The 72,089-nt window shown below is 37.1% G+C and overlaps 3 protein-coding genes and 1 pseudogene across 8 annotated transcripts; 2 read left to right on the forward strand and 2 right to left on the reverse strand.

Annotated features, from left to right (window-relative positions):
* The first annotated feature begins 8,226 nt into the window (after positions 1-8,226).
* Positions 8,227-13,937, forward strand: LOC147510379 (uncharacterized). Of its 4 annotated transcripts, none has more exons than XM_086602372.1 (10): positions 8,227-8,697; positions 9,176-9,267; positions 9,476-9,587; positions 10,684-10,720; positions 10,903-10,972; positions 11,137-11,241; positions 12,127-12,277; positions 12,675-12,757; positions 13,386-13,479; positions 13,558-13,937. In XM_086602372.1, exons 2-10 carry the CDS (start codon positions 9,237-9,239, stop codon positions 13,643-13,645), a joined length of 771 nt encoding a protein of 256 aa, XP_086458498.1. In that variant the 5' UTR covers positions 8,227-8,697; positions 9,176-9,236; the 3' UTR covers positions 13,646-13,937. The 4 variants fall into 4 exon arrangements, with proteins under 4 accessions (XP_086458498.1, XP_086458496.1, XP_086458499.1 ...); XM_086602370.1 differs by having other exon boundaries at positions 8,493-8,724; XM_086602373.1 differs by lacking the exon at positions 8,227-8,697 and adding an exon at positions 8,863-8,918.
* Positions 13,938-14,232: 295 nt separating this feature from the next.
* LOC147510380 (uncharacterized) lies at positions 14,233-14,568 on the reverse strand. The gene has a single exon (XM_086598116.1). The coding sequence runs from the start codon at positions 14,566-14,568 to the stop codon at positions 14,233-14,235; it is 336 nt and encodes a 111-aa protein (XP_086454242.1).
* Positions 14,569-16,540: 1,972 nt separating this feature from the next.
* LOC147510381 (protein HEAT INTOLERANT 4-like) lies at positions 16,541-30,046 on the reverse strand (annotated as a pseudogene). Its single transcript, XR_015218810.1, has 14 exons — positions 28,547-30,046; positions 28,414-28,452; positions 28,254-28,305; positions 28,090-28,153; positions 27,885-27,943; positions 26,662-26,786; positions 26,435-26,494; positions 25,281-25,373; positions 24,746-24,804; positions 24,000-24,076; positions 20,859-20,920; positions 20,731-20,778; positions 20,295-20,423; positions 16,541-16,929 (listed from the first exon to the last, which is right to left on the reverse strand). The product of XR_015218810.1 is annotated as a protein HEAT INTOLERANT 4-like (transcript).
* Positions 30,047-51,966: 21,920 nt separating this feature from the next.
* On the forward strand, positions 51,967-57,968 carry LOC147510382 (putative disease resistance protein RGA1). 2 transcript variants are annotated; one of them, XR_015218811.1, is made up of 3 exons: positions 51,967-55,522; positions 56,438-56,617; positions 56,695-57,968. XR_015218811.1 is itself a non-coding variant. In XM_086602375.1 (2 exons), exon 1 carries the CDS (start codon positions 52,985-52,987, stop codon positions 55,517-55,519), a length of 2,535 nt encoding a protein of 844 aa, XP_086458501.1. In that variant the 5' UTR covers positions 51,967-52,984; the 3' UTR covers positions 55,520-55,522; positions 56,438-57,968. The 2 variants fall into 2 exon arrangements, 1 of the variants encoding a protein (XP_086458501.1); XM_086602375.1 differs by having other exon boundaries at positions 56,438-57,968.
* Positions 57,969-72,089: the final 14,121 nt, after the last annotated feature.

Below are 72,089 nucleotides of genomic sequence, written 5' to 3' on the forward strand. Positions count from 1 at the left end.
CAGTACACGTGTTACACAGATCTTCTTGCTCCACAACTATAAATACCTTATGCTTGAACTACACCAGACCTTATTCAACTCTCCTCGAAGTGAGAGCTTGATACGTAGGCAGTTCGCTCCTAACGAACTCGGTCTTTCCAATCTACCAACCCCTTCTCCTCTACCTTAATCACATTTGTAAAGCCCAGACTAATTCACATCTTTACATTGGCGCCGTCTGTGGTCTCGATTTCTTGAGAAACCACTGTACATAAAAAAAAAAACTCTCAAGCCCACGAAGCATGGCAAACCTCAAAGCTCAAATCCAGAGCTTAGCGAATCAACTAGGCACAATGAACGAGCACATCACCCTGCTCAGGTAGGAAAATGTTGCATTGCGAGCACAAGTGAAAACACAAAACCCAAATGGTGCCAAAGCTGAGGACGGCATCAATGAAGTTAATCAGCAGATTAGCAAGCTATCGCAACGAATCGATTAGAGTGCAGTCAAGAAAGTCGCCACCCAGATCGTGCAAAAGATGCTGAAGACGTATCGTGCTTCCCCCTTCACTTCTGAGGTACTTAGTAAACCCTCCCCTCCAGATTTCATCCAACCACACTTTGTAATGTATGATGGCAGCACATGTCCCGGACTCCCGGTCAACACATGGCTCGCTACATTCAGAGCCTCGCACTTTATAGTGCCCAGGAGTTTGACCATCTCCACTGCCGTTTGTTTCCTGTAAGCCTTAAAGAGGGCGCTCTCGATTGGTTCTTTTCACTCGAGCCAAACTCGATAAAGAACTTCGAGAATCTCACTGATCTATTCGTTAGCTAGTACGTCCACAACAGGCGTAAAAAAGCTGACCTAGATTCACTTTTCCAGCTAACCCTGGGCAAAGATGAAGACACCCGCTCCTTCTTAGGATGGTTCAAAACCGAGCGGCTATGTATGGAGAGCGGCCTCAAATAGTCGTTCACCACATTGGCATTCACCAACGTCTGCCGTGTACGTAACACAGCGTTGTCCAGATCGCTACTGAAAGAACGTCCAGAAACTTTAGCAGAGTTGTACGCCCGAGTAGATAAATATATCAAGCTACAAGAAGGTCTGAAACGTGAAGGTCTCACCGAAGAACAACAAGTGGCAACGATCTCTGATGACGCCCCACCTTCTAAGAAGCGACCCTGAGAGAACGGACAGAAATCAGGAGATAGAACACACCGCAGCCATGAGTTCGCTGTACTTACCCGATCTCCCAGTTACATACTGGAGAAGATCAAGAAAGCTACCTATTACCGACCTAAGGTACGGCAACCAAAAGATCGACCAGGGAAGCCATACTGCGCCTTTCATAGAGCTAAGTGTCACGACACCAACGAGTGATGGGGGCTCAAGCACTACCTCCAAGACCTAGTTGAATCAGGACATATCAAGCATTATACCAATATAGCCGATGGCAACCTGCGCCATAAGCTCATGGCTCGCGGAGAGCGTAGCAGATCTCTAGCTCGCTACAATGGCCAAGCTCTCTCTTAACCAAGAGGACGTCCTAGCGACCAATCCCGTCATGACCGCTATCAACACTCATCTGACAGAGACAACGACAGGACAATCAACATGATTACGTTCCAAGACGATTCTATTATGTCCACCAGGGAAAAAATAGATGCATAGGTGCTCTCCAGGAAGTCTACCAGTTCTCCTCACAGGTAGCACCTGCCCCACGCACTTCAGGTCGCAGTTCAAGCGACATAACTTTCACTGATGCCGACCTCAACAAAATTTGCCTCCCCCATAATGATGCCCTAGTCGTCCACGTCAAAATCAGCAACTGGATAGTCAAGCGCGTCCTGGTCGACCCAGGCAGCTCATGTGACATCTTGTTCTATCAGACCATCAAAAAGATGAACCTGCCCAGGTCAATCTTCATAGATCCAATCGCCCCTCTCTATGGATTCAATGGGTCTCGAGCTGATCCAATTGGTGACATCATACTCTCCGTCTCTGTCGGATCCAGGGAAGACAAAGTCAGCATCAACACGTGTTTCAGCGTTCTGGATGTCAGCTCGTCCTATAATGTCATCCTAGGACATCGCTGGATCCACAAGTTGCAAGCAACACCATCAACACTCCATCAAGTACTCCGCTTTCTCAGCCCTAGAGGTATGATGGAGTTTCGTAGCAACCAGCTCGAGGCTTACAACTGCAATCATATCCTCTCAGTGAACAAGCCCGCTGAGGCTTCAACCAAACCCTAAGGAGAGTTCGCCAGCACCAAGAGGGCAGAAGACTTCATTGCTGAGGTCAAAACTAAAATGCCAAATGAGAACGCTGGGGGGGCTTTGTCAAAAAAGTCACTCCACAAGTCAAGACCACAAAGGTCGCCCCAGCTCCTATTGTCAAGACCCCAGAGGTCGCTCCAGCCCCTGTTTCCAAGACCTCAGAGGTCGCACCAATTCATGTTGCCAAGATCTTCATTCCTCAGGTCGAGAAAACATCACCCGAGACCAGCTCCACGGAGGTAGCTTCATCTTCTAAAGCAGCAGTTCAGACTGTGGAAAAGGAGCGAATGAACCTATGAACTGAGGATGATCCCAAGTTTGTTTATGTAGGAGCTAACCTTCATCCTACTCTAAAAACACAACTTATAAGCTTTTTATTATTGAATAAATATATTTTTGCTTGGTCGTACATTGATGTCCATGGTATAGATCCTAGTATTACATGTCATACCTTAAATGTCAACCTTAATGCCAAACCAGTTCGTCAGCATCCTAGGAAACTATCCATGAGATTTCAAAAAGTAATTAATGATAAGGTCGACAAACTCAAAAAAGTAAGCTTCATCAGAAAAGTAGACTACCTAGAGTGGATCGCTAACATAGTAGTAGTCCCAAAAAAGAACGGCACAGTTCGCCTCTGCGTAGACTTCACCAATTTCAACCAAGAAACACCTAAAGATAGTTTCCCCCTACTAAGAATCGACCGACTTGTGGACCAAACCTGCGGCCATGAGCTCCTGTCATTTATGGATGCATACAGTGGATACAACCAGATCCCACTCGCAGAAGAAGACCAAGAGAAAACTTCATTCATCACAGAGCAAGGGATCTACTGCTACAACGTCCTCCCATTTGGCCTCAAGAACGCAGGAGCGACCTACCAGCGGCTCGTTACTAACATGTTCCAGGACATGTTAGGCGACACCATGGAAGTCTACATAGACGATATGGTGGTCTAAAGCAAGAAAGCGGTTGACCACTTAGGTCACCTCGAACAGGCGTTCTCTAGATTACGCCGAACTCAAATGAAACTCAACTCGGGAGAAATGCCTCTTTGGAGCGTCCTCTGAGAAATTCCTGGGTTATCAAGTCTCACAGCGAGGAATCGAAGCTAATCCAAACCAGATCCAAGCGTTCTTGGATATCCTCGATCCAACGACAAAGAAGCAAATACAAAAGCTATCAAGAATAGTGGCAGCTCTAAACCGCTTCATATCGAGAGCATCAGATAAATGCCGACCATTCCTACAGATTTTTAAAAAGGACGAACAATTTTCATGGAGCGAGCAATGCCAGCAAGCATTCTCTACTCTAAAAAAATACCTAACAACACCACCCGTCCTGGCCAAACCAACAGATGGTGAAATGTTGTGGCTCTACCTCGCAGTATCTGACTTCGCCATCAGTTCGGTTCTCTTCAAAGAGGGCAATGGCTCAAAAAAGCCAATCTACTTCACAAGCAAGACGCTAACACAAATTGAAAAGAACTACTCCTACATTGAAAAAGCGGTACTCGCATTGCTGTACTCTGCAAGGAAGTTCAGGCCTTACTTTCAAGCACATCCACTCAAAGTACTCACCGACCTCCCACTGAAGAAGATCCTTCTCAAAGATAACAAGACAACTCACATGGTTGTATGGGTAGAAGAACTCGGTGAACATCACATCAAGTTCATCCCGCGCACTTCTCAGAAAGGACAAGTCGTTGCCGACTTTCTAGCAGACTTTCTTGTCGACGACCTGAACTGGAAACCAGAAACAGATATCCCACCCACTAAACAGCAAGACAAGTCAACCTGGTCACTCTTTGTGGATGGTTCTAGCAATCCCAGAGGAAGTGAGATCGGAGTCGTCCTAGTGTCCCCAGATGGCACTATGGTTGAGAAATTAGTTTACATCGACTTCGCGACCTCTAACAATGAGGCGGAGTACGAGGCTCTAATCATGGGACTCATAATGGCGTTACAACTCGGTGTCCAGAAAGACTCGTAACTGGTTGTTTGCCAGATTACTAAAGAGTATACTACCCATGAAAGTAACCTTTCTATATACTTTTATGTTGTTTATCAGTTACTTCCTTCTTTCAAGAAAGCCACCATACACTATTTCTTGCGTGATGAGAATTGCCACGCAGACAGTTTAGCTTATCTTGCTACTCAAACCCCGAACTGCGCCCCTAGATTATTACTCATCGAAGTAACTGACCGACCTGCTTACCAAGATGAGCACGTCATGGAAATCAACGACTTGTGCCCAATCTCTGACATTCAGATAAGTCAAACATGGATGCAACCCATCATAGAATACCTCCAACATGGAACAACACCAACAGATTGTACCACAGCCAAACAAGTTCAATACCAGACATGTCACTACTGCCTGATAAACAACAAACTTTTCAGAAAGTCTGCGGGCGGACCTCACTTGAGGTGCATAAGCCCAGAACAAGGTCAGCTAATTTTCACATAAATCCATGAGGGCAAATGCAGGAACCTTGCTGGAGGTCACTCCTTGGCTCACAAAGCGATCTTCCAAGGGTACTTCTGGCCACAAATGCAGATCGACGCCAAGAAGTACGTACTTAAATGCGTCAAATGCAAACATTTGGCCACAATATCATCCAGCCCGCTCGCGAATTAATCAACATCGCTAGTCCTTGGGCATTTCACATGTGGGGCTTGGATATCATGGGACCATTCATCCCACAGAAAAGCACCGGACTTCGATTCGTCCTTGCTGCCACTGATTACTTCACTAAGTGGGTGGAAGCGGTCCCCTTAGCTAATATCAAAGAGTTACCCGTCAGAAACTTCATCTGGACACACATCATCACCAGATTTGGTCTACCCCACACACTAGTGATGGACAATGGCTCCCAGTTCAAGGGAAAAACAATCGAGTTTCTGACAAAGTGGAAGATCGTTCATGCATTCTCCACTCCCCAGTACACCCAAAGCAATGGCCAAGCAGAGGCCAGCAACAAAGCAATTTTGGAAAATTTGAAGAAGAAGATTGAAAAGAACAAGAGCCAATGGCCAAATCAGTTGGAGAACATCCTATGGGCTCACCGCACTACAGCTCGCTCTAGCACAGGCGAGTCACCATTCTCACTCTACTACGGCACGGGTGCCGTTATTCCTACCGAACTGACAGTCACCACGACTCGGTCCGAGATCGTTAAATTAGGACATAATGACTCCATTCTCGCTCGAGAGGTCGATTTACTTGAAGAACGACGCGACCTAGCAACCATCAGAGTGGCCTCTTATCATCAGACTCTCAAAAAGTCAAACAATAAGCGAGTCAATCCTCGATATTTTCAGCCTAGTGACTTAGTCCTGAAAAAGACTAAGGATGACTCCAAACTGGCACCAACATGGGAAGGCCCCTACATAGTAGAGCGAGTTGTTGGCAATGGAGCCTATTAGATCAAAACACAGGACAGTCAAGCATTACCATGTCCCTGTAACACTTACTCTTTAAAGAAGTTTTATCAATAAAGTTCTTTTTCATTTCCGTTGCGTTTTTTCTATTATTGTTGTTACCATGTATACACGACTCTTCAGTATCAAAGTTGGTAATTACAATCTCCAAACACACGCACAGCTTGCTCTCTACAGACCCAAACACTCTCAAGCATTCAAATGCTCTCAAGCACCAAGTATCAATAATAATTAACCGTCGGGTTTCCCGAGTAGCGACTCTTAGCGTATCGGGCCCGCTCAACTATTTCAAAAGTGAAGCGCCGGGCAAGCCCGAGGAGAAACCAGTTCTATTGTTATACAACCAATTAAAAGCTGAAATCAAGAAAAATAATTCAAAAACAACCGCACAACTTATACCAAGGAAGAAGACATCCAAAAGCAATGGTCAACCACCAGGAATAATGTGCTTATCGTCAGCAGGCACGTCAGCTCGCTCAGCAGGAGCAGCACTGGTCGATGGAGTGGTATTATCATCTCCTGGTACGACAAACACACTTGTACCCAGAGCCCCACGATCGCACTCTTCTTTCAACTAAAAGTACGTCTCCTCCAACATTGCATAGTCTCCACACACTCGGTCATACATCCCCTGAGCCTTTTGTGCAACTGACTGACAATGCTTAGCGTACTCAGTCACTACAACAAGCTTCTCCCACAAATCAATCATCGAGCTTACTAGCAACAACTTCTCATATACAGCGTCCTAATGTTCAAAAACCCTATGCGATATTCACCACTCGCATTCAGCAGGTCAAACACCCTAAACAGCCGCCAGGTATTACCTACAAACTGACAGGGCGCTTTCTCACAAAAGTTCAAAACTCTCAAGCCAACTTCGAGAACGGTATCCTCATACCAGCCCTCAGCTGCCCCTCGGAAACTACTATCCCTTAGTTTGATGGTGTGAACCTCTCACTAAAAACGTTTGCGTCCTCTCCCAGTTCATGTATCTCCAGGTCGCTTACGTTTATACCATAAGCTTCCCTTAGATCGGCGAACGCTTTCACCGCACGCTTATCTACAACCCTAGGGGGCAACCCACTAGAAGACGACCACTCGTCCCGACCAGAAGTGCTAGCTACAGCAACAACAGAATCATATCATACATCCCCCTCCTCATCATCACTCTCCAACCCCACTGATCTTTCTCTCTCTTCCTCTAACTCCTCACAACTCAACGATACTTCTCGAATCTCATCAGATCGAGTATCATCCGAATCAGACATCTTCCTTTTTCTTAGTGATTACCAACCCTAAACAAGAAAAGCTTCACCCGACCTAACAGCTGAACAAAAAAGCAAGGGCAGAAGAAAAATGCAGCGCAACAATGGCAGAAGAACTAACCTGAGAAACCCTACCCTTGCGTTTTTCTGGAGGTGAAACAAAAAATGACTTTTCATATCTCCAAATTTGGTTTCATACAACCGACCATTCAGTTCCCAATGCATGTCATGATTACACCTTCAACCCTATACGCCACACCCCTACAGCGCTGTCTTTTCAAATCCCGAAAAACGAGGCGGTGATTTATCTCCTCACAATTGCTTAGTGTCTCCCACATGCCAGCCACGTGCTTGATAACGTCTCACATCAATTTTTCATACAACAAACACCGTCCTCAGTAACACGGTTGGTATTTCTGATCACGTCTATTCACCTCCTCGCATATGCTAAACACGCGCCACCGTTCTCTTTCATCAGATCGCTTCTATGTACAAAACGACCTAATGAGAAGGGGCTGTGTGAAGGAATAATATTATCATCCAGAGATATCAGACACGTGTCCAGCATAAACAGAAATACCACACCGACCTCATGACTTTAGTTTGCTTCAGAATGACTCACATCATCAGCTCGCCCACCCGATCTAAGATATTCGTCCTACGAGATCGCTCCAGAGTAACTCAACTTGCATACCCTCATATGGAAGATTCCATCTAGTGACATCACCCATTATCCAAATGCAATCATTACCAGAACCATACTTGTACAACCCCTCACCGCATTATACGAACTACTGCAACCATTCCCCATCATTACAAGGCTCCTACCAACACCAACCGTACACGCATCCCAGATCTCAATCACACATCTGTACTGGCCAATACACGTGTTACGCAGATCTTCTTGCCACATGCTTGAACTACGCCAGACCTGATTCAACTCTCTCCCATAAGTGAGAGCTTGATACGTAGGGAGTTTGCTCCGAAAAAACTCGGTCTTTCCAATCTGCCAACCCCTTCTCCTCCACCTTAATCACATTTGTAAAGTCCAGACTAATTCACACCTTTACATACACTATTATTAAAAACAAACCTTGCAAGGTTAGGCTAGGCTCTCATTTTTATTTTTATTTTATCGAAAACCTTAAGTTCAAATGCACACATGCCACCTCACGTCCTCACTAAAAGACACTTGTTGCGAGTATTATCTTTACTATTTAGTGAGATGGTATGTATGCAAGTAATGCAACTCACAAATACAATTCCTTCTAGCACTACTCTTACTAATAACACTTTACTGATTATTCACTTTATAAGTTTATTGGTCTTATCATTTATTATTAACTTATTACGCAAGCCATTAAAATGGTGATGATGATTTTTGAAAATTCGAGCATTAGCTGCTTTCATTGAACTTGAGGTACTGGCATACTTTGGTAGGGTCAGATGAGGAATCAAAGTTATTGATATGATAGAAAGAGGCATTTTAGTCAATTCATAGTATCTGGTAAGAAAGGACTGGTTTTGGAGTTATATGCTCTCATTTGCTGTCTGTGTTTTCTGTAATGTCTCTTAACAAGAACAATAAACAAAACAATGCATCAAACAAACAAACAAACACAAAAGGTGAATAAAAGGAGTGAAAAAAGAATCAAGAAAGATAGAAGTGAGGGAGGGAGTAAAGCTCAGTTGCTTTCTTAAACTCAAAAGCAAGTCCACTTCAGGTTAGTATAAAAAGCTTTAAGCATTTTGTGAGCAGCCCCTTTTTTCCACTTCAACTTATTATTTCTAGTACTGAAAGTTTTGCACCTTGTTTATGTAGAAATTTTATTTTAGTTTGAAAATATTCTTGGTGTTATTGTTGTAGTTGAATTGTTGAAGATTGCTTTTTTAATTTGCCAACACTTTTCACAAGCATAGATTCTCTGTGGTAATGCAAATCTAGGTGACCCTCTTAGCTGCCAGTGTGGGTCACATTCATGCTATATTTATTGTGGATTCTCTGCAGATAAAGATTGTTAACTTTTTTTGTGGGTGCCCTTTCACTTTCTGGGTTCCTAGGCTGTTTTCAGGGCCAGTTTTGAGCTGGTTTAAGCAGAGAATAGATGATGCAGATACACGATTTTATTCCATTTGAACCCTAGACCACCCTCAGTTTTTCTATAAATAGAGATTGTTAATTTGATTGATTCTTCATTGCAGGAGCTCTTTGTAGAACATTGCAATAGGAGGGTGTGTTAGTTCAGTTCTTAAGCCCTTCAAGATGAGCTTTAATAGCCCCACAATGGGCTCTGGTTAGTTTCATTTTTCTTATTTAGCTTGTTTTGTATTGAGACATAAAGTTTCTGTTAGTATTGGGAGTCTCATTGTGGCTTCTAGTTACTTCTTTCTTCTTTCATGTACAGTTGTCAGTATGGTTTTATTTATACTTTATATCTCTATTGGTCATTGCGTGGCAAATGTATTCCTCTGTTAGTGAGTTCTGTTCGTGAAAACTGTCAGGTAGTAGAAATTCTGGACGAGCAGAGTTTGGAAGAACCCATGTGGTCAGGCCCAAAGGGAAGCATCAGGCTACTATAGTTTGGCTACACGGGCTCGGTGATAATGGCTCAAGGTAATCTTACTGTTTCTTTGCCGTCAAATCCTTTCTTTCTTATAATCATTATGTTATTTATTATTTCTTCGTAAAGAGTTCAGTCATAAAAGTCGAAGTTCATGATTATATTTGAGTTTCTTCCAAATTGAGCACACCTATTTAATTAAGCTTGCTCAAGCAGTCGGTGTAGTAAGTGAAACTAGGTCTTGCATATTACTACATACATACATAGTTACTGTTGCTCCAATTGTGCATGTATCATCAGCATTGTGTTTATATAAGGGACCGGAGAATGCTAACGTTGGTGGTTTTGTGTGAGTCTTGTTATACTGGCAATGATTGGTGCGATTGTGGTATTTTCTCTTTGTCCTGAGCGTATAAACCATGTAAGGACTGTTGGTTTCGAGAAACAAAAAAAAAGATCGATAGGTAATGTCAATGTCTTGTCATGTTCTGTTGGGCCTGTCCTTGGGTGCAAAGTTTTAATATATCTTTTTGTCAATAAGATTCTCTTTCGGATTGATTTGATGAGAGAGCAAAGCTGTGCTGTAATATAGATGAGTTTGATCTGTTATCTCTTTCTTTCTATCTCTCTTTCGATACAAGCTACTTTGGTCAGTCATGTTTAAACTAATGACTTAGTGCAAAGTAGGGGACCACTAGTTCACTATCTAAATTATTGGAAGATTTTGGTTTTTCCCAAGAGTTTTTCCACCAAGGATGTATCTACATAATTAACATATCCCTGACAGAGCTACTTACATCCCCCAAAAGTATGACATGGTATAGGTCAGTATTTTATTCAAGTTGAGGTGTGATCTGTTTTAATTATATGCTTATGCTCTATTAAACTTCTAGTTTAGTTCTATTGCGGTTTTCAACCGTAAGTACCTAAGAACAATGCTCAATTTGTGTACTTCTGTCCCAAGGTTTTATGGCGAGCATAAATCATATCTTGAATTTGTCGTAAAGGTTTTCTCTAACTTCAGAAGAAGCAGTTTCCATACTCAATAGATAAAACTTAGAGTGTTGCCTCAACGAAAAGTTGCAGATTATCCTTCAGGTGATTACAATATTTTTTTATTTTGACATCTGCTTTGTCTTTGTTGTGCAGCTGGTCACAACTCCTGGAAAGTCTACCTCTTCCAAATGTAAGGATAAGGAATAATTGTCTTGAATTTCATAGGATTTTTCAGTATTAGATATACGCATGTGCTGACATACATAAAATCAATATGCACATGCAGTAATCATTGCCAATAGATGGACCGTCACATGTATCGTCTGTAAATTAAAATATGTTCTGTTTCCCTTGTTTTCTGTTTTGATGCAGATAAAATGGATATGTCCGACTGCTCCTACCCGACCAGTAGCAGTTTTTGGTGGATTTCCCTGCACTGCATGTAAGCCTGAATGCTCTTAAGGCCTTGAGTGCTAGCGTCTCCAATTTTTACTAATTATTTTCTAAACAATGTCTTTTGCAAATTCTTCAAAGTTAAAACCGTATATCTAATGATAGTCAACACTAAAAGCATCTTAAACTACTGCTTACCGAATTTCTACTCAGGGTTTGATGTGGGAGACCTTTCTGAAGAAGGACCTGATGATGTGGATGGTTTAGATGTTTCAGCAGCACATGTTGCAAATCTGTTGTCAACAGAACCTGCTGATAGTAGGTTCCTTCCTATAAGCTTTCCTTGTTGTATATCCTCCTGAAAAATTGGTTTTCCACTTTTGTCTCCTTGGATTTACTTTGGTTAGCTTTTCATTTTCATTCTGCGCCTTTCCCTTGTCAGCTAGGTAAATAGTACACGATGGAGCTCTAGTTATGGTAATATGGCATGATCGTACTCTGTCAGTGTTAGAAAATTTTACGTGTTTAGAATGTCAACACACTTTCAATTTAATTTGTCAGCAATCGACCTCAAAAGGGTTTACAACATTTCTCTGTTTCTTAAAAGTGATGCTTTGCTCTATTCTAACATAACTCAAGCATAGTGTTTCAAGAGAACTCCAAATTGTACTTACGTACAAACAAACACAAGTTCTTCCTTCCAGTTTTCACATTTTTGCATCTTGTTTTGTCATCTAGGCACACACATAAATGAATTTGTGTCTTCTCGAGTATGCTGTTGTTTTAAGATATTCTGTGGTAGCATATCCTCAAGGTCTGGGGGAAGATTAAAATTTGTTTGAGTCATTAATATATATATATATGCATTTATGTACAATTGAATTACCAACATAATTAAGACAATGAATTTCCGATGTATTTACTCCAGTCTACAGTAGATAATTAAAGTAGTTTGTCTTTCATAATATCAACAAGGCTTTCGAATTACAAAAACATTGTCCAATGTTTAATACGCCCTACACCTTGTATCCATAACATGTATAACACATGATCTATCTCTGTTTATCCAACATGCTATGCCCTAATTAATTGAAGCGGACTATGGTCATCATAATTGAATAGTGCATAACTTGTAGGTATGGGTTACATTACCGAGATTGTGGCTTCATCAGTTAATCAATTTTCCATATCTTTTTGTCACAGTCAAACTTGGTATCGGGGGTTTCAGTATGGGTGCTGCAACCGCCCTCTATTCTGCCACTTGTTTCACTCAGGGGAAATATGGAAATGGAAATCGATACCCAGTCAACTTAAGTGTAGTTGTAGGCCTAAGTGGTTGGCTTCCTTGTTCAAGGTCAGGATTCCTTCATGTTATGCATGCATTGTCAATATCTCATGTAAACAGAAACTCAGTTCTCATCTTTTCTATGAATCAAAACACACACACAGACACAGCAGGCCTTCTCTTAAACGGATTATCCGTTAACGGACATGGTGTCTTGGACAGCTTATTTAGCATCTTGAACAGCTTATATAGTGTCTTGAACAACTTTTCATTTACCCTTATTACATGGTCGTGGGCAAGACACTAAATAAGCTGTTCAAGACACTAAATAAGCTGTGTCAAGACACTATATAACATGTCCATAAACGGATAATCCGTTTAAGAGAATTCCTGACAGACATTTGTCGTTGTACTTTATTCCTGTTTGTATATCATTATATATCAATCAAAAACCATGTTTTTTCAGGAGCTTGAGGAACAAAATTGAAGGATCACATGAAGCTACACGACGCGCTACATCCTTTCCGCTTCTACTCTGCCATGGCAGAGGTATATATAACCATATGTTTTGTGACATGTTCCAGGATAGACTTAGGTATTTTGCAGTTAATTGATATAGGGTCCAAACTTTTCCTCCTCTTTTCTTCTTCCCTTCCCTGTATCACTGCTGAATTTAAGTGACAGTAACCGGTTTTCCATAGTGCTAGTATTGCTTTTCAGGTTACATTTCATCTTTTAAGATTCAATATTTTTTTTCACAAAGTGCAATCCACCTATATCAACAAATTATACAAGTCACATACGTTTAGCATTCATGGCTACAATTTGAACATAATGGAGTCAAACCCGTCAGTGCTTAAACATGTTCTGAAGATTTAGAAGCATAGATCAATTTGAAAAGTAGAGTCCTAAGTTGAATCTATCAATAGTTGAGGCTTGTTTATAAAGAATTCACCTTGCGTGAGAGTAACCTGCATGATCAAGTACTGAAAACACATCCTTGTAGTCAAGTAAGCTGTGTCTTGAGAAGAAAACAACTACTTGATTCAGTACACTTTATATGAACTGTCACTCTTTTAATTTGAAGTTCTTTTTCTATTTGTATTATGCTCTGTATCTGTAGACCAAAATACTTTTCTTTCAGCATATGTCTTGATGTGTTATATTCGTGTTACAGGCGATGATGTAGTCCAGTACACCCATGGCGAAAAATCTGCACAAGTCTTAAGTGCAACTGGATTCAGAAATCTTACATTTAGAACCTACAATGGGTAATCAATTTTCCTCTATAGAAGATCTATCAGTTTCTCCTTGGATTGGAAGCAATGAGTTTTTGGTTCATTATGCAGGCTTGGTCACTACACCATCCCTCAAGAGATGGATGAGGTTTGTACTTGGCTGAATTCAAGGATGGGTCTCGAAGGGTCGCACTCCTAACTGCTAAACTATTCGTCATTTTATAAGAATTACTTGGAGGAAGAATGGGGAAGAAGGAACACATACTAAGGAGTAGAAGTAAGTAGTTATAGATAGATGTTTGGTATGGGGGTATATGGTATACTAGCGTTGACCTTCATATTGTTTTTTATCCTCTCGCCTCCTCTAAAATAAACTTTTTTGAGTATGTTGTTCTGTTATTTGCTTTCATCCATTCTAGATGAGGTTTGTAATATGGAATCTAAATTTTCATGGGTTGGGTTATTTATTTATATGGAATTTTTGGCATTCATTTATTCGCGATAAAAGACATGGACGCTGATTATTTATTTGCCGTTGATCTGAGTGGAAATGGGCACATAGCCGGCGTTTTAGTAAAATCCAAGGTCGATTATTACTTGATTTCTGAAACTCTTTTCCTTACTTCATGTGAAACAGAGTGTTCTTTTTGGTTTTTCGCTTAAGGCCGGGTGATTGATTAATAGATAAAATGAAACGGGTTACAAATAGGAAAGGAAAATTACAGAAACAAAAGGTAAAGACCGGTGAGGTAGCATTACATCTGCTGCCACACTACATACAGTCTATTAAGACACAAATATATAGTAAGTGGAATTATGATTTTCAACTCTATTTAGGAATCCAGGCTTCTCATTCCACCACATTGTTGTTCGTTCAGCGAAGGTTGCCCCATATCTGGATAGGCAGTCTGCACTGAATTTAACCTCTCTCCAGGTAGCTGTGACATTGACCCAAACTGCTTGCTCCTTAAGACTTTGCGAGGCACACTTGAACTTCCAATGAACCGTGTCACTTTGAAATGCTTGTGTCACTGAAGAAGAGTCAGTCTCCACACAAATACTTGTCCAACCCATTTCTAGTGCCTTTTTAACTCCTTCCATAACTGCGTAGGATTCTGCCATGTAGTTGGTTGTTAGCTTGTTATGCCTCAACCACCAACCGCAGCTCCCAGTCCCACCACTACAAGTCTTGTAGTATATAACTATATATTGTTTGCATTATCTTCACATGTAGATTAACTGCTACAACTCTTCATTGTACCGTTCTCGTACAGATAATGCAACACACCGAAGCCCAGATATTGTCAAAACCCATCGACATGGTCATGCACATACGACACAAAATGGCAAAATTGCGTTCTGCCTCATGTGAAGTTGAAAAATGGCACCAAAGGTTTCTAATCTCTCACTCGTCGTCAATTTATTTCAAAAGGTCTCTTCTTTGAGGGTCTAATTAAATTCTTGGGAACGACTGGTAGTTGCTTCCCCTCTGTACTTGAGGGACTAGTATGTCCTTTTCAGTTAAACCTAAATTCATTAAGAAGTACGTTTCAAATTTCCTGACCCTTTTAGAAGTTTCTCCCACCCAAAACAAGTAGCTACAACCATTCAAGGCATCTGCTCAAGGGAGACCATAGTCACTACTTCACTGTAGTTCTTTTTTCAAATATGCACCATAGGCTTGGAGCGTGCGGAATAATCAAAAAGTACAAAATAATTAGCTAGTGAAACAAACACATATTATGGGTAGGCTCCGTAGGATATGATTGTATACATTTCAGATTTCAACACTTCATATAGTGTGATTTATAGAAGTGCAGTAGATTGCTGCATTTTAAACTTTTGGTTAGCGAAGGATAGAGTGATAGACTAGTTGAGCTTGGAAATTTCATTGGATACTGAACTGAATTTTTACATCAATTTCACCAGACAGCAGTGATCACCCCATGGGGCTTAAAGCCTTAAACATGATCTGGGGAGCTGGAACTCACGCAATAGTGGGTCTAAACCACTATGTGCCATAGTAGCAACTAGGAACTAGCAACTCACCCAATAGTAGGAAGCCTCGACTGGAACTCACGCAGTAGTAGCAACTTGCGCAATACTTCTTCTCAAGTACGTGACATAGGCTTGGAGTTATACGCTTCAACAGAATAATCAGGAAGTCCACAAGAACTACTGAAGCAAATAAGATGATATATATGGGTAGGGCATATAATTGTATACATTTCGGATTTTAAGTAGGAAATACAAAATAAGATTAGAGACTCCTATAAATTGTGCTGCAATTTTATCAGCAACGATTCGACATGATGGTTTTCAAAAAGTGAAAATATAAGCAAACAACCAAGAAAAATTAGTTCATGCTGCAAAATCATCTTCATTTAACATATAGAAGTATGTAAAAGAGAAATATTGTTCTCCCACTTCGCTTTGCTTTGGAGTAAACACACTACACAAGTACAGGACACCAGATGTCCAGAGGATCTTTTGTTTTTGGATCATTTTTATTACAAGATCATTGGTTGCATTAGAGTATTTCATATTTCAAGATTTCTTTTCTACTTTCAAGAATTTGAGTGTGTTTTAGTAACTAGTACGTAGTCTAAGTAATGTATAGATGATATTGGATATAATCATATCAGAAAGCATGCGGTATTCCTTTGATTCAGTTCATAGGTTAGAAATCATTATGAAATATCATATCAAATTAACAAGTTAACTTAACTAGAATAGAAATTTTATCAGAAAAACAGTTCTTCAATTCATCCATGGACTATATCTCAGTTTATTATGTCGTTGGACTAGAATTTGAATTTTATGAAATAGTTCAAGCACAGCTGGACGGGAACCAATGGGTGAGATTGTTTATGATGAACTTGCATCCCTTTATGCCAATTGCGGAACTAAACAGCAAAACTAATCAAATGTAAATTGTCTTCGAATGACATACTTCCACTACTAAGCAGTGGGGAGGTAACCGGGTAGTTTTATAAACAGATGGTCTTCATGATCCCTGCAGGTTGTAGATGAGTAGGTTACATGTGCAAATGTTACCTTTCCCTCGCAAACTAATGTAGTCCAGTGCCAAGTATTACTTTCGATAAACTAAAACTTCATTTCAAACTATTTGCTCAAACAAAGAAGATAAAATCTGCAAAGGCCATCTCAATTATTCTTAAAATTCATAAACATGTAGCTGAAGATAAAGCAAATTACTAAAAGGAAAAGAAAGGTGAAACCGTTGTAACCAGAGTGTTTGTATACCTCAACAAAACTTTATCTCAAACAGAGTGGAGGGCTGTCTTTTTCCCACTCAGAATATCAAAATTGTTCGGCATGGTCAAAATTTTTAAAGCAATTAACTTGCCAAGCCATCAAGAAGGTCTGAAGGGAACCTCTAACACTAAAACCCAGCTGTCCTCGATGAGACTATCAGAGGACCTCATGGGCCTTCCCATAATAGCTATTTATGAAAGGTGACTGCAAAACAACAAACAAAAAAGATGCAGCATATGGTTAGTCTAATGAATGATATTAACCGATTTAACATAAAATAAATATTAATAACCTACAGATGCATCCTTTTAGGAATTCAATCTTCCAAGTCACTACACCAGCATACTTTTCTCATTTTCTACTTTTTTTTTTTTTGGAGGAGATACAATGGAATAATCCAACAGTACATCTTTACAGTGAGGGAGATCCTCTCATTCTCACATTGATAACAGAGAAAAAACCAAGTACAGAACAATATAAAAAACCCAGTACAAAGCACGCAGCCGCAGCTTCAGTAACAGGAGATTCACCTTACCATTGGTCGTCGACAAGTCTTGCCCAGCTGAAAACCATGTCGAAAAAACAATGGCTTCTATGCCCAGTGTAGGCATTTTTGTTGATGCATAACCAGGCCCAAACACTTCCTTTGATCCGGTCGATCATCTTGTCGAAGGAAAAAATCTCATCACGAAATATGATATTATTCCGTGTACACCATATCGACCAAACAATGGCGTAAGGAGAATGTTTTAGATATATTCTCCTACTCCTCTAGCGCGGAGAGGTGGCCAACTGGAGAAGATCTCACTAACTGTTTCAACTGAGCGAATCGAGTCAGCTAGCATGGTGTGGTTGGAGAGGAAACTACTCCAACGCGTTGTGATAATTGTGCATGAAGTAAAGAGGTGCAAAATAGATTCTTCTTGAGCAAGGCATAGCACACACCTGTTAGGAATACATACCCCTATTCCTTAGATTATCGACAATAAGAGTCTAGTTCCACATTAAGCACCACATGAAGAACTTGACATTTGAAGGTATTGCCACCTCCCAAACAATCTTGTGAGGAAAAGGATTTGGGTGCACTGTCACAACCCGGTTGACACCAAATAGATGCATGTAGTACGACTTCACTGAGAAAACTTTGTTTTGTGACCGTTTTCATTCCCAAGAATCGTTCTCGTCACTTGTTTGAGCACTTTGGAGAAGGGCATTCAATGATCTAATACAATGACCTTCACTTCCACGGGGATTTCGTCTTCTAAGATGAGGATCCCAAGAGGTATTTCCACCAAGAGATAAGTGATTCTCAACAGTGCCTTCCTTGAGCTCGGCATATCTATAGAGGACAGGAAAAATGATACGCAAAGGTATGTCACTACACCATGCATCATGCCATAAGCGAGTTTTTTCACCTCTTCCGACCTTGTGATGAATTCCTTCAAAGAACTCGTCCATAGATGCTTGGATGCTGCGCCATAAACTACATCCGTAAGTTTGTTTCACTGTCGAGGGTCTGCCTCCATTGTCGCAAGACCCGTATTTTGCCTCAATGATGTTCTTCCATATAGAACATTGTCTTCCATGCTGTATCTCCATAGCCACTTCCCTAATAAAGCTTGATTCATAATTCTCAGTTTACGACAGCCCAATCCTCCTTCGTTCACTGGTGAGCAGACAATGTCCCATGACACAAGGTGAAACTTTTTCCTTCATTCACTAGAACCCCATAGGAAATCTCTTATTATCTTTTCAATCTTCTTAGCAATACTTGCCGGAATAGTCAGTAAGGAGAGATGATAAATGCAAAGGCTAGCAAGGGTGCTGGTCATGAGAATGAGGTGACCACCTTTAGAGAGTAACTTCCTTCTCCAACCTGCCAATTTGAAGTGGAAAGATTCAAGGACGATGTCCCAAACCTCCTTATTATTGTACTTGGCGCCCAAAGGAAGTCCAAGACATTTAGTTGGTAAGGAGCCAATTTGACAACCAATAACTTCGGCTAGAGTGTCTAAGTTGTGCACCTCACGCACCCCGGTAATTGAAGATTTTGCAAGATTGACTTTAAGACCGGAAGCCACTTCAAACAATAAAAGGATGGTTTTAATCATAGCCAAGCAACTATGTGAAGAATCCACAAGGAAAAGAGTGTTGTCAGCATATTGGAGGATAGCAACTTCAACTCTGTTAACACAAATGGAGAAACCATATAATAACTGATTATCGATCGCTTTTTTTTGTCAGATGAGTTAAAGCCTCCATAACCAATACAAAAAGAAGCGGAGATATGGGATCTCCTTGCCTTAAGCCCCTTTGGGATTTGAAGTTTCCTTCGGGTGCGCCATCAATCATGATAGAGAATCTGGCCGTAGATACACATGTTCGAATCCACTTCCTCCATTTACTACCGAAGCCCATCCTTTGAAGAATATAATCCAAGAAATTCCAGTTTACATGGTCGAAAGCTTTGGTGATATCACCTTACACAGTATACCGGGTTTTCCTTGTCGAAGTCTCGAGTCAATACACTCGTTTGCCACCAACACACTGTCTAGAATCTGTCGGTCACCAATACTAGCACCTTGGGAACTTGATACTAGACAACCAGTGACAGATTTGAGTCTTGTAGCTAGCATCTTGCACAAGATTTTGTAGACTCCACCTATCAAACTGATTGGATGGTAATGACCTACTGAGAGTACTCCAGTTTTCTTCATTATCAATGAGACGAAAGTGGTATTAGTTCTCCAGTCCAAGAATCCGGAAATCTGAAATTCTCGGAAAACAGCAATTGCATCGTCTTTAAATACATGCCAAAAACGGTTATATACGAGCATTGGGAAACCATCAGACCCTGGTGATTTATCACCATCAAGGGCATTAAGATCTTGAATCACTTCATCTTCATCGAAATCCCTCTCCTGCACCTCTCTTTGTGACAAGTCTAGGGAGTCAAAATGCAAGCCATCTAGTTTTGGTCTTGATACCGTGTCTTCCTTGAATAAATCAGAGTAAAAACTGATTATATGTTGTCTTATAATGGTTTCATCTCTAGTTATATTGCCATCAATTGCTATGCAGGCCAAACTATTGCTTCGATTTCTCATGTTGGCAACTCTATGGAAATACTTTGTGTTAGAGTGCCACTCACCCCGGAAAAGAAAATATAGCATCAATAGCCAAAACATCATATCTCAAGATAATTAAATAGTCTCACATCTTGACGATAGCAATGATACTTCCTTCCTGGATATAATTATTATCCAGTGTTTTATTCTTCTTTTTCATTCATGAATCCAGATTCATGTTTTACAATTATTTCAACCTAACCTTGTGAATTGGAACCTAGCTACCCCACTAAAGCAAATAAGGAATGCACTCCAGTTTTGTCATTCAAATTATGTCCAGAAATTTTTAATAGAGAATTGTTACAAACTTCGGTATTCTACTGTTATCCAACCAACAAAAAAGGGACTACTGAGTAATATTATTCAAAAAAAATGGCATTTCAATTACGCTACTGATCAGCTTTTAACCTTTTCTATGGAAAGCAAGAGAGAGAAATATACCTTTACACTGGATACATCAGGAGTATCTGGTGACTGCACTGGGTAGAACTTATAGAACCGCATGCTGTCATATGCCGTCTTGGTATCCTCGCTCATTTCCTCTACAGCCTTTTTGCGGGCTTCCTTTGCCTACAAGGAAGGAAACATAAATGGTTTTCACATGAGAACATGCCACTAGTCTTCGAGACACAAACTACCTATTGCCATTACCCACTGATAAAGGACTGTCAATTTTCTGACATATAGATAAAAACCGGTTCAATATTTCAGGTGAAGGCAATACTGGAAAAGGGCTAAAACACTGTGGATAATTATCAGAAATATCAATACCTCCGGTATCCACCAACATTTTCAGAATTATAAGGATATTTTATGCCTATGTGCTAGTCAATACTTTAATTAAATATAAGTGCTAACATGTTTTTAGTGATAATACCTCTCTATTAGCGTTCTTTGCTTCCTTGACCTTCTCTCTGACAAAATTCTGTGGGAAAATATGGCATGCTCACGAGTCAGTTTAAAAACCTAAACAACTGATTAAATGCTCAAATGATAAAGGAATACCTTAAAATCGTCTTTCTGATCTTCTATTATGTCTCCGCTTGTTACTTTCTCATCAACAACTCCTGGAGATCATATAAACAATATTTTGAACAGGAAATAAGGAGTATATAAATCTTCTACTGCAGACATGAAATGTTTGAATTTAGACGAAAAATCCCGTCACTTATCATTTGCAACCCATTTATTGTTGCAATGGTCGACAAAAGCTACTTGGCTTGTGGCAATTATGTACATGAGTTATAGACTATACATACACAAGTCCAAACCACAATCAAATAGGTTTAGTCCAAGGCCTTACTACCAATGAAATTTTAATGGATATAGGCACTCGTAACCATTTTATCTATGCAATGCATCCATTTCAGATGAATATGACCAATGGATAATCATAACCTCTGGTATATGCAGTGGACAGATATAAGATAAAGATCACATCAGAACTCATGAAAACCACTTTAATCTATGCAATCAAATAGGTTTAATCTAGGGCCTCTCTATCAATGAAATTTTAATGGGTATACTCATATCCCTTTTATCTATGCCATGCCTCCATTTCAGACAAGATGAGTATGACCAATGGATAATCATAACCTCTGGTATATGCGATCGATAGATATAATATGAAGATAAAATCAAACCTCATGAAAACATAGACATAACTTGATGCAGAGCATTAGTTCGTCTGTCAAGTGTTATACGTGTGTGCCCCTTAGCTGAGTCCAAGCTCATGGGTCGTGAGCCCACTAGTTTAAGTTATTCCATTTTAGTTGTTGACACATGTGGTGTTCCTATTGGTTTATAGTTTTTAGGATTAGTATAAATAATGGGTTGGTAATTAGGGTTCAGGGAGAATTGTGTTATTGAGAATATTTCAGAGAGAAATAAATATTTGTTTTAGTTTTAGTTGTTTTGTTTAATTCAAGAGTAGATTTGATAAACTGAAGCTTCCGCCAGTTTAATCTACATCATTTGGTATCGGAGCACGAATCATTCCTGAGAAAAATCCAATTTTCCTTTTTTCTTATTCATTTTAATTTTTCGTTGTTACTGTTCTCGAAATACTGTTCATCGTGTTACTGTTCACCCGAAATTAAATTTCAATCTTTTGCTTCTTTTCTCATCGGAGATTCAATTTTTCTTCTTTCAAGGAAAAAAAAAAACCGATTATCTTTACTTCTAAAGATTAAAGTTTCAATCTTTACAGAGCTATGTCGATAGATCTGACTGGCATGACAGAATCAGAGTTAAATCAGTTTGATGAAGACGACTGGTATGTAGGATGGGGTACTGGCGCTAAAATTGACTGGGATGCGCCTAATCCCAATCTAGGTGAGCCTTTGTGGGAAGCACCAAGTACTAAGGACACTGTGTTAAGAACAGTGCTGACTTCAACTGTTCAAGCAAAATCCGTCAGCTTAGAGTTCCCTAAAACAGCATCCACAAGACCCAGTAATATCAGCAACACACTTCTCCTTAGTTGCAACACCAGCAATGATCATTGGGGAGGGTGATAAAGAGACATGGAAGCGCCGTTCTATTTTCAGAACCAGATGTATCAGTAAAGGTAAGTTGTGTACTGTTGTTATTGATGGTGGTTCTACTGATAACCTAGTTTCTCAAGAGATGGTCGATAAACTAGGACTACAACACTAAACGTCCGAAACCATTTTCTATCCAATGGTTTAAAAAGGGAGATCCAGTGGCAGTCAATCATCAATGTTTAGATCCACTGACTATAGGACCTTACAAAGATATAGTAATGTGCACTGTTGTTCCAATGGACGTTTGTCATCTCCTATTAGGGCGTCCTTGGCAGTTTGATCACAGGAGTATTCATGATGGCGCCAAGAACACTCACTCATTCTTGCATAACGACAGGAAATTAATCTTGGAACCGCTCAAACCACCAAATATAGAAACCATTATGTGTACGACATTCTTGGCTGAAGCACGGGAATCTGGTATGTTTTTCTCTCTTACATCACATGAGAAAAATAAGTATGCTAAAAAACCAGAAATCGAGACAGCAAGCCCTGTTCAAGCCGCACCAAGCACTATAGTGGACAGCCATGATGCATCCACTTTTATGCCCGTTATGGCTTATTCTACTTCTTCTTTTACTGAGGATTTATTTGTTGGTGAGGGCTGTAATATGGAGTTAAACCGTGTTGATTGGGATTCCCCTCCTATTTTTGATGTTTGTCCAGAGGAGGACCATGATAGTTTTTTAGATACTCCACCAATATTTGATGAATGCAAAGCAGATGAATCTGAATTTTGTGTCACTACTCCCTCTTTGTCTGGGAATCTTTTTGTTGAGTATGCCGATCCGGTTTGGGAGGATTTTGATATTAATTATGCAAGGCTCTTTAGTTCTGTGCATCTAAAGTTACAATTGGAGGTATGCGTATTTGCTGTTTTAGGATGTGGTAGTATTCCCATAGAGCAGAGAAATCATTATGGTGATTTTGCAAACTTGCATACATTATGGTATATTCTTATTCTTGTGAGTAATTATCTAGGCAAAATTCAAGGTCGAACTCGTTTGAACAGCAGAAGAGTGATGGGCATCAGCTACAGCGAATTTCATCAGTCAATTGCGTATATAAACTCGAGACGAGTTCTTTTCAAGTTGGGGAGAATGATGCAGAGCATTAGTTCGTCTGTCAAGTGTTATACGTGTGTGCCCCTTAGCTGAGTCCAAGCTCATGGGTCGTTAGCCCACTAGTTTAAGTTATTCTATTTTAGTTGACACATGTCGTGTTCCTATTGGTTTATAGTTTTTAGGATTAGTATAAATAATGGGTTGGTAATTAGGGTTCAGGGAGAGTTGTGTTATTGAGAATATTTTAGAGAGAAATAAAGATTTGTTTTAGTTTTAGTTGTTTTGTTTAATTCAAGAGTAGATTTGATAAACTGAAGCTTCCGCCAATTTAATCTACATCATAACTCCTCACCTCAAGTTCATCAAGTTCCCAATCAAACTCGCAAACGACTTGCAGGTACAACAAGATAAACCAATTATTTTATCAAAGCACAACAATAGCATTTACTCAAGCAAAATTTTGTAATAGACAAAATTTCAAGACAGACAATCGGGAAGAAAAACTTGTGTACTTGTTTAAGTTTGTTTAAACTTACTGGCGGTTCTGCAGGAAAAAAGAAGTCGACAACAGTACTCTGCTCAAACTCATCTTCTTTGAATGGCTGGTAAAAATCTACACAAAGAACAATGTCAAATATCAAAGAGAAGCAGTATCTAAAGATGATGTCAAACAGTGGTAGTATCTAACACCTGATGTGACACAAAACGTCTGATAATGCTACCCTAACCATACATTAACATCACCCCCACCCCACCCCCACAAAAAAAACAAAATAACACCCAAACAACATCACAACCTCCCAAAGAAAAACATCAAATAATACAGAACGGACAGCTACAGACTGTCAGAGGTGCCGAAAGCTATTACAAACATCTAATTAACGTTCCACATGTGTAACTGACAAGAGCCAAAACGGTGCTCCTGTGGAAAGTCCTTTGAAAATGGATTGTCCATTTTAAATGGTTAAACAAAAACATGAGTCACAATCTGGATTTGTGGTAAAAGTCACTTGGATAACCGCACTGTTCAAAACACAACTTGGAAGGGCACTGCACTTGTAGCTTTAGATTTCAATGGGCCTCTTCATTTAAGTTCCTACTAATCCATCGCATACAACCGAAGAAAAAGGGTTTAACGTGCTGAAGATATAGGACATCTAAGTTTCTAAAGACCATCTAAAAGAGAAGTTTAGGTCCTCAAGATTTTGGTCCTGCTATGTGTAGATAAGGTTCAAAAAAATAAGATTTAAAAGGCAAATATCATTAGACATTGATAACTCACACGGAAGACAATATTTATATTTCTTGATGCGCTCTTTCTCCAGATTCCTCAGAGCAGCCCTGCATCAAACAGGTACAAGAATAATAAGATTTTGATTAGACAAGTGTACAAGTAAATGTTCAAAAAATATGATTCTGGTGGTTATGGTTATAAATAACAACAGAAATCATGTAATTCTGTTTTCAGAAATGTTGTTGAGGTTAGGCAGACCTCCACCTGTATTAGATTCTCAAGTAACATCTTGTTACATCTTCCTCCACTATCTGAGAGAGGGTTTTACATAGAGGAGGATAGAAAACTATATGTTCCTCATTACAATCTGTTGATAACTTAGCTAGAAAGTCAGCAGCTCTATTCACTTCTCTGAATACATGCACAAAATAAATCACTTCCATGGTGGTAGTGGATCCTTTTATAGCCGTGACAAGGTTCCAGCAGTTCCAGGGTGCAGCTTCTATGCCTTTCATGATTTGGATTGCCCTCAGTGAGTCAGAATTGACTACCACCTTTGTTATAGATAGGCTTATAGACAAACCTATATGAATTGCTTTCAGTTCCTGGTATAGCACAGATTTCATAGAGCCACCTCCAGAGAAAGCAAACACCACATTTCCTTCTGCATCTCTCCCTGTCATGTAATTCTGATCAGACGACTGCACTAGCAAATTTTGAAATAATTATTTCATATAGATTGAAAACCTTCCTGAAGGTGTTATAGGATATAACACTGTTCCAAGACTAATAGAGCTGGATCATTAAATAATTATGTTCAAGACAAAATTGGCAGGCCCAGGAATAGCACATTTACATTGCTTTTAAACAAATCCAAGTCCATAGTGAATAGTGATTCAAAAAAAAAAAAAAAAAAAAAAAAAAAATTGATCATTTGTACTGATTCAAAATTAGTGACAGAATGTTCACAAGGCAGGAATACAGCAACATGGAGGACTAAAATTATTGAAAGAAGATAGCGTCTTGCTTTGATAGCTCATAGCTCAGTATAACTCCAACTCTCCAAGACATAGTCAAACATGTGCACATGCAAGAAACAGATATTAATGGATTTTGTTTCAATAGTAGCACAAGAAGGACACTCCAAGCAGCAAACAGGCGGCTTCCTTAATTCACATCTACGTAGTTTGAATATAGAAAACAATTCATTCAGTGCGTAGCTCTTACCAGGTTGTGTTAGCCAAACTTGTCTCAGCCAGAAAAAAGACGCAATATAGAGAGAAGCAGACATTCAATGGTGGCCATTAGGTGGAATGAGCACTACTAATATAAAAAGTGTCATCTAGATATATTGAAGAGAAAAGCATGTAGGACCTTTACTTGGAAATGAAATCCTTTTTTAAGCTAAAATACTATAGCTTTAGTAAAATAAACAGTATGAAAATGGATTCAAAACCATTTCTCACGTTTTATTTGGCTTGAAATCCAGCATTATAAATCAAACATTCTAGTGCAATTTGCATTTAGTAGTCAGCCTTGCGAATCAGTATTCTCCTTCACCAGATTATGGACTTAAAACACAAATGATTCACTTTGGGAACTATGAGCCATATGAGTGTCAAAAGTTCACAAGAAATAGTCAACTTACTTGATCTTAATCATATGTACAATACTAAATTGATAACTGATAGCACAGGAACACAAAATCCATGGCTGGCAAAATGAAGACAGTAGTACCTTCCTTGAGTGCAGCTTAAGATAAAAATCTGAGACTTCAGTCTATCCACTTGGCTATCCCTGTACGGAAAGTCAATTGAAACAGCATATGAATATATGTACTGGGAGGATAGAGTATAGAGTATTGTAAACTCGTATCAAATCAGAAACAGCTAAGAGATAGAATGGCAATTCCAAGAAATAATAATTAAGGTCTAAGAACACAACAGAAAGTAAGGAGAGAATACTTATATGCTAGTGGGATGTATGGAACCCAATCCATTTTCATTTGATTCATGGGAACTATTTCCTCAGGCTCCATTTGAACCGAATTAATACCGATCTTATCAGAAGGCGGGAAAGGAGACACAACCTGTCAAATAGAGGTAATTGAAGAATTGCATGAGATACAAAATGTATATTAGCTGGAAGACTTTTTTATGTGGTACTACTTATTCATTGAATGAGTGGAACATGTAAAACCAGTCTATCTTAATAAATAACAATTATCAGCTAGGGCAACAACTATGTTACCAGAGAATCAAGTACATATACAGAAGAAACCCAACATAGAACTGTAGCCTAAACTTCATCTGGGGTTGTACGTAATAATTGAATTAACAATAGGTAACAGCATTAAGAATGCCTCCAACAATTTCAATTAACAGGGTAATTTTGTTGATCAGACTGTTTTAACAAGTATCCAGTCATGCAAATAATAAAAACATAAGAATTCAATCAGATAACGTCTACAGTTCCAAGTTAGAAATGGTATTGAAGTGATCCTGCAGATAATTCATTTTGCAAGCTTCTACTTCGGCTTGCTTAAGATATCAAGATCTAACGTCAAAACAAACAAGAAAAAATACATTTGAATTTTGAATACAAGATATATTCCAGTCATCATCAGTAAAAGGGGTAATACTTATCAGTAAGTGCCACTGTCTTCTTTTTCGTTTAGGTCTTATAAATGCTTTTATGAGTATGCTAATACTTACGACTTACAACCTACATAATAATGGTTAAGTCATCTCCGGACTTACAAGTTAATTCATAAGCAGATATCAAGTTGCCTGATTTATTTCTACATTCAACAACTTATTTCCGTATTCATTATAAAAAATCATTAAGGTTGTTCTTTAATGCCAAAAAAGAAACACATAATACTGTACTATTTTAAGCGCATCTTTACAATTATTATAAGTTTAAGCACCGCGTGCATAAAAAAATCCTGTTTGTATTAAAAATTCAAAGTGTTCCACTAATAATTCCGCTATGATCTTATCTAAATTTGACCCCAGGCAATACCAGTCCCATCAAAATTTCCTGAACTGTATTACAAGCAACTAGCTTAATCAACAAAAGAGAAAACCGCAAATAGCAATTGCCCTATGAAATATTCACACCAGTTCCAAAACGAGGAGTTAACTCAATGATGTCCATTAACAGAAAGCTTGCAAAGGGAACTTACTGCCACCACCAAAGGGATTAAGATTACTTTCTCTTCACCGTATACAGGTAAGCATTGAGCTAAAAAACAGAAACGGAAGACCATTAGTATGATATAATAATGAAGTTAGGATATCAATCTGCATAATATTAAAAATGCATATAGATAAGTTCAGACATAACCTAACCAAAGTAGAAAGTAGAAGCGGAAAGACATAAAAAATTACGCTTAGTACAACTGAAAAGATAAACTTTGTTGCCATGAAGCACTCCATTCTCTTCAAATGCATCCTGAACAAAGCATGGTTATATTAGCATTAAGGAAATCGTTGTTAAGCAAAATAATTAAATAATAGAAATTAATCCCACAAAAAAAAATATCCTCACTCACTTCTAAATTTGAAAAGTTCCATTTGAACTGATAGCCTATAAAACTGATCCCACTGCATTAAAAATACATAAGAACAAAAGCATTTAAAGTAAGATATCGAGTTTTTTTCGCAGTAATAATAAGAAACAGACAACTTAGTAGTTTAAAATTTAAAGCGAACCTCAGTTCCAACAAGGAAAATAGTTTTCCATAAATCTTCCTGCAAAATGAAAACCAAAGTTTCAATTAGTATATCAACAGAGAGTAGTAATAGCATATTGGCAAGAAAAAACCAAAGAGGAAGAAAGTTATACCATATTACGTTTCTCTTGGAAGCATTCATCAGAAGTAGCTGCTGCTGCCCTATTCCCCATTGTTTTGACAACGGAAAAAATAAATTATTGTCAGTAAGTATATATTTATACAAGGCGGCCTTTGCGTGAAAACGACGCAACTCGAAATAAAATTTGAAATGAGGAGAGAGAGAGAGAGTCGGAAAGGGAGGTACTAGGAATTCTGCCCGGCCCATGTGGATAAAACTATTTTTGTACAACAATTAGTATCATCCTAGTGGCTTGCTCAGCCATCGATAGGTGGCAGCTCGAGTCTGCATTGTGTGGTATCATCCAAGTGGTAAGAATGTTGGGCAAGATTCACTAAAGACGAGTTTTATCCTCCTAAGTTGCCTGAGTGTCGCTAAGATCCAAAGCACTGTGCCGAGTTGATGAAGAGGACAAGTGCAACTTCGGAGCCGATTCTGCAGCCAGGAAAGGATCTTCATTAGCACTCAACACTTCAATATGTGGTACTAGTAACGACAGACTTTGTGAGGAACATAGAAAGTCCTTTTAGGACCTACTCTATATTGATTCAAATGAGATAAGAGTTGTAAATGTATTTTCTCAGACAACACCATTCTTCCTTAATCAATTTTCCATGTGCAAAAACACAAAGATAACTTGGGAGTGCGTTTGGCAACTGAAAGTGGAAACTAATTAGGAATATAATGGAGTTGGAAACCATCGGACTAATGATACACGTGAGAGGGTCTAAAACTGGTTGGAGAGTGATAGAGTCTACTACCGTTTGGCGACGAGTTGTTACAAATTTACAATAACTGAACTTCCTTTAACTCCATAACAGAGAAGACATTTCAATTTGTCCCACTTCTCGGGTCATCATCCAACACTGGCAAAAACTTGTTCATCATCAGTAATTAGACTCTGTTGGCGTAATCTTACCCTGTCATGCATTTACACTTTTAATTTTAGTTGTCCCGGTTGAAGTTTGATAGAATGGCAAGAAGTCTCAAATTTCATTTGTAGGACCAAATGTAACCAGATGCTTGAGTGATGTTACTCGGTTTGTTCTAGGCCTCACCATTATCAATAAAGTTGCGGTGGGAGCGTTGGTGGTCTCAATCTGTTGGTACTTCGCAGGTAGTGTCGTGGGCAAATATCGCAGCCCTAATGTTTTCTTTTAGAGGTCGATATCTATAGTACATGTAAGAGCGGGAAGAAAGTGAAGAAGAAAAAGACACGCGTCAAGCTATTTGGAAAGGCTATATAAGGATTGATCCTGGAGAGAAATTCATTATCTTCTCCCCCACAAAAAACTGTGAAGGAGCAAAACGGAGAGACTGTAAAGAGCATCTTTATAATTCAATAAAGCATAGTTCATTTCATATTGAATTCCAATTCAGTCTTCAGTAGATACTTGTTAAATCGTCATTCAATCTTCAAGAACTTGTTAGATCCTCAATCTATCACATCTGATCACCACATTGGTGCCATCCGTGTATCAGTAGCTTGAGAGTTCAAGAGATTGATTTTTCTACCTTGTGGTGTGTGATTCACTAATAACTTGTAATATGAACTCTAAATATTCACCACAACCAACCTAACATGCCCAACTCTCTAAACAACTATTAACACCAGATAATAATGCAAAGAAGTAAAATATACCACAACACAAAGATCTATCGTAGTTCAGCCAATGGTGTCTACTTCCATAAGAGCTAATTCTTTTATAACGTGGGAAGAAAGATTACAATTATTCCTTTCAGTCTCTCACCTTACTAGATCACTCCTCTTTCTTTACAGAATTTTCTCTCTGCAAAGGTTATCTCTCAATTTTGATAGCTCTCAAAATTGGGTTTTTCTCTCTTTTGTGTTGTTTAGTTCGTCCCTTACGTTTTGCCAAAAGCCCCTTTCTTATGCTGCAAACTCACGGTTCTCAGAAATAGAAATTCTGACAAAAATAGACTTGAGTGCGGGCGTGCCCTCAGACAGGCCATTTCAAGCGCGCGCCTTCTTCGAATTTCAGAAAAATAATTTTCAGTAGACTTGTTTCGAAAAAAGCTGAGAAAAAAAAACCATCTTCTTTTTCTCCAAGGCTCCTTGGGCAAGACTAGTTTCAAGCGTTCGTTCGCTCAAACTTCTTTACGCAAACATCACCGGATTCTCTCTTTTCTTCCTCATGTGAGGGATAACTCCAACAATCTCCCCCCCCCCGAACAGTGAGGGGGGATACCTCCATACAATTTCCAAATCAACAGAGGGAGTGTGCTACCATTCCGGCGATAGCACAACAAACATCAAACTTACCTTTCGGTAAAACTTTGGTCACCATATCCGACCCATTCTTGTCGGTATGGATCTTCTCAATGCACAAATGCTTGTCTTCGAGAACTTCTCTAATCCAATGATAACGCACATGTATGTGCTTGGATCTAGAATGAAAACTCATATTCTTGGGCTCTGACTGTCACATAGAACTACAAACTGTTTTTGCTTTAGCCCTAGTTCATCGAAGAATCTCTTCATCCATATATAGCATCTTTTTGCAACACTCAGTGGCTGCAATATACTCGGTTTCTATAGTGGAGAGGGCAACACACTTTTGCAACTTAAATTACTAAGAAACTGCTCCCCCTGCAAAAGTAACCAGATAACCGGAGGTGGACTTCATCGAGTCAACATCACATGCCATGTCTACAACAGTGTAGCCTTCAAGTAAGGGCTTACTCCCACCAAAACACAAACACGATTTGGAAGTGCCCTTGAGATATCTCAATATCCACTTAACACCTTCCCAATGCTCCTTACCCATATTTGACAGAAATCGGCTTACAACACCAACGACGAAAGCAATATCCGGTCTTGTACACACCATTGCATATATACATCAAGCTGCCCACTGCAGATGCATAAGAATTTTTTTTCATCTGACTCTGCTCATGCTCACCTTTTGGACACATCTCTTTGGTCATGCGAAACTGGCCACCAAGCGGACAACTGACTGGCTTCGCTTGATCCATGTTGAATCTCTTCAACACCTTCTCAATGTAGCTTTCTTGAGAAAGCCACAACTTCTCACTCTTTCTGTCACGAGTGATCCACATCCCAAATATCTGCTTTGCTTGACCCAAATCCTTCATCTCAAAGAACTTACTCAAATCTTTCTTCAACTTGGATATCTTGTTGATGTTCGGGCCAACTATCAACATATCATCCACATACAACAATAGCACTATGAAATCCCCATCTGGAAATTTCTGAACAAACACAATGATCGGAAATAGACTTCTTGTATCCTTGTTTCGCCATAAAGGAATCAAACTTTATGTACCACTGTCTCGGTGCCTGCTTCAACCCATCCAAGCTCTTTATCAGCTTGCATACTAGGTGCTCTTTGCCTTTGACCTCAAACCCCTCTGACTGGTCTATGTAGACATCTTCTTCAAGGTCTCCATGAAGAAAAGTTGTCTTAACATCTAGCTTCTCAACCTCTAGGTTCATACTTGCGATCAGACCAAATACCACCCTGATAGAAATCATCTTAACTACAGGAGAGAAAATTTCATTAAAGTCAATACCTTTCCTTTGACCGAATCCCTTCACAACAAGGCGAGATTTGTGCCTTGGGTGTGAATTATTCTTCTCATGCTTGACTTTATAGGTCCACTTATTCTTGAGAATTTTTCTTCCTTTTGGTTTCTTAACTAACTCATAAGTGTGATTTTTATGCAAAGAATCCATCTCATCATGCATGGCCTTCAACCACTTTTCTTTGTATGTACCTTCAAAAGCCTTTTGATAGTACATAGGTTCTCCACCATCAGATAGTAAAACATACCTATGTGGTAGATACCTAGTTGAAGTTAGTCTCTCTCTGTCAGACCTCCTTACCCCATCTTCTTGTGGCTCAGGAGGATACACTTATGCTTGCTCAGGTGGTGGTTCATGCACTTCATCTGCATCTTCTATATCAATAGGTTCTATTCCATCATGAGTAATAGGATCATCATCATGAGCTTCAAACCCATGGTTCTCTGCATTCTCAATGCCTTCTGCACGTTCCACAGTAGGAACTTCTGGTTCTGAATCAACAAGATCATTAGTGAAAGCTTGTAGCTTCTCACCCTCCTCGAAATCTGATATGGTTTGGTCTTCCAAGAACACAACATCTCGACTTCGGATTACATTCTTGTTAATCGGATCATAGAGTTTGTAGCCAAACTTCTCATCTCCATAACCCAGAAAAATGCATTACTTGGCTTTGTCATCAAGCTTGGATCTCTCATCCTTGGGAATATGAACAAATGCCCTGCACCCAAATACCCTCAAGTATCCATAATCAACATCTCTGCCTGACCATACTCTCTATGGAGAATTACTATTCAGAGGCTTTGACAGCGATAGGTTGATCACATATACGGTTGTGCGCATTACTTCTACCCAATAACTTCTAGGTAACTTAGAGTGAGACAGCATTCATCTCATCCTCTCTATAATTGTCGTATTCATTCTCTCGGCTATACCATTCTGTTGCGGTGTCTTGAAAACGGTCTGCTCATGAAGAATCCTATGACTCTTGCAATACTCTTCAATCGGCCCTATGTACTCACCCCCATTATCTGAGTGAATACACTTCAAAGGCTTCCCTGTCTCTTTTTCCACCATGCTATAGAAAGTCTTGAACACGTTAAGTACTTCATCCTTGGTTTTCAGACTATATGCTCATATCTTTCTTGACGCATCATCAATGAAGGTCAAGAAGTACAAAGCTCCCCTGTGAGACTTTACTTTCATAGGACCACATAAGTCAGTGTGAACTAGCTCAAGAACATTGTCCTTTCTGTCAGACGGGAATCTTTGGAAAGACACCCTGTGTTGCTTTCCTACCAAATAATGAGTACATCTATTTAAATGTGTACCTTTTATATTTGGCAATGCCTTTTGCTTGGCAAGAACTTCCATACCTTTTTCTCCCATATGACAGTCTCTTATGTCATAGCTTAGAGGAAGCTTCTTCTTCTGCCGCATTTACTTCTGCTTTACACAAACTAGCCTGTGTCTTATAAAGAGAGCAAGTTTTCTTCCCTTTGGCTGCTACAATGGAACCTCTGCTCAGTTATTATACCCGTTACCAAACGAGTTTAGAAAGCCATCATCATCTAACTTCCAAGCGGAAATTAGGCTTAGCCAAATGTCAGGGATATGTCTTATATCTTTGAGTGTCAAGGTGTAGCTGACATTGGTTTCTACATGAACATCACCAATGCCTACAATCTTTGAGACTCCATTGTTGCCTATCTTCACCTCACCAAAATCACCCGATTTTTAGGTAGTGAAGAAACTCTTATAGGGTGTGACGTGGTAAGAAGCACATGTATCTACCACCCACTCTGTACCCTGGCATGAAGTGCTCAAGCATAACTCGTCACCATCTGACATAATTCCTACTTCACCTTCTGAAGCTATGACTGTGGAATCTCTACTGGCAGTGCTTTCTTTCAACTCTAACTTGTCTTCTTGTACGGTACTAGTGTTCTCATCCCTCTTCAATTCTATGCATTCATACTTGAAGTGGTTATGGATACCGCAATGAGAACACGACAAGTCTTTCTTAGGAGGTTTGCTCGCGATCCTAGATTTTCTTTTGTCCTCACCTCTAGAATGAGATGGTTTTCTACTTTTGCCTCTCTCTTGCTTTTCTATAACAAGGATCTCTGAGTGACAGGAGCTATTATGTGCGTCCTTTCTTGTCTTCTCGTAGAGGTCTTATAAAGTCTTCCACAGGCTGAAAGCTGTGGTCTCTTGGGATACAAGGCGGATTACATTGTTGTCAATCCATTGTCTAATGCACCCAATCGCTTTTTTATCAAGCGTCTTCCACTTAGCCGCAGCAATTGCATCTGGTTTTACTCCTTCATTTTCAATGGGTTGTGCCAGGTCCTTGCAATAGAGCAAGTCTTTCATCCTGGCTTTCCAAATAGTGTAGTTCGCTCTATTCAGACTAATCATGCAAGTGTTCATAGAATGGTCCATCTCTACAAGTTATTTAAACTCAAATCTTCTCTCAGGAATTTCGTCAAACACCTTCCGAGCAAAATTCGGATAACAACCTAGGTTAATCCAACCTGTCTCTGATACCACTTGTTGGTGAATAACGATACCAATCGATCCCCACTACACAGATAACTCGTAATATGAATTCAACTACTACTCCAGACAAATTCTAAATATTCACTACAACCAACTTAACATGCCCAACTATTAACAACAGATAATAATGCAAAGAAGTAAAACATACCACAATACAAAGATATATCGTGCTTCGGCCAATGGTGTCTACTTCCACAAGAGCTAATTCTTTTATAACGTAGGAAAGAAGATTACAATCACTCCTTTCAGTCTCTCACCTTACTAGATCACTCCTCTCTCTTAATAGGTTTTTCTCTCTGCAAAGGTTATCTCTCAATTGTGATAACTCTCAAAATTGGGGTTTTCTCTCTCTTGTGTTGCTTAGTTCGTCCCTTAGGTTTTGCCAAAAACCCCTTTCTTATGCTGCAAACTCACGGTTCTCAGAAATAGAAATTCTGACAAAAATAGACTTGAGCGCGGGCGCACCCTCAAACAAGCCATTTCAAGCGCACGCGCCCTCTTCGAATTTCAGAAAAATAATTTCCATTAGAGTTGTTTTGGAAAAAGCTAAGAAAAAAAACTTTCTTTTTCTCCAAGGCTCCTTGGGCAAGACTAGTTTCGAGCGTTCGCTCGCTCAAACTTCTTTACGCAAACATCACCGGATTCTCTCCTTCTTCCTCATATGAGGGATAACTCCAACACTTTTATCATCAGGAAAGCATCATACAAGATTTTCTTTGTTGAGCAAAAAAGTGTATTGAGGAAGTTTTGTATTAAGGTTTGTTCGAAATGCCTCCAATTAAAAAGAAACATAACAAGGAAAGTAGCAGCAAATGAAGGTAGTAGTTCTCAGGTCGCTTCCAAAGGTGATGAGGGAAGAACTAGAAGATAAATTAGTAAAGTAAGAGAAGAAGTAGAAGAGAATCAAGAGGATGAGTTATCTTTGTAGAATCTGTTGCGAAAATTTCAAGAATTGGAGAAGCAAAACAAAAACTTGATACAGGAAAACAATGCTATGAAGCAGATGAATGGGAAGCTTTCGCAAGCAAGATATATATGGAAAAGATAGAGAAGAGTCATCATTAGATAGTCCCGTTGTTAGACAGAGCCATCAAGAAGAAGTACCCTCGATAGCAAAGAAAGGCCAGGACGTAGTACGTGAAGAAGAAGACTTGCAAGTTGTTGGACCAATAATGAAAGAAATGGTTGAAGAAATGATGACGAAGAAGTTTGGTGAAAAATTACATGATAAGTCATCGGCATCGGTAAGAAAGTTGGCTGACAATGTCGGTAGGAATCCGTTATGTAAAGAAATAGAAAGGATGCCTCTCCCTCCAAAATTTAAAACTCAAAAAGGCAATCAGTACGATGGCACATCGGATCCAATGGATAATTTATTCTGGTATCGACACCAGTATGCAGTATATCAAGGAACCGAGTATCTAGCTAGTATATCAAGGAACAGAGTATCTAGATTTGTTGCTCTTTAAATCCCTTTCTTCCAGTATTAAAGGGAAAGCTTTGAAATGGTTCTATTTTTTGCATGAAGGAACAATTTCTTGCTTTAGAGAACTCGAAGAGAAATTTTTAACAAACTATGGCCATCAGAGGGTCAAGCCAAAACAGGTGTCGGTTTTGTTTCAATTAATACACAGGAAGAACGAATCGTTTTGAAAGATTTCTTAGCTCGATTCAAAACTGCGACACAGTCTGTTAAAAATCTGGACAAATCAGAGATGATAGCTATGATGGCATTTCAAACGGGTTTGATACTAGCATCGGATATGCATAAGTATTTGTTGTGAAAAGAGGTAAAAAGTCTGCAAGAGTTGTATGATAAAATAGAGAAAGACATCCACGTGGAAGAAGGAATCCTAGCTGCCATAGTACAACCTGTGTTACAAGTATTGGAATCGACTTGAAAGGAATTGGAGAGTCGAGACCGAGGTGATAGTTGAGATTATGTTCGATCAGACAAGAAAAAGCCTAGCTAGTGAGGCATTTGTAAGAATGGATATGGAGTCTCAACCTCTAGCTAAAAGGAGATATAAGAGATCATTAAAAGAAGAATTAGATCCAAAAAATTATGTGGCCATCAACACAACACCAAAAGATATATTGAGAAGGGTAGGTAAGGAAGCTTATGTGAAACATCCATAGTTCACTCCTAAGGAATTGGAAGACAACCCTTATTGTCAGTTTTACAAGATCAAGAATCATTAAACAAATAAATGTTTGCAATTATTGAGGGAGATTGATAGATTAATGAAAGATGGAAAGCTTCAAGAATTTAGGGTTGATGCTCGACCAGAGATCACAGCTACAATACATGAGAAATCGTTGGAGTCATTAACATGATTTACAAAGGAGTCATACCTCAGAAGAAGATCATCCGAGACAAGATCAGGAAAATTTCGACGGTAAAGGAGGTTCTTGAGGTCAATATTGAGCCCATCTCGGTAAATCCTAATCTAATGTCGACCAGCATTATAGGAGCAATAATGTTAGTCCTAGAAGACTTATCAAAGGTTATGTTGCCTCATGATAATGCGTTGTTAATCACTTTGCGCATTTCAGGATATGATGTACAAAAGATCTTGGTGGATTGTAGAAGTTCTGTTAATATTTTGTTTTGGAAAGCGTTCACCAACATCGGTCTCGATGAAACTCATCTAAAAGCACCACAATTCAACTTGTATGGTTTTAACGGAAGCTCCGCCAGGCCAGCTAGGGAGATCAAGTTACCAGTACGAGCTGGACCACAAACCATGATGACAAAATTCGTTGATATCAAGCATCATTATGATCACAATACAATACTTGGTAGAAAGTGGATTCACGATATGCGTGCAATTCCAAGTACTTTCTATCAAATAATCAGGTTTCCCACTGCATATGGTTTGCATGAAATAAGAGGAGATCAGTCTGAGTCAGAAAAATGCAATTTTGTCACAGTAAAGGGAATGATGAAAGAAAAGAAGCAAGACACTAGGGGCATATTGGAAAGCTCTAATTAGCAATTACAGGAGATTTTACATTTCGACACCGATATGCATCAGATACATGAGCAGGTAAAGTTTACACCAGAGTTAAAGAATGAAGAAGTGTGGGTAAGTCAAATCATAGAGGCAGTTGAAAAGGTTAATATTGGCATGGGAGAGAATGATCATCATTTATTCATTGGCACAGAAATGCACTCAACTATAAGAGATGAATTGATGGTTTTCTTAAAAGAAAATCAAGATATTTTCGCTTGGTCGATGTCAGATCTCATCGGTATTGATCCAGATATCTGTTCACACAAGTTAAATATTGAGGAAAATGCAACCCTTGTTCATCAGAAGCATAGAAAAGTTCGACCAATGTATGAAGAAGCGGTGCAAGCCGAAATTAAGAAGATGCTCGATAACGGCATAATTAAAGAAGTGGATTGGGTAGCCAATATCGTAGTGGTACCTAAAAATAATGGGAAAGTCCGGATATGTGTCGATTTCACATATGTGAATCAAAAATTCCCTAAGGATCACTATCCGATGCCAAGGATAGATGAATTGGTAGATCGGATAGCGGATTTCGAATTAATTAGCTTCTGCCATGGATATTCCGGATATTTCCAGATTCTAATGGCCATATATATTATATCAACTCAAAACGGCGTTTGTCGTAGATGGAGGTATATATTGCTTTGTCAGAATGTCTTTTGGTTTAAAGAATGCGGGAGCCACTTATCAGAGGTTAGTCGAAAAGATGTTCAAAAAGCTGATCAAGCGAATCGTCAAGGTGTACATCGATGATATGGTTATAAAGTCTAAAAAAACTATGGACCATGTGAAAGATCTCGATACCGTATTTCGGATATTGAGGGAATTTAACATGAAGCTCAATCCTGAGAAGTGCACATTTGGCGTTGGTTCAGGGAAATTCTTGGGTTGTATTGTTACCAAGAGGGGTATCGATACTAATCCAGACCAGATACGAGCAATTCAGCAGATGTCATCACCAAAAATAATGAAACAGATACAAAGGCTAACAGGAAGGATATTTGCTCTCAACAGATTCATTTCACGAACATCCGATTCAAGTTGCTTAAGAAAAATACTATATTCTGCTGGAATGAGGAATGCAAAGATGCGTTTTCCGAGTTAAAGAAGTATTTGCAAGAAATGCACAGTCTTACGAAACCAGATGAGGGAGAAAGCTTACTTCTCTATCTAGCTGTATCGGAATTTGCCATAAGTTCCGTGTTGGTGAAAGTAGAAAAGGGTGTCGAAAGGCCAGTATATTTTCAAAGCAAGACAATGCTTGAGGTATAAACAAGATATTCGACACTTGAAAAGTATGCTATGACACTTTTGTTCTCTTCTCAGAGGTTAAAACCGTATTTTCAGGCACATTCTGTGATTGTTATGACGAATCTTTCACTTAAACAGACTCTAGCCAAGACAGCTAAGTCGGGGAGGATGTCGAAATGGTCAGTATTAATTAATGAATTCGGTGTCGAATATCGAAACAAGGTGTCGGAGAAGAGTCAAGTGCTAGCAGATTTTCTTGCAGATTTTCCGTGCGAAAATGATAATTGGGAAATGGAAGAAGAGGATTTTTCAAAGTTGCAAGAACCTGATGATATCATTGATGAAAATGATTTATGGGTAGGAACAAATGGGTGGAGATTGTTTGTTGATGGGTCATCAGGAAGTATGGGGTGTGGTATTGGAGTGGTGTTGGTAACACCTGATAATCAAAGGCTAGAAATAGCATTTACTCTTGGTTTCCATGCATCAAATAATGAAGCAGAATATGAAGCATTAATAGCAGGTCTGCAAATGGCAAAATCTCTCAAAATGAATGACTTATCAATCTTTAGTGATTCACAGCTGGTTGTCAGCCAAATCAATGGAGGATATGTGGCAAAGTGTGACAATATGGTGGATTACTTAAGCTTTATAAAAATTAAGCTCAAAGATTTTAATAGGAGAAAACTTGAGCATCTCAACAGAAATGAAAACAGACATGCCGATGTTTTGGCTTATGTCGCAACAATATTGGAAAACACCAAGGGGCGCATCTTGCATATTGGAGTTCAGCGAAAGCCAAGCATCGATAACGATGAAGCAGAAGTTATGGAAATCGACACTCTGGGGGCGTCATGGATGGAAGCACATATATCATTCTTATCCAATAATAAATTACCTGAGGACAAAAACGAAACAAGAAGGGTTAAGTCAGGCGCTCAAAGATATGTTTTGCTCGATAATGAACTATATAGGAAAAATCTAGGAGGCTTGCATTTGAAATGTATATCATTTGCAGACGCGTATTTAATCATTACTGAACTTCACAAAGGAGAATGTGGAAAGCATTCAGCTGGAAGATCATTAGCAAATAAATTAAATAACAATGCAAGGTTATTTTTGGCCTCAGATGCGAAGAGATTGTCTTCGATATGCTAAAAAGTGTGTTCAATGCCAAATACATGGAAAAGTTATAGATGTTCTAGCTAGGGAAGTACATTGCGTATCAAATCTGTGACCTTTTGCTCTATGGGGAATGGATATTGTCGATCCTTTAGCACCTGGAAGGGGTAAAAGACAATTCATGCTCGTTGTCACAAATTACTTCACCAAATGAGTAAAAGCCATAGCGCTGCACATATAAAAGAGCAAGATGTAATCAACTTTCTTTTCGAAAGAGTAATCTGGCGATACAGGTTATCCTATACCATCATATCGGATAACGGACCACAAATCAAATGAGGTAAAGTAAAAGCTTTCTTAGAATCATACAGAGTAAATCACTTTACATCTGCACCATATTATGCCCAGGGCAATGGGCAAGCAGAGGCAATGAATAAAACGATCATGGATAGTATCAAGAAGAAGCTGGAAGATAAGAAAAGTATATGGGTCGATGAGCTCAACAGTGTTCTCTGGGCTTACATAACAACACCACGAATTGCTACTGGAGAATCTCCTTTCACTCTATCATATGGTATGGAAGCCGTAACTCCTGCAGAGATGGTCGTAAATACATCTAGAACTAAAATCTTAATGAATGGCTAGAATGAAAACACCATGATAGCAGAGGTGCTGAACCTCGAAGAAAAATGAGATCAAGCCAGGTTGCAATTGGACACATCACCAACAACTCAAAAAATCTTTCAACAAGAAGGTGCGACAAATTAAAGGCATTTTCAAGAAGGTGATTTAATCTTGAAGATGGTAACAACAACCACTAAAGAAAAAGGGGCTGGGAAGTTAGCAGCTAGTTGGGAAGGCCCTTACATCATTCACAAAGTTGGAATCAATGGAGCTTATTACTTAAAAATAGCTGAAGGTGTAATATTACCCAAGCCGCAAAATGTAAGTAATTTGAAAACATTTTATCAATAAAGAATATGCTTGTTCATTGTCATTATGTATGTTCAAATTTTCCAAAAATATAATATTCATGCCAATATCAAAGTATATGAGAGGCAGTAAAATTTATTGATACCATGTCAATATTCATTTCATTTATCGATATTGGATAACATGTCAAAGATAAAAATCCTGGGATCTGTAGCGTTGAGCTCGATCCAGGTCAAAGACAAAAAAATCTTGGGATCTGTAGCGTCGACCTCGATCTAGGTCAAAGACAAAAAAACTCCTGGGATCTGTAGTGTTGAGCTCGATCCAGGTAAATATAAAGGAAATCCTAGTATCTGTAGCTCCAAGCTTGATACCATGTAAATATAAAGGAAATCCTGGTATCTGTAGTGTCGAGCTCGATCTAGGTCAAAGAAAAGAATATCCTGATATCTGGAGCATTATCTCAATACCAAGCCAAGGGAGAAAAATCCAGGTATTTTAAGTACCAATTGATACTATTTGTCTGTTATGGTAGTATCAGAATCGAAGATTTCTTTTCAAATTAAAATATATTAAGTACCAATTGATACTATTTGTCTGTTATGGTAGTATCGAAATCAAAGATTTCCTTTCAAATTAAAATATATTAAGTACCAATTGATACTATTTGTTTGTTATGGTAGTATCGAATCGAAGATTGTCATTTCAAATAAAATTATATTAAATACCAATTGTTACTAGTTGTTTGGTATTAAAAGCAAAGTTTTCAAGCAAATATATAGGTTAAGTACAAATTCAAATTTTTTCAGACACTATGGTACAGTAGTATCCAAATCGACAATAATCAGTAAAGATAGGTTTTTTTTTTAAAGATGAAGGATAGAGAGCATAAAGACCAGAGTAACCCCAAAAATGATCTAATTAATTATTGCAAATTTCAACAAGATATTTGATCAGCTCCCAAATGTGTATTGCTCTTACATTACTGCATTACAACACTTCTTACGCATAATGAAAAGACAACTCATAGCTTTTATTGTCTTTTTCAGGTTATAGAGTAATTTAGACAACTTATCATAAAAGTTGCGACTTAGCACCAAAAGGAGTCTTATTTACGCTTATTATAAAGACTCGAAGCTGCTATGAAAAAGTATATAAAAAGTCAAAGTCAAAGGTCAAGGACTCCAAACCAGAGAGCTGAAAGTCAAGTCCTTAACTTACAAGACTAGAGATAGATGTCCTTGACACAAAAGAAGCTAGGCTTTCTCAAAAACCTATCTTGATCAAGAAGAAATCAAAAACCAAAAGCAAAAAAGCAAAAAGGAACAGCATAAAACAAACTTGGTGAAGTGTCTCAAATGTAATGGGAGAGCGCAAATCAGTCTTTTGTAAAAGTAGGGATATAAGAACTCAAAAGTAGGATGAGAGAATGCACCTATATTTATTCTAGTGTCATGTAGGATTACATTCAAGTAATTTACTTTTTGTTCTTCATTTTCAATCTAGTTATTTCTTCAAGTTTTTGTTCTTCATTTAATCAAGTTATTTCTTTCAAGTTTGTTCTTCATTTCAATCAAAATATTTCTTTCAATGTTTGTGCTTTCAATCAATCTTTTAATTAATTAGTCTTTCTAATGTTATTCAACTAGAGTTAGAAAAACAAGTTTTAAAGCAAAAGAAGTCTACCTTCCATCCATCTAAGACTCCCTTTCATCCAAGTTCTAAACACTTTATGGTGAACCTCACATCAATACTTTTTTATTTACTCAACACTATTACATCAAATGCCGCCGCCGTCATGGATTGAAGGAACAAGGATGTTTGGTTGAGTATCTAAGGAGAGAAGCATCACTCTCACCTTTTCATTTATCATTTTTCTAAATTTCATTGATATATTCCATTATCTACTATTTTGCAAATCTAGGTTCGAGATCCGCATGCTGGAAAGGAGCTGAAGCTGAAGCTGGAGGACGGGGCAACTTGGTCGGAATCTATCAGGCAACTGTGCGAGCGACCGCGCCCTAGGCGGAGCGCGACCGCCCAACCACTTCCTGAATCCAATGCCTGTTTACTTTAGACACACATATCTACAACTTTCGTGTTTTGTAACATTTCATATCTAGGCGTTTTGCATACTGAAATTGAAGTTGAAGTCTGATGTAGAAACTGGGACTGAAACTGAGCAGTATGCAGTAGTAAAATCTTATAAAATAAAAAAATTACTCTTTTATGTTGATTCCAAAACCATTCGAATCTAGACTCACAGAGGTACAACCTCATACTTTGACCCGAGTTCATACTCATGTTTAAGATTATGAAAACTGACTTCAATATATGATGACTGTTTGTGCACATATTCTGGACATGTTGCATTGTAGGAAGTGTATAGGACACTATACTTTGTAGATTTGTGTGAAACTAAAACCTAATGAAACCTTAGAGAGTATTTTATCTAACACAGTAAGCCTCACTTAATTTGGATGAGTGATGGAAAAGATATGACCTCGGCAATTCTATGCGTCAAAAATTATATTTGTCAGAAAACAATTTTTGCATAGGGTTTGACCACAAATTACATAAAGCTAGGGGGAGAGTTAGAGTTTTTGTAAAACACGAAAAGGTGATTTTTATGAGTCTTATTTCTAACTCATTTGGCCTCATCGCATTCTGAGGCCCGTGGAATTAATTATGGCATCCAGAAGTTTGACTAGCAGAAAATAGTGTGCCGGAAATCAGTTTCTGCACACTGTGTTCGAGCCTAGTTTTCACACATTTAGAGTGAAATTGAGTATTTTTGTAAAACATAAGTTTGATGCATTTGAATACCTATGGAAAGAGTTGTGTCATTCGGAAGATAGTCCGTCAGAAATCTAGTTTGTTGAAAATTAGAATTTTTACCATTTTTGACTTAAGTTTTCTTCTAGATGAGCTGAGGTTGGGACTTTGAGTTCTACATGAAAAAGTAAGTCTACATACCCTAGTTTCTAAATAATTAAGTTACATGTCATTTGGATGAATGTAGAAAAAACTATAATAATGACAAGTTGACTAGAAAACCTACCGTGTTATTCTTTATGTGCATGAACCTGTTTTGGGAAATATGTCTAGTAATGAACTAAGAGTCTCTTAAACTTTTCTTGGGTGTTTTCTATATTATTTGTAGCCTACTTTTAGACTATGGTTTCATTTGGAACTGACATGGTTCGTAAGATCATTTTTGGAGAATCAAAAGTAGAGAAATATCCATTTTTGAGTTTTTAGATTTAAAGGTTCATAATATATCTCTGGGTATGAAACTTTACGTATATGATTGTAGGATTATTTGAAACTTATTGTATGTGATTATATATAGTATAAATTGTTGTTTTCTTTAAAGGTATATATAAGGATAATGATATTGATTGGTTAAGAGCTACGTAAGATTTGATTCTAATCTTGAAAGATTGGATACGTAGGCAGCCTTATGTAAAGGTGCATCCACCATATTATATATTAGTTTTAGTGATAACTATATATGTACAATGTTAGCATTAAATTGTGTACGTGATAGTGGTTGTTTAAAAAGGTATTTATTGAATGTGCCATAAATGACCTGTTGGTGTTATAATGGGTATTCTTTGAATATGGCGGGAATGACCCAAGGTATTTATTGAATGTGCCATGAATGACTTGTTGGTGTTACGATGGGTGTTCCTTGAATGTGGCAGGAATGACCCAAGGTATTCATTGAATGTGCCATGAATGACCTTTTGGTGTTATGATGGGTATTCCTTGAATGTGGCAGGAATGACCCAAGATAATCATTTAATGTGTCATGAATGACATGTTGGTGTTATGATAGGTATTCCTTGAATATGGCTGGAATGACCCAAGGTATTCATTAAATATGCCATGAATGACATGTTGGTGTTACGGTGGGTATTCCTTGAATGTGGCGGGAATGACCCAAGGTATTCATTGAATGTGTCATGAATGACCTGTTAGTGTTATGATAAATGGTATTCCCCTAATATAAGGGACAAATCATGTTTTATCAATTAGACTTCAATGTCTTAAATAAAGTTTGATTATGAATGGAAATTTGACTGGCTGAGATAAATCCTGTTATTGTGATATGATGTATAACTCTGTTTTGTAGGAGGGTATGATTTGTTAATCTTGTATGTAGGAGACGTAAATATCCTACCCTAAAACTACGTGCTGGCTTAAAGGTAAGGTGTATATATATATATATATATATATATATATATATATATATATATATATATATATATATATATATATATATATATATATATATATATATAATAAGTGGAATGTAAGTGATATTTATATTGTGAGTTAATTTGGAAAATGGGAATGATGAGTATTGTTATATGAGTTTCTTGGAAATGTATATTGGGATTGAAATCTTACTTGGGAAGAAACTATATGCCGTTTTGAGAAAATGGAACTAACTTGTCTTCCAAGTTGAAATGATTGCAATATTTTTATTTGTGAATGAAGTGTTGTTCCTTTTGTTTTTATTTGATTTCAGTTTTTTTTTATATCGTGTTTGATAACATGGTATTAGGTTTTCGTTTCATCTTGGGTTTCCAGATGATTGGATATCATTGTTTTTTTTTATTGTTTGGAAATTTGGGGTGTGACAAGTACTAACTCTGACTTCAGATTCAGTATCTTCACTAGACATTTCGTTATCACTAGAAAAAATGAATTTTGAATTAAAATTATATCCCCTATCGGTACTAATATCACTATATTCATTACAGTCATATAATATATCATTTATAATACATGTATCGAAATGTCGAGGTGGTGGTGATGGAGTTCTAAGAGGTGGAATATGACGTTTTGTCATAAGACCTCAGTTTTGAAGCCAAAATTGCATGGAGGTAATTTGTCTAAAATTACCAAAGATTTTTCTTCTAGCCATACTAAAACAAGTAAAAACGCAAACTTTCAAAATCCCTAAAAATCTAAGATGGTATCGACAAATAGAACGCCTTCAAGTGTAAACGCTAACCCTAAGTAATGATAAAGAAATTCAAGATAATACCAGTACAAGATAATAACAATTCATTTTTTGATAGCATACAAATCAAGTTTTTGTCTTTTATAACCTCTTTTTGAGTTTGCAGAGAGTGAGGAGATTTGTGGTTCGTGGAGGGACCAGAGATAAAATCTAAAAAGAAGCTTTTTGAGTGTTTTAATGGCGGTGGTGTTTTCTTTTTTGTGATTTCTAAAAGTGAGAATAAGTTAAGAGAGAGAAGTGACAGCAAGGCTGAATACTCGCAATGTTGGGCCGTCTTTTCATCTTCCAACAGTAACCGTTTCATTTTTTCCAAAAATTTTGAATTTCAAAATATTTTTGTCAGCAGTTTTTCTCGAAACATTCAAAATTTCAAGAGGGAAAGTTGAAAGTTTTGAGAGGGGGCAATGTCGTGGGAAAATATTGCAGTTGATATTTCAACCCTATATTTAAATATCGAGATATTGACATAAAGGTTGATATCTCTCTATAGTTGAAATAGTGCAGGTATGAGCGGGAAGAAAGTGAAGAAGAAGAATGGACATGCGTCATCATGTGATTGGAGTAAAGCTATTTGGAAAGGTTATATAAAGACTGATCCAAGAGAGAGAGATTCATTATCTTCTCCCCCATAAAAAACTGTAAACGAGAGAAAAACAGAGAGATTGTAAAGAGAATCAAGGAAAAATCACTAGAGCACGTGCTACTCCTGTTCTTGATAAGATTAAGAAAAAACTTAAGTTGGATTGGTAGGAGATTATCATTTCATGCAGGTAGAGTTATCTTAGTCAAATCTGTGTTATGCAACATCCCAATTTACAACATGGCAATTCACAAATGGCCAATGTCCGTAATTAGAGAAGCTGAAACTTTCATGAAGAATTTCTTGTGGTCTGGTGATCCCACCACTAGGAAAGGTGTGACTATTAGCTGAAATAGAGTGTGTAAGCTGATGACTGAAGGTGGACTGGGTATGAGACGGCTGAAAACTATGAATACAACAATGTTAATGAAATTGGCATGGGGGGTTCTAGTTGGTGATACTGATCTGGATATTTTCCTTTGAGCCAAGTACTTCAACAAAGATGGAGTAATCACATTTCATAAGCCTACTTCTATTTGGGCTGGCATCAAAGATGCGTTAAATGAAGTGATCCCAAGATCTCAATGGGTGGTGGTAGATGGTGAAAATGTTGTGGAGAAGTAACTGGTTGAGAACTAACTCTCTGAAACAATTGCTTAACATCAATCCGGCTAGTGGAACTGAAAGGGTGTAAAACAAAGGTCTGTGATCTACTGCAAGGTGATCAATGGTCCATTCCTTCAGTCTTATAGGAGGTGATGGAGAGTGTGAATGTGGACATTACTTCAGTACAGAAGTGTGATTCAAGCTTCAGTAATTATGTAGTGTGGTGTCTAGATACGAAGGGCAATTTCTCTACAAAATCAGCATATGAAGAGATCAGGGAGAAGGAACAGGTGATTCAATGGAGAAATGTATTTGGAATAGTTATATACACCCTAGGCCTACAACTTTAGCTTGGAAGATCTTGCAAAAGGGTGTAGCAACTAACGATAAAGTGCAAAGACTGGGGGTACACATGGCATCTTAGCTTGTTGTAGACTATGCAGACAATGCCCAGAGACACACGAGCACCTATTCTCCCAATGTAGTTCCTCTCAACAACTATGGCAGTGTATCTCTATAGCTTTTAATGCTAGCCCGGTGTTGAATCTGAATGATGCATTGAGAGTGAATAACCAATGGAGCCCAAGAGTGAAGCAGTTGTGGAATGCTTGTATGGTTGCTACTCTAGTTGGTATATGGAAGCAGAGGAATCTGATTCATTTTGAGGGAAAGAAGCTTAACATTCGTGAGTGTAAGTACTACATTCATACACATGTGAAAATTATTGGCAACTTGTCAAACACTTATAATTACCGATCCTAGTTTGAAGATGGTGTTCTTAAATTCTGGGATGTTGGGTCTAAAGCATGGAGAGTACCAAGTATCAAGCAATGTATTTGGATTCCTTTTGAACCAAATATATTGAAGCTGAACACATATGGAGGTTCATTGGGTAATCCGTGAATGGCTCGAATTGGCATTTCTTACAGAGACAATATGGGAGCTTACAAGCTTACTGTGTGGAAGAACATTGGCAATGGCATAAGCTTTTAGGCAGAGTGTATGACCATTCTTGAAGGGGTGGAGATTGCAGTATCTAGGGGATTGTGTGGACCCTTCTTTTGGTTAGGTCCATTTACTGCAAGGCAGACATTTAAGGAAACTAAAGAGATAAAGATGGAACTATAAATCAAGGGATTTGGCCATAAAATAAGGGAACCAATTCTTTTTTCAATTCCCAAAAGGATAAGAACCCCATTCTCAAGAGAAGGGGACGGATTCTCAGTATAAAAGAAGAGGCAACGCCATTTTCAAAGGATGCCTTCTCAGCTCACACACACTCTCATTATGTGCAGAGAAAGACCCCCATTCTCAAGGGGGAGAGAAGAAAAAGAAACATGGATCTCAACTATTGTAATCGGATACGACAAACATCATTAACAAAGATTAGTGTGGATGTAGGCGTTTTTTTTTGCTGAACCACGATAAAGTTTGTGTCTTGTACTATTTATCTTCCTTGCTGTTTTACGTATTATTTGTGGCGTTGTGTGAAAAATGGATCGTCTTCGTCAACAAAATATGTGTCAGACCAGTTTAAATTTGGTCCTGACAGTGGCGCCGTCTGTGGGGAGAAGACGAGAAGTCAATGTTCTCTCCACGATTTATCAAAGAAAAAATTGGAATCTTCATTAATGCCTTTCCGATCAGATCAAATACTCTAGTATATATCCAAGTTGTTATCCATTAGTCGTAGACTGGGCCACTTTGAAATGGAGATGCGAAATCTTGCATCATGCTTTATTGATTCAAACCCGGGAACTCGAAATTGATCTCAAGTACCGACAAGATAGGTAGATAACTCCAATGTGATCAATGCTTCTCGGCTATAGGTGCAAGTGTTATCAGATCAGATAAGTATCTCATTCTCCAATCATAATATTTAGTATATATGGAGCATGCTACCAAGTGACTTATTGTCGATATTCAACGCTTGATTTCTCTCACTATTATTGTGTGATGTCCCTTATAGCTTGTTTATTTAAATTTTAGAAAATTTCACACTCATTTTCAAATATTAAGGAGCCTTAGTTTAAATCCACCTGCATGTGGTGAGCCTCATTTCATAAACCTTTCCAAATGTTTGAGTATGTAAATTCTAATGCAGATTACATTTCCTATTTTGATATAAAACATTACTGTGTATTCTTATGATCAATAATAAAAAAAAGTTACTCTGCATATATGCATGTGACGCTAGGGAGTGACAACAATCTCATTTGCGTGAAAGAAATATTTTCTATATATCGCATAAAGTTATTTGAGGCTTGAGCCATAGTCTGGACAGAACCAACACTCACTAGTTAACGTTTTATCCAAAATAGCATTGGTGGTTGAGGACCATACTTGCTATATATTAGTTGGACAAACGCAACGTACAATTGTTACAGTAGTGATTCATGGCCATATTCTTCCTATGGTTACTCACCGCAACTCTTTTCATTTTTATTGCATGTAAACTCGATCATTGAGCAGTTTGCTTATTTATTTATATGCGAGCCCAACCTACCAATTGAGGGCTAATTCTTGATGTTTCAATCACTTTGATTTTGACCATATTTATTGCATATATTTTCTTGGTCTTTTAACAAATTTTGTAGGAGGTCTTAAGTGCTTCTTATTTTACTCAAGTCTAAGAACATGTAGTAGATACAAAGAACTCCATGCTACAAACAAGTAGCAGCGTAAGAAGTGATGATATGTCTCTACCATTGTGCTTATAAGAGCATATCTTTGTTGGTTTTTCTACATTGCAGAAGAGAAATCAAGGACATCTTCTACACCCAAGGCTAACATGGTACGGTGCTCTGGCTATAAGACTCGCTTATGTTGTCATAGCACTGGGGGTCTAACCTCAGACACCTCCTGTGCCCCACGAGTTCACAGGCTCAGGGCTCATGACTTGCCCACTCCTCCAAAGGTACACGGGGTCTAACCAGAGACACCTTTTTACACCCTGCATGGGCTCATAGGAAATTATGGGTCATGACTCACCCATGTCACTAAAGGGACATAGGGATCTAATCTAAGATGTCTTCTATGCCGCATGGGTACACAGAAGTAACTCTTACTCTTTCCATGCTATCTGAGGATTCTCGAACACTCGAGTTATAAATTACTCAAGCATCCGAGAAGGGGGCTATGTGTGGACCCTTCTTTTGGCTAGGTCCATTTACCGCAAGGCAGACATTTAAGGAAACTAAAGAGATAAAGATGGAACCATAAATCAAGGGATTTTGCCATAAAATAAGGAAAACGATTCCTTATTCCCAAAAGGATAAGAACCCCATTCTCAAGAGAAGGAAACGGACTCTCAGTACAAAAGAAGAGGCAACACCATTTTCAAAGGATGCCTTCTCAGCTCACACACACTCTCATCATGTGCAGAGAAAGACCTTCATTCTCAAGGGGTAGAGAAGAAAAAGAAACATGGATCTCAACTATTGTAATCGGATACAAACATCATTAACAAAGATCAGTATGGATGTAGGCGTTTTTTTTGGCCGAACCACGATAAAGTTTGTGTCTTGTACTATATATCTTCCTTACTGTTTTACGTATTATTTGTGATGTTGTGTGAAAAATGGATCGTCTTCATTAACAAAATATGTGTTGGACCAGTTTAAATTTGGTCCTGACAGGGATGGTTAAACCTATGGTTGGAGATAGACTCTGAGGTGGCTGCATTGGCTTTTAATAGTGGAGATGTGTCGTGGATATTGCAAACAAGGTGGAAAAGTTGCATACTTGCAGTTCTGGACATAAAGATTACTTACATTTTCAGGGAAGCCAACTTTACTGCGGATATATTGGCTAAGTATTAGAATATGCCCTATACGTAATTAACATGTAAAGTCCCACGTTTCTATGTGGACTATAGGTCAAACTCATCCATATCTAGTAGTTTCTATTCTCATATTTTGGATTACTTCTCACCCAAGGTACCTAGTATAAATATGTAACTCTGGGTAGAGAACTATAACTCTCAGAACACTCTAACCCTAATCAACTCTCCCAATCAATCTATATTCTTCTCCATTGTTCTTTTCCTTGGTTTCTCTCAATATATCAATGTCACAACTCTCCTAACATCACCACTAACATGAAATTTAAACACTAAGAGTGGAACATCCTTTATTGTTAATGAACGGATAGTATAGGAAGGAAAACTGGATTGACTTCACAAATGGGAAGGATCATTCCAAACTTTCTGCCGTTTTCACTGAAGTAAACTATTTCAAATCTAGTTGGAGTAGTAGATGCTTGAAATGGCTTGACCTTAGAGTGTGCACTTTGTTGCATCTCTAAATACCCTCTGTACTTTCTTTTTACTTTAATACGTTTAACCTTACCCAAAAAAAAAAAGAAAAAAAAATGGCATCTTTATTTATAATAGTTCATTTCATATCGAATTCCAATTCAATCTTTAGTGTCATTAGATCATCAATCTATAACATCTGATCACCACAGGTGGGGTAGGGAATCGGGTCGGGTAGATTCGAATTCGACCCAACCTGATTATTGAATATATTGGGTTCGGGTGTATTTTTGTATCTATTTATTTATTCGGGTCGGGTTTGAGTTCGGATATAATTTTTAGGTTTTTTTTGAATTTATCCGATCGGATTGGTCGGATTTGGATATTATGAAACTATTCGGAATCGGATTCGGATATAGCCATATCCGACCCGAACCCAGTGCCAACAAGGAAATGATAACGTTTATCTCTTCTCCATTTCCTAAATTTACGCAAAACTCATGACGGTGAACAGCTATTCTATGCAAAGTCAGCGTAATGCTCTCTTTACCTTTTTAGTGTGTGAACAAAGTAATTTTCGAGAAACATCTCTTGACCCACTATGTGAATTATTGGTGTTTGAGACAAAGGTTCTGTGGGTCGTGCGATATAGTTACTGAGAAAGTTAGTGGACTACTTTTGCAAATTGAGAGAACAACGAATCTGAGCAGCATTGCCTTGAATTTGCAAATTGAGCGTCTTCTATTTCAGTTGTTTTTCTTCTCATTGTGATATTCATTACCTAATCACTATAGCTTATGCAGTGATCTCAACAGAGGTGAATCTTTTGGCGGGTGTACGTAAAGAAAGCGAAAAACTCGCTGATACACTCTCTCTTATCCAAGGAGTGCTTGAGGATGCAGAGGAAAAGCAAATCAAGAACGGAGCAGTGAAAGTTTGGTTAGAACAGCTCACACGTATCTCCTATGATGCTGACGATATATTGGACGAGTGGAAAATTGAAATTCTCAGCTCACAGATCCAACTACTTGATGACGACGATGCTCCTGTCAGTGAGATAGTTTGGTCCTGCTTGCTTTCTCTATTTTATTGTTTAAAAAGTGTTGTTGTACACCATGATGATGGTAGTAAGATGATTGACATAAACGAAAGACTACTTCGGATTGTTAAAGATAAAGCTCTACTTGATCTCTTTGAAAGGCAAAGTTGTGAAGAATCTCGAGCAGTAACCAGTTCTTTTGTTGATGATTCTGAGATCTATGGTCAGGGGGTTTTGGCAAGACGACACTTGTGCAAGTAATCTTTAAAGTTAAGAAAGTGATGAACAACTTTGAAAAGCTGATGTGGGTTTGTGTCTCGAAGCCTTTTGATCTTGAACGGGTGGCCAAATCTATTATTGAAGAAGCTACTGGTAATGTCGTCCCTAGTACTGTAGCGTGGCAAGCTCTGCATAAAAGTTTGTCTGAATGTCTATGGGGAAATAAGTTCCTTCTTGTGCTAGATGACCTACGATCCAGAGAATTGGAGAAAGTTGAAGGTCTCACTGGATGGTGGTGCACAGGAAAGCAGAATAATAATCACCACACGAGATGAGAACATTGCAAAGAGGATGGCCTCCACCTATATACATAGGCTGGGGCAATTGTCTCATGAAGAATGTTGGTCATTCTTTAAACATATAGCTCTCAGGGAAAGACAAGACGATCGTGGAAAGTTTGAAGAAATTGGAAAAAAAATTGCCTGGAAGAGTAAGGGTGTCCCTTTAGCGGTAAAGGTTATCGCAAGTCTTATGTGCCTTAAAAGATCCATATTAGAATGGGAAGATGTACTGGCAAGTGACATATGGGAAGTAATGTCGGAAGATGGGCATGGTTTTTTACCTTCTCTTTTATTAAGTTATTATGAATTGCCTTCACATTTGAAGCGATGTTTTTCTTATTGTGCTATCTTTCAAGAAGATGCGAAAATAGATAAAGATGAATTGGTCAAACTTTGGATGGCACAAGGTTTTCTTAGCTATGATAACTTAAAAGATCTAGAGAAACTTGGTACAAGCTATTTCAATAATCTCGTGATGCGCTCTTTGTTCCAAGATTTTGAAACAGATAGTGAAGGTAACGTCGTTCGTTGCAAGATGCATGACCTTGTGCATGATTTTGCTCGGCATCTCGCAAAGAGTGAATCCTCTATTTTTATAAAGAATGATAGAGAAGTTGGTAACATCAAGTTGCGTCATTTTGATGATTTTGGTGTAGCAAATGCAGAGTATACTAGTGCGCGTCTTAAATTAATTATATGTCAGATGACATGCCTTCGGGTATTGGACTTGGGTGGTACTTCTCTTAGAGAACTTCCAGATAAAGTGGACAAATTGTTACATCTGAGACTCCTCAATTTGTCTAACATGGATATGATGAAAGAGTTACCTGAAACAGTATGTAATCTATTTAATTTACAGACGTTGAAACTAGATGGGTGTTATTCTCTCAAGAAACTACCTGAAAGAATTGGAAAATTACGTAATCTTAGACATCTCGAACTTAAAGGAACTGATCAGTTGAATTATTTCCCACGGGGACTGGAGCGATTGAGTTGTCTTAGAACTTTAAGTACAGTCATATTTGATCGTGGTGGCGGAAAAGGATGCCAGATTGGAGAGTTAAAACTTCTAGACCATATCCAAGGAGAACTAAGAATAAAGGGATTGGAACAAGTGACAGACTCAAAACAGGCAGAACTGAATAAAAAAGAAAAGCTCCGGTCCTTGGCTTTGTTCTTTTCTGAAGAAAGACAGGCTGATGCAAGAGAAGAAAAGATGAAAAGGATAGAGAGTGTTTTGGATGGTCTCCAGCCGCATACAAACTTGGCAAGGTTAAGAATACAAGATTACGAAGGGAATGTATTTCCATCGTGGATATCAAGCAATACAGCTTTACCCAATCTAGTGAAACTGGAACTGAGTTGCTGCAATCAATGCTCTGAATTGCCTGCTTTGGGGACACTGCAATACCTTGAATTCCTTACTTTATCGGAGCTGGGCTCAGTGAAACGCATCGGACGCGAGTTTTATGGACTGGGAAGTACTAATGGTGGTGAAAATTCAGTACAATCGATAGTAGAGTTCCCGAAGTTACATACGCTTGTAATTGAGAATATGAAAGAATGCAAGGAGTGGCATCTGCCATTCCGAAGAGGCATAGAGATTTTTCCCATGCTTCGTAAATTGGTTGTTGCTAGTTTCATGAATTTGCAAATGTTACCACTAGGACTCCGAAAGCTAAAATCTCTAGAAGAACTTTCTCTATTTAGAGTGAAATTTCGGGACCTTAAATTTTTCGGAATTATTACCAGGAATAGTGATGATGATAATGTTCAAGAAGAAGGTGGAGAATCAGCACCTCCAGTTATAGTGTTCCCAGTATTGAAGGAACTTAGATTGTCCGACATGCTGGAGTGGGAGGAGCAGGAGAATGAGATAAAGCTTCCAATAAGAAGAGATGAAGAAGAAGGTTTCATCATGCCCTGTCTTCGCGAATTGGATATCTCTTATTGCCCCAAGTTGAAGGTGGTTCCGCACTACTTGTTTTCTCCCGCACTCAGAAGTGTAAGGATAGCTAATTGTCCACAACTGACGGGGTGGCAACCTTGCCTTCCTCCCCTCCTTGAAAAGCTGCAATTATGGAACGAGACAGGTATTCTTTCAAAGTCAATAGTGGCGCTAATAAGTGGAATTGGTTCCCCTGATCACAACAAAAATGACTACCCAAATCTTCACTCTTTCTCCATATGGTATTCTAGACAGTCGTCACTTCCCCAAGGCTTGAACCAACTCACTGCAATTCAAACATTGCACTTTAGTAGTTGTCAATTCCTTGACTTCACGCCTGAGGATTTGAAGCATCTCCCCTTGCTTCAACTACTAAAAATTCGTGGTTGTCCAATTCTTGAAGAACGCTGCAGAAAAAGAGAAAGCTGGACCACCAATTCCCACATTCCAAAGATCATCCTTGATTGGCGCAACTTCGTCCTAGAATAACAGGTTGATTTTAAGATTTTCAAACTCCCTCATTTATTGCATTTGTGATATATGGAATCATGAGGTACAGACTACAGAGTTAGTGTATAGTCACTATAACACATTTTACCAAGTGTGTGGTAGTTATGTTTTGTGTGAGTTTTAATGAAATTATTGAGGAATCCCATTTTTACTCTTTGAATTGATCAGTATTTGCATTGTTTAATACAATTGTTGATCGGAAAGAAGTTCCAGTGGGATTTGCTTACAAGCCCGTGGAATGTTGTTTTTCATAATCTTTTATAAATATCCAAATTTCCATAAGAAGTTGTCTTTTTTATATATCAAACCTGCAAAACGAAAATGAGCTTTTACTGTTTCTGTTAATTCTCTGAAAGAGCTGTGGTGAAGTGGAGATGGGGCTTTTTGAATTCTCTCTGACGCTGAAAATGTCTTTGTTTTTATGCAGTAAGCCCTCTGTAAGGAGTGTTGTTTTGTTGTATTGACTTTCTTCTTAATGAATTAGGTGTGAATGTGTGATATGCTTTGTGGAGGATGTGTGAGTTTATTGTTTCTTGTTATAAAGTATCAAATGAAGAGTTTTACATTTCTTAATTGATTTCATCTAGCATTTTATTGCACCCCCAGGTGTTTTTATTTAGTATTTTATCTACAAATCTTTTTGTTATTGGCCATTTGGTTGAATGACAATGGTTTTTGGAACATAAGTTTAAGAGAAAGAAATGATTTGTTCAGGCATTATAGAGTCAATAAAGCTTTGCGACTTACCCCATGTCAGGCACACTCTTGCATAGAAAATTAATGGCACGCATTTTATCCGTTGTTGCTTCCTGAGGAAAATGTGAAAACTTGTAAGTTAAAGTTATTCTTTCTCATTCGGTTACATTGCTCATCCTCCTTGCTTTTTCAACTGTGCAGTACACTTCTATCAAGCCCTTGGGTGACAGAGTCCTTGTTTAGATCAAGTCTACCGAGGAGAAAACTGTAGGAGGCATTTTACTTCCTTCAACAGCCCAATCAATACCACTAGGAGGTGAGGTTGTTGCTGTTGGGGAGGGTAAGACTCTCGGGAAGAACAAGCTGGAAATTAGTGTAAATGTGATTTCATAGCCCTTTCCAATGTTCTGAACTGTTTGTTCGAGTATTCTTGTTATTATTGTTTTTTCCTTTGTTAGTGCCCTCACCGGTCAGAAACTCTACTCCACAAGCACCAGTATACAATCAGTATTACAAGGCCATTGTGGGTGATCTAATAATAAACGATGAATGGAGCATTCCTAACTCTGTAGCTAGCTGAAGTCTTCTCTAGGCTGGGTATTGATCTCTCCACAATTCAACCTCCTAGTGGGGAGGTGGAGGATTCTAGAGTGTGGAAGCCAGAAACTGACGGACTGTTCACAGTAAAATCTGATTTTGAAAATGAAAGAAATAAAATGGCAAGAACTCATGGTACAAGAAGATCTGGGCTAAATACAGTCATCCTACAACATCTTGTTTGGCTTGGAAACTGATTCAGAAGGCGGTACCAACTGATGATAGAGTTAAGAAAGCGGGAGTCAGATTAGCTTCAAGATGCCATTACTGTCATCATGACGAAGAAACTCTGCAACATAGGCTTGGGCTGCCAGTACATTTGAGCTCAATTTAACGTCGTGGGCTTGAAAGAACAGAAGTACCAATGTACCATAATACAAGAGCTATGGAATGTTGCTGTGGCGCATGTACATCATGGTTCAAGTATGGAAAACTCGCAACAAGAACCACTTTGAAGACAAATATACACTTGGGCAGCATCAGAAGAGAAATGCTGAGGGGTATTAGAACTTCTAGTTGGCTTTCAAATGGAAGGATGCATAATGACACTTCTGATTTAAGGGTGTTTCGTCGACTTTAGGTAAAATGGAAACACTTTCCCCTACCATCCATACATGATGTTCGCTGGATCCCACCCATTGGTTGTGAGATAAAAATCAATACTTATGGCTCTGTTCTTGGTGCACCTAGTAGAGGAGTTGGTGGATGTGTTTGCCAGAACAACGAATTAGAAGTGGTGGGGGTACTACCAATTGTGCTTACAGCTGAGAAGTCAGTAGAAATGAAATGGAAAAGGTTATGGATCAAAGCGGATTCTCAAGCTGCTGTAACAGCCTTTAATAAAGCTTCAATACCGTGGGTTCTTAAGGTTACATGGATACAAGCGACTAGAAAACTATAGTGTTGGAAGCTCACCCATGTTTGAAGAAAGTGCAACTTCGGAGCCAATTCTGCAGCCAGGAATGGATCTTCATTAGCACTTAACAATTCAATATGGTGTACTTGTAAAGTTGCAAACCAGATTTTGTCAGGAATATAGAAAGTCCTTTTAGGACCTACTATAGATTCAAATGAGATCAGTTGTAATTGTACTGTCTCAGACTTCTAATATTAAACAAATGTCTCAAATCTAAAACTCTTAGGCTTTTGAGTAGTGAAAAACTTGATAATAAGAGGTCTAATGTGAAAGTCGTATCATGTTTGATTAAAAGAAGCGTACGGAAGAATGATTGGGATCTTGAAAGGGTGCTGACTGCTCTGATAGTGGCTTGTGATGCTGGTGAGTCACTGATCATTGAGACATGCCTCATCCTTTGGGAAACTTCTTCTATCTTGCTAATCTTCATGCTTGAACTTTCATTGACAAGCAGAGCATGAAAGATCATGTAGGAGATCGTGAGTCTTAAAGGATGTTAAATTTGAACGTTTATCTTCATGAATGTCTTGGACAAGGACCGATGCAGAAGCTCGTTAAAAATCTCATCACCAATATTTTCTAGATCTGAGATTTGTTAAATCTGTATTTTCACAAAGAATCTGTATTTAGGATCAATCTGTGTTACCTCGGACTCTTTATCCCTTTTTTTTTTTTTTTTTTTTTTTTTCTTTCTAAATTTTATATGGTAAAGTGTCCAACAACTCAATATCCTCTAGTTCCCATTTGTTATATCAAATATAGGGATGGTTATATGAACTCCACTAGTTTTTGAACCCATTCTACGAACGGGTGTCGTTATATTAAATTATTCTAAAAAATATTAGTAATTATGCATAACTATGAGATATGAAAATTATATTAATCACTCATTTAAATTTTTTGCACCACTTTCTATAAAAAGGAAACACCAAACCTTAATAAAACCTATCGACTTCTTTTTGTTGTTGTTAGGTTTAATAATAGAAGTTTGATTGAAGTTTTGTGAGAATGCCTAATGTGGCAAAGATAATATTGAAGCTACTTGAATAGCAAGACATTCCTAATCATAATAAAATAATTATGATAAACACTACTTAAAATGCAATACTATATTTGTCGAGACATTCTATTCTCTTACATATAATACAAATATGTTTCAGGGTTATTAGTTCAATGCATTTGCATCAAGTCTCTGATTTTTCATTAATTATTCTTTGAAGTTAGTTCAATGTAGTTGCATCTAGTTTCCAATTTCCCGTTAATTATTATTTGAGGTTAGATTAGTGCAATTGCGTCAACTTTATGATTTCCCGGTAGTTAATCTCTGATTTTAGTTTAATACAGTTGCATCCAGTTTCTGATTTTCAGTTAATTATTCTTTGAAGTTAGTTCAATGCAATTGCATTCAATTTTCAATTTTCTGTTAATTGTTCTTTGAGATTAATTGAATGCATTTGCATCAAGTTTCCGATTTCCTGTTAATTATTTTTTGATGTTAGTTCAATGCAGTTACATCAAATTTATAATTTCTAATTAATTATTCATTTAGTTTAGTTCAGTGCTGTTTCATTCATTTTTCGATGTTTCATTAATTAGTCTTTGAGATTAGTTCATTGCATTTGCATTCAGTTTCCGATTTCTCGTTAATAACTCTTTAAGGTTAGTTCAATACATCTGCATCTAGTTTCTGATTATTTATGCTTTGAGGTTAGTTCGATGCAATTACATCTGGTTTTTTATTTCCCGTTAACTATTCTTGGAGGTTATTTCCATGCATTTGCGTGCATTTAGTTTTCGATTTCCCACAAATTATTCTATGAGATTAGTTCAATGCAGCTGCATTTGGTTTTTGATTTTATGTTAATTATTTTTTGATGTTAGTTCAATGCATCCAGTTTTCGGTTTCCCCTTAATTATTATTTGAGGTTTGTTTGAAGCATTTGCATATCGTTTCTGATTTCTCGTTAAATATTTTTCAAAGATTTGCATCAAATTTCTAATTTTCTGTTAGTTATTCTATGACGTTAGTTTAATACAGTTGCATCAAGTTTCTGATATCTAGTTAATTACTTTTTGAGTTTAGTTTATTGCATTTGCATAAAGTTTCCAATTTTCCGTTAATTACTTTTTGAGCTCAGTTATGTATTTGAATCGAGTTTCCGATTTTCTTTTAATTATCCAATGTGGTGTGTAATACCAACTTCTATTGATCCATCTGTAGTGTCCTTGCAAACATGACATAAAAATAAATTATGCTTGATTTACTATGTGGGATCATCGAAGATTATCCAATTTCTGATTTTCCATTAATTATTCTTTAAATTATGCATGACTCACTATGTTGAATCTTCAAAAATTATCTACGAACGGGTGTTGTTATATTAATTATTCTGAAAAATATTTGCAACTATACAGAACTATTATATATTAATATTATATTGATCACTCATCCAAATTTCTTATAACGTGAAAATCTCACTCTCTATTAAAAAAAAAGAATTCACCTTTGATAAAACCCTTCGACTTCAGGTTTCCGATTTTCCGTTAACTATTCTTTGATATTAGTTCTATATAGTTGCATCCAGTTTCTGTTTTTTGGTTTTTTATTTTTTGAGGTTAGATCGATATATTTGCATCCAGTTTCCGATTTTTCGTTAATTTTTTTTAGAGGTTAGTTCAATGTATTTTCTTATTTCCCTTTAATTTATTTTTAGGTTGCATTTAATTTTTTATTTCCCGTCGATTTTTATTTTTTATTTTTTGAGGTTAGTTTGATGTTCAATGCATTTGTATCTAGTTTCTGATTTCCCGTTAATTATTTTTTAAGGTTAGTTCAATGCATTTGCATTCAATTTCTAATCTTCTGTAAATTATTTTATAAAGTTAGTTCGATGCATTTGCGTTCAGTTTCCAATTTTCTGTTAATTAATTTTTGAGGTTTGTTCAATAAATTTGTATACAGTTTCAAAGATGATGTTTGTTATTGGTGAACCTAACAAATTCTCGCAATAGTTTAACTATCAAAATTGTTTGAGTAGTATTTGATAGATTGTAACTTAATTAAAGATTCAAATTTTGAAATATTAAAGTGTATGATTTAAATGAGGAAACCAATCTTACGGACGGGTGCCATTACATGATATTGTTATAGAACATAAATCCTAAAATTAAAGGTATCACTTCGATTTTAGTACTATAGTTAATATACCGTTAATCTTTTTCAAACTTTTACATTGCCCTGTATCTAGGGCTGTCAATGGATCGGTTTGGGTCGGGTTTTGGAAAATCTAAACCCGAACTGATAAGAAAATTGGGAATCCGAAACCAAATTGAACCGATAATATTATGTTGGATCTTTTAGTATTACCCCCTTACTAGATGAGCCAATTAGATTTACCCCAACTAGATGGGGAAATTAGGGTCTCCCCCCTGAATACACACACAAAAAAAGTCAACTTAGGTTGACCGTGTTTTTTTGTGTGTGTACTCAGGGGGGAGACCCTAATTTCTCAATCTAGTTGGGGGAAATCCTAATTGGCTCATCTAATAGGGGGTAATACTAGTTAACCCTATTATGTTTAATCCGAAACCGAACCGAACCGATAAGATATATTGCAAACCGAACCCAAACCAACCCGAACCGAAAACTATAAAATCAATTAAATTTTAAATTAAATTAATTAATTTTAACCGCACAATTGATAAACATATACAAAATTAATCATAAATATTACTAAAATGCTATTTTATCGGTTCAGGTTCATATCGGTTCGGTGGAGGGCAAACCCAAACCAAACCAATATCTTATCGGTTCAGTTCGATTTCGGGTCGGTAGAGGGCAAACTAAATTATCAAAACCCAAACCATTTTTTATTGGTTTGGTTCGGATCGGTTATCGGGTTATCGAAACCCATTGACAGGCCTACCTGTATCTATTTTGAAACCCAAGATTGAGTATTGTAGTTAAACCTACAACACAATTTAAATAAAACTAAAAGAATTAAATACCATACTAAAAAGGTTTCATCGTCGTTAGTTTAGTTGATGATACTACTAAATTTACCATTTAACTCAACATGTTTAGTTTGTTATTAGTGTGTGTAACACTTTGCCATATTTTTTGTTTCAATTTCTATTATACATTTTGTGATGATGTTGTTTTTCAAATAATTTAATTTTCCACATCTTATTTGATTTAGTTTTGTTACTTAGTTTGTTAGTGTGGTTAACTTGTGAAATGCATTATGTGTTTGTTATTTTTAATTTTATTTTATATAGTTTGCCATTTTTAATTTTTTTATACGTTAATTTGGTTTGGTCTATAATTTTTTTAAGCTCAATGTCCATTTAAAATATAGCCCATAGTGCATACAATCTTAATGGAACCAAATAATGTTTAAGCCCACAGTACGTGGATATTGGAATTTTCAATTGGAAGCAGTCTACTTATACACACCTTACAAATGGTATTAGATATCAAGTAACCACTAACCGTTGAAAATAAAATGAAATAGCTCTCTCACTAAATTCGGTACACTTTTACGTTCAAATGTAAAGTAAAAAAAATTAAAACCTTAAAAACGGTATTAGATATGAAGTAACCATTGAAAAAAGAAATTGCACTTTCTCATGCTTATGAGCATGTCAATTAATCACGAATGTGATCTCATCTAATTTATATCTAACCCTATTCATCGCTTTGATGAAAGTGAAAGAGAAAGGCCTGAATGCCAAATTCATCCTTTAGCCGGGTCACACAGGTACTCTTCATGTTCTCTAAGTTCTCCTAGTCGAGTTACTGCTTAGTCAACTGAGAGCCACCCAAGAGATCTGCATTGTAACATAACCACCCAAGGATCATCTCACAACTCATCAGACGCTGAGTAATATGCTCAAATGAAAAAGCAGCGATAGAGAAAGAAATTTCATTCCGCAAAAAAAGAAAAGGAATTGTTACCATATCAAGTGTACTTCTAAAACTCTAAAGCAAGCTGTTTCAATCGATGTCTTTGAAGCTATATAAATAAAGGTTTAGAATTGTACACTATAATTCAGGCTGATCCTTGGTGATTGTAGAGGAAAATAAGACCATATATTTTACTTACTGATGATTGAAACTATCCAATAACATATTATCTACTACAACCCCTCAAAAATACTTAACAAATAACCTGCCAACGTTAAAATAATAATGAAGGAAGAAGAGAAACCTTAGAGACATGAATAGTTTCTGCTCCTAACCAAACAAATGCAAATAAGTCAATTTGAAATTTTAAAACGTGATGGTGTTATCAGTCCTCAATCGAATCCAGTGTGGAGTTGGTGTGTTCTACCTCGTCTTTTGTGCGAGTATCTTGCTAATTAATTAATGTATGAGTTTCCTAATAGGAATTCTGTGAAGACATAACCACACATGCCAATGATGACATTGACGACTTTGAGCTACCAAGGGATTGGATGCCATGGCACTGTGTTTCATTTGTCTATTTGAATCAAAGGTTGAATTGTCGCCTCAGTCTAGAAGCTACGTACATCAAGCAATCCTCCCGTCCACTTTGTTATGATATGTCTCTGCAATCCATTATTCATTTACTCAGTGGGGCACATGTGCACAAATGTAGGCAATGACAAAAGCATAGATGAAAAAAAAGGCATAAGGTGTAAACAAGATTTGTCTTTAAAGAACCTCTACTGTAGTATATAGCTTTTATTAGCTATTATCTTCCCTATTCTATGTATCTTCTCTATTCTCGGTTTAGTCCTTAATAGCTTCAAAAACACTTTGCATTGAGCTTGAGGTGTTGATTGAACTCAAATTATGAGCTTGAGTCTTTCGTGTTGCACAGCCACAAACGTGCTTCAAATCGATCAATGTTAGAAGGGACCTATGTCTACTATTTAGGCAGAATACCATCACCTATTGTCACTAAGAAACTGAAAGAAACCTCAAAAAAGGAAGAAAGGGGGAAAAGTGAGGAAGAAACAACTTCCGAAACGAAGGGGACTAAACAGGAACAAGAGGGATCCACCGAAGAAGACCCTTCCCCTTCCCTTTGTTCGGAAGAAAAGGAGGATCCGGACAAAATAGAAGAAATGGAAAAGATCCGAGTGAATTTGAATGGAAAAAAAAAAACAAAGGATGAATTCAATTTTCACTTTAAAGAGACATACTATAAAAATAGCCCAGTTTATGAAAATTCTTATCTTGATGGAAATCAAGAAAATTCGAAGTTAGAAATAAATAAAGATATAGAATACCTATTCTGGTTTGAAAAACCTCTTGTTACTCTTCTTTTCAACTATAAACGATGGAATCGCCCATTGAGATATATTAAAAATGATCGATTTGAAAACGCTGTAAGAAATGAAATGTCACAATATTTTTTTTATACATGCCGAAGTGATGGAAAACAAAGAATATCTTTACATACCCACCTAGTTTGTCAACGTTTTTTGAAATGATACAACAGAAGATGTTTTTTTGCCGTGCACAAAAACTATCCTCAGAAGAGCTGTATAATCATTGGGTTTATACCAATGAACAAAAACAAAAAAACCTGAGCAACGAACTTATCAAACGAATTGAAGCGAATGTACTAGAAAAAAGAACTAGATTGTGCAATGATGAAACTGAACAAGAATGCTTACCTAAAAAGTATGATCCTCTTTTGAACAGACCCCTTCGTGGAACAATAAAAAAATTGGATTCACACCCAAGCATAAATGATTCTTTAATAAGCTCAATAAAAGATTCCATAAAAACTCTTTGTATAAATAAACTTTATGATATCCTTCCTACTGATTATCGAGAATTTGAAAAAAAAATTGATACATTTGATGTAGAGTCATTATTACCAAGCATTGAACATTTATTGAACTCAATAAGTGAATTTGATGAGGAATCAACTCCTAATTCTAATTTAAAAGGGCTTTTTTTATTTTCAGAACAAGGAAGATTTTATTCAAAAAAAAAATTTAAATATTTATTTGATGCAATTACAAACTATTCCAATGGTCAACCAATCGGTCAACCAATTAGAAAAAAATATATTGGAATAAATAAAAGGGTCCCCCGATGGTCATACAAATTGGTTGATTTTTTTGAAGAACTGGAAACTGAAGAAGAGTCAACCGAGGATCCTGGAATTGGTTCACGAAAAGCCAAACTTTTAATCATTTTTAATGATAACAAGATGAATACAAATACAAATGTGGATACTACTATTAATCATGATCCAGTAGACGAGGTGGCTTTGATATGCTATTCACAACAATCGGATTTTCGTCGAGATCTAATTAAGGGATCGATACGTGCTCAAAGACGTAAAACAGTTATTTGGGAACTGTTTCAAACAACTGCGCATTCTCCACTTTGTTTGGACAGAATATACAAAACTTTTTTTTTTTTTTTTTAATATTTCCAGAATGTTTAATTTTAGGAATTGGGTAGGGAAAGGTGTGGAATTCAAAATTTTGAATTCAGAAGAGGCGAAAGCAAAGAATAATAAAAATGAGGAGAAAAAAAAAGAGAATGAACGTATAACAATAGCAGAAACTTGGGATACTATTCTATTTGCTCAAGCAATAAGTGGTTCTTTGTTAGTAATTCAATCGTTTTTTAGAAAATATATAATATTGCCCTCGTTGATAATAGCCAAAAATATTGCACCATTATTTCAATTACCCGAGTGGTACGAGGATTGGGAAGAGTGGAGTAGAGAAATCCATGTTAAATGCACCTATAATGGTGTTCAATTATCAGAAACAGAATTTCCACAAAATTGGTTAACCGAGGGTATTAGGATAAAGATCCTATTTCCTTTGTCATGCAAACCGTGGCACAGATCTAAGCTACAATCCTATCACGGAGATCCGATGAAAACGAAAGGTAAAAAGGGTAATTTTTCTTTTTTAACAGTTTGGGGAATGGAAGCAGAAATGCCCTTTGGTTCCCCCCGAAAAAAACCTTCCTTTTTTAAACCTATTTATAGAGAACTTGAAAAACAACTGATAAAAGTAAAAAATAAATCTTTTTCTAGATCTAGAAATATTAAAAGTAAAAGAAATATTAAAAGTAAAAGAAAGAGCAAAATGGTTTTTAACGGTATCAAAAAAAAAAAACAAGATGGGTTATAAAAATAGTTCTATTTATAAAATCTAAAATGAAAGATTTTGCAAAAGTAAGTCCAATTCCATTATTTGGATTGAGGGGGGTATATGAATCGAATATAAAAAATAATAATTTAATAATAAGTAATCATACGATTCATGAATCATCCATTCAAATTAGATCCATCGATTGGACAAACTATTCACTGACAGAAAAAAAGATGAAGGATTTGACGGATAGGACAAGTACAATCAGAAATCAACTAGAAAAAATAACAAAATACAAGAAAAACATATTTTTAACTCTAGATATAAAAATTAGTCCTAATGAAACAAGTTGTGATAATAATAGATTAGAATCTCCGAAAGAAATTTGGCAGATATTAATATTAAAAAGAAAAAATGCCCGACTAATGCGTAAATGTCACTATTTTTTTAAATTTTTTATTGAAAGGATATACATAGATATCTTTTTACATATCATTAATATTCCCAGAATCAATGTACAAATTTTACTTAAAGAAAAAAAAATGACTGATAAATAAAGTTACTATGATGAAACAAATCAAAATACAATTTATTTTATTTTGACTCTACAAAAATCCATTTCTAATATTAGTAATAAGAATTCGCAGATTTTTTGTGACCTCTCTTCCTTGTCATAGGCATAAATATTTTACAAATTATCACAAAACCAAGTTATCAACAAGTATCACTTGAAATCCATATTTCAATATCACGGAACAACCCCTTTTATTAAGAATATAATAAAAGATTTTTGTGAAACACAAGGAATATTTCATTCCAAATCAAGGCATAAGAAACTTCGCAAATTAGGAATGAATGAATGGAAAAATTGGTTAATGGGTAATGATCACTATCAATACGATTTATCTCAGACTAGATGGTCTAGATTAGTACCGGAAAAATGGCGAAAAAAAATAAATCAAAGTTTTTTGGTTCAAAATACAAACTCAATTTTTTTTATTCATGTGAAAAAGACCAATTAATTCATTACAATAAAAAAAAACAATTATGCAATGAATTCATTACCGAGTCAAAAAGATAAATTAAAAACCTACAAATATGATCTTTTATCAAATAAATATATTCATTATGAAGATAAAAAGGGTTCATATATTTCTGGGGCGCCGTTACAAGTAAATAAGTCTCGGGGGATTCCCTATAATTATAACACATATAATTCTGATTTTTTTTATTTGCTAGGAGATATAGATCTTAATAATTATCTACGAAAAGATTATATTATTGATAGGGATAAAAATACGGATAGAAAATATTTTGATTGGAGAATTATTAATTTTTGTCTTAAAAAAAATATCAATATTGAGGAATGGGCAAATATAGATATCAGAGCCGACGCCAACATTAATAAAAATACTAAGACTCGGACTAATTATTATCAAACAATTGAAAAAATGGATACAAAAAAAAAATGGATAATAAGGATAATTTTAATCTCGATATTTATAAACAAATCAACTCATCCAATCAAAAAAATATATGTTTTGATTGGATGGAACTGAATGAAGAAATATTAAATTGGCCCATATTGAATTTAGAATTTTGGTTTTTGCCAGAATTTGTGTTACTTTATCATGCATATAAGATTCAACCACGGATCATACCAATAAATTTACTTCTTTTAAAATTAAATATAAATCAAAATTTTAGTAAAAATATCAACGAAAAAAAAAATGTTCGTGTATCATCTAATAAAAAAAAAAATTGCTTGAATTTGGATTAGAGAATAGAAATCAAGAAGAAAAACAACAGTCAGTCCGAGGAAATCTTGGATCAATCAAGAAAACCAAAAAATAATATTGTATTGGATCCATATTCAACAGAAAAAAAAAAAAAAAAATGAAAGAAGATTTTGGGGTATCGGACATTCAAAAGCGTAGAAACAAAAAGCAATCTAAGAACAAACATAGCAAATGAGGAGATAGCAATGAGCTAGATTTTTTCCCTGAAAGGATATTTTATTTTTCAACTGAGATGGGAACATTCTTTTAACCAAAAAATAATCCAAAATATCAAGGTATATTGTCTACTGCTTAGATTGATAAATCCAAAGGAAGTTGCTATATCCTCTATTCAAAGAGGCGAAATGAGTATCGATGTAATGCTTGATTCGAAGACTACAACTCTTACAAAATTGATAAAAAGGGAATATTTATTATTGAAACGGTTCGGCTATCCATAAAATGGGATGGACAATTTCTCATGTACCAAACCATAGCTATTTCGCGGGTGCATAAGAGTAAGCACCAAACTAATCGAAGATATCAAGCAAAAAAAAAATATATTAATAATGATGGTATTAGTGAATCCATTACACAACATGAAAAGTTGTTTGGGAATAGAGACGAAAATCATAATGATTTTATTGTTCCTGAAAATATTTTATCTCCCAGACGTCGTAGAGAGCTTAGAATTCAAATTTGTTTAAATTTGATAAATTTAAATGTTGGGGAAAGAACCAAAGTTTTTTGCAATGGGAATAATGCAAAGAACTGTGGTAAATTTTTGTATGAGGATAAGCATCTTGATGTAGATACAAATAAATTTTTTAAATTAAAATTATTTTTTTGTAGAAGATTTAGCTTGTATGAATCGCTATTGGTTTGATAGCAATAATGGTAGCCGTTTCAGTATGTCAAGGATACATATGTATCCACGATTAAGAATTAGTTGATAATAAATTTCCTATGGATCAAGTGGCATATCTGGTATGGTTATGAAGGCAAACAAATATCGACGCCTTGTGTTATATTACATTCGGTACATGATCTTGATTCGATGACTTTATCTTAACTTAGGCTTAGCAATTATATCTAGGAATGAATCATCATAATCTTCTTAATCTTAGGTCCAAAGTATTCTCTTTTGTGGGTGGAGAAATGTACTACCCTTTTATATCCATTGTATTCATAATCCGAATAAAATTGATAATTAGATTTGATAAAAAAAAGACGTATATGAATAAATCCAGATTATTGTGTATACAAAAAAAAACCAAATTAAAATGACTAGTATTATTATTACTAATCAGTAAAATCCATATCTGTAAAAAAAAAAAAAAAAGGGAAAAATTTTTATGGTAAAAAATTTATTCATTTCAGATTATTTCAAGCAAAGAAAAAAAAAGGGTCGGTTGAATTTCAAGTATTCAGTTTCACCAATAAGATACGTAGACTTACTTCCTATTTGGAATTGCTGAGAAAAGACTATTTATCTCAGTGAGGTCTACGGAAAATTCTGGGAAAACGCCAACGGCTATTGGCTTATTTGTCAAAGAAAAAAGAGTAACGTTATAAAAGAATTAATTAGTCAATTGGATATTCGGGAGCCAAAAACCTGTTAAGTTAATTTGAAGATTTATATTATACTATATTAGATTAGTTATTAGATTTTTAATTTTGATGAACTTCATTTCGTTTTCAGCAATTCATAGAATAATTAATCGGGAAAAAAAATATATGACTGTACCAACTACAAGAAAAGACCTCATGATAGTCAATATGGGTCCTCACCACCCATCAATGCATGGTGTTCTTCGACTCATCGTTACTCTAGATGGGGAAGATGTTATTGATTTGTGAGCCCATATTGGGTTATTTACACGAGGAATGGAAAAATTGCAGAAAATAGAACAATTATACAATATCTTCCTTATGTAACACGGTGGGATTATTTAGCTACTATGTTTACAGAGGCAATAACGGTAAATGGACCAGAACAGTTGGGAAATATTCAAGTACCTAAAAGAGCGAGCTATATTCGAGTAATTATGCTAGAATTGAGTCGTATAGCTTCTCATTTGTTATGGCTTGGCCCTTTTATGGTAGATATCGGTGCGCAGACTCCTTCTTCTATATTTTCCGAGAAAGAGAATTGATATATGATCTATTCGAAGCTGCCACAGGTATCACGAATGATGCATAATTATTTCCGTATCGGAGGAGTAGCTGCTGATCTACCTCATGGCTGGATAGATAAATGTTTGGATTTCTGTGATTTTTTTTAACGGGGTTACTGAATATCAAAAGCTTATTACGCGCAATCCAATTTTTGGAACGAGTTGAGGGGTGGGAATTATTGGCGGAGAAGAAGCAATAAATTGGGGTTTATCGGGACCAATGCTATGAGCTTCGAAATTCAATGGGATCTTCGTAAAGTTGATCATTATGAATGTTATGACGAGTTTGATTGGGAATTACAATGGCAAAAAGAAGGAGATTCATTAGCTCGTTATTTAGTCCGAATCAGTGAAATGACGGAATCCATAAAAATTATTCAACACGCTCTGGAAGGAATTCCAGGGGACCCTATGAAAATTTTAGAGGCGGACGCTTAGATAGAACAAAAGAATTTCGAATGGAATGATTTTGATTATCGATTTATTAGTAAAAAGCCTTCGCCTACTTTTCAATTGTCTAAACAAGAACTTTATGTGAGAGTGGAGGTGCCAAAGGGAGAATTGGAGATTTTTCTGATAGGAGATCAGAGCGTTTTTCCCTAGAGATGGAAAATTCGTCCACCAGGTTTTATCAATTTGCAAATTCTCCCTCAGCTAGTTAAAAGAATGAAATTGGCTGATATTATGACAATACTAGGTAGTATAGATATTATTATGGGAGAAGTTGATCGTTGAAATGATAATTGATACGACAAAAGTACAAGCTATCAATTTTTTTCCAGATCAGAATCCTTAAAAAAGAGGTTTATGGGCTCATATGGTTACTTGTTCCTATTTTTACTCCCGTGTCGGGGAATCATAATAGGGATACTTGGTAATTGTGTGGTTAGAAAGACAAATATCTGCGGGGGTACAACAACGTGTTGGGCCTGAATACGCAGGTCCTTTGGGAATTCTTCAAGCTATAGCAGACGGTACTAAACTACTTTTCAAGGAGGACCTTCTCCCATCTAGAGGAGATATTAGTTTATTCAGTATTGGACCGTCTATAGTGGTCATATCTATTTTACTAAGTTATTCAGTAATTCTTTTTTGGTTATCACCTTGTTTTAGCCGATCTCATTATATAGGGTTTTTATGGATTGCCATTTCTAGTATTGCTCCTATTGGACTTCTTATGTCGGGATATGGATCGAATAATAAATATTCCTTTTGGGTGGTCTACGAGCCGCCGCTCAATCGATTAGTTATGAAATACCATTAACTCTATGTGTGTTATCAATATCTCTACGTGCGATTCGTTAGGACATGAACTTTTTTACCTATTTTTTTTCATCATTCGGGGCGATGAACTAAACCAGATAGTTATATGAGTGAAACAAAACAGCTTAGAAATTGGCAGTAAAAAGAATGAGTCTCATTCCCTAGGTACAAGAGTTAAGCGAGAATGTAAACATAAACAGAGAAACGCTTTACCTCAAGATTGGTCGATTGGTCATCATAGTTTGAAAGGGTACAAAAGATCAACTGTATGGGGTTTTACTATTGTATGGATTACCATACCGGGGATCGAACAAAAATGAGTGGACGGTTAGGAATACCAAGGTACACAAAGGATTAGTAATGGAGATAATGTAGATTATATAAAGATGTATTTCTGCATAAAAATAAAAGGAATCCTGATGGGGCCTTAAGTTGGTAGAAATGACCAAGCAGTACTTCCCCATGATCCTGATCCAGAGTATGCTCTTACCCACTTAGTAAACAAATTACTATCAGGAACGAAGTAATCCTTTAATTTATATTATTATTATAAGGAATAGATCAATTCAGAAGTATTTTTTGGTTATTATGGCAAATGAAATTGCATTGGTCTAATTTGTGACTCTCCGATGTTTACTCTATCTACCCTACAAGTATATCGAGATAATATTGAACCGGTCGTTAGATTTATTTGTGGCCATGGAGGAGCCGTATGAGGTGAAAATCTCATGTACGGTTTTGCAATAGCGATGGGAATAGTGATGTTATCACCGACTATAGTTATCTAACAGTTCAAGTATAGTTGATATAGTTGAGGCTTGATCAAAATATGGTTTTTGGGGTGGAATCTGTGGCGTCAACCTATAGGGTTTACGTTTTTTTTTAATTTCTTCCTTAGCGGAATGCGAAAAGATTGCCTTTTGATTTACCGAAGCCGAGGAAGAATTAGTAGCAGGTTATCAAACCGAATATTCGGTATAAAATTTGGTTTATTTTACGTTGCTTCCTATCTAAATCTACTAGTT

This window comes from Coptis chinensis, chromosome 3 (genome assembly GCF_015680905.1).
Source record: "Coptis chinensis isolate HL-2020 chromosome 3, ASM1568090v1, whole genome shotgun sequence".
NCBI classification, from domain to species: domain Eukaryota; kingdom Viridiplantae; phylum Streptophyta; class Magnoliopsida; order Ranunculales; family Ranunculaceae; genus Coptis; species Coptis chinensis.

Coding starts and splice junctions, on each gene's coding strand:
- LOC147510379 (XM_086602372.1), top strand. CDS start 9,237: ATGAGCTTTAATAGCCCCACAATGGGCTCTG. Junction 9,268..9,475: donor TAGCCCCACAATGGGCTCTG/GTTAGTTTCATT, acceptor GAAAACTGTCAG/GTAGTAGAAATTCTGGACGA. Junction 10,973..11,136: donor TGGATTTCCCTGCACTGCAT/GTAAGCCTGAAT, acceptor ATTTCTACTCAG/GGTTTGATGTGGGAGACCTT.
- LOC147510382 (XM_086602375.1), top strand. CDS start 52,985: ATGACCTACGATCCAGAGAATTGGAGAAAGTTGAAGGTCTCACTGGAT.
- LOC147510380 (XM_086598116.1), bottom strand. CDS start 14,568: ATGGCAGAATCCTACGCAGTTATGGAAGGAGTTAAAAAGGCACTAGAA.